General features: G+C 42.7%; 3 protein-coding genes across 3 annotated transcripts in view; all 3 read left to right on the top strand.

Annotated features, from left to right (window-relative positions):
* The first annotated feature begins 15,155 nt into the window (after positions 1–15,155).
* Positions 15,156–29,294, top strand: LOC125457688 (extracellular calcium-sensing receptor-like). Its single transcript, XM_048542250.2, has 6 exons — positions 15,156–15,315; positions 17,812–18,103; positions 18,946–19,779; positions 20,560–20,787; positions 28,094–28,217; positions 28,306–29,294. The coding sequence occupies exons 1-6, from the start codon at positions 15,167–15,169 to the stop codon at positions 29,211–29,213; spliced, it is 2,535 nt and encodes an 844-aa protein (XP_048398207.2). The 5' UTR covers positions 15,156–15,166; the 3' UTR covers positions 29,214–29,294.
* An 8,083-nt stretch (positions 29,295–37,377) lies between these two features.
* LOC125457776 (extracellular calcium-sensing receptor-like) lies at positions 37,378–45,045 on the top strand. Its single transcript, XM_048542370.2, has 5 exons — positions 37,378–37,659; positions 38,548–39,381; positions 40,192–40,419; positions 43,929–44,052; positions 44,138–45,045. Exons 1-5 carry the CDS (start codon positions 37,393–37,395, stop codon positions 45,043–45,045), a joined length of 2,361 nt encoding a protein of 786 aa, XP_048398327.2. The 5' UTR covers positions 37,378–37,392.
* A 22,588-nt stretch (positions 45,046–67,633) lies between these two features.
* The window catches only part of LOC125457687 (extracellular calcium-sensing receptor-like), a 6,596-nt gene continuing 2,140 nt past the window's right edge, over positions 67,634–72,089 (top strand). Inside the window, exons 1-3 of the mRNA XM_048542249.2 lie at positions 67,634–67,915; positions 68,617–69,450; positions 70,199–70,426. Coding sequence (XP_048398206.2) covers positions 67,649–67,915; positions 68,617–69,450; positions 70,199–70,426 — 1,329 coding nt within the window. The 5' untranslated portion in view covers positions 67,634–67,648. The remainder of the gene's footprint in view (positions 67,916–68,616; positions 69,451–70,198; positions 70,427–72,089) is intronic.

Raw genomic sequence — 72,089 nt, 5'->3', positions numbered from 1 at the left:
TTGCGAAAGGTATGTCAAACATTCATAGAATCCCTACAATGTGGAGAGGCCATTCGGCTTCTCCGAGGAGCATTTAACCCAGACCGAGAACCGTACTTAGTCTTGGTAACCTCGCATTTAGCATGTGTAATCTACCTAAACTGCACATTCCTAGACAGTACGGGCAATTTTACATGGCTAATCCACCTAGCCTGCACATCTTAGGGCAGAGGAGTAAGCAATTAAAAGATCATAATCCTCAAATTCTGATTTAACGTAACCTTGCTTCTCCAATTATTTACTGAATTCAGTGGGTAATCATCAATTGCAGTATTTAAACAGTCTTGTCTTTCTCCCTAACATGATAATGTTCTGATATTTTGATTGGAAGTAGTACTTCACAGAATAATGGCCATTTTTAGTTGTTTACATTGGTCGACAAATTCGAATTTCACTTTGATATTGCCCATGATGTAAGGGCAAGATGAAATCGCATCAAGAGTTATAACAGACTCGAAACATGGACTCTTTTTTCTCTCTTCACAAGTACTGCTGAGATTATCCAGTAGTCTTTGCGTTTGTTTGATTAAAGAAACAATATTTACTTACAACGAAGTGGAATTGTTGGTGACTATTTTTTATTGTCCCTGCTCTGTAATAATAGTGTCGGCGACAGAAACTTCTAAAGGAATCCAACACAGAAGGTGCAATGTACGAAAGTAAATTAATTATAAACGACGTGGGTATTAATTAGAAATCCTCTGTGTGCCAATGGTGATTTGATTGGAATCCGTCACTCAATGTTTTGTACAAAATCCAAGCAAGCCAGAGACATAGATATTGCCAGGGAGCGGGATGGTGCATTGAAGAGGCAGACCCATCGTTTCAGCCTGCTCCTGCACCTCATGACTCAGTCTTCTCCCCGCTGGTCCAAACCGTACCCGCATACATCCATGAGCCACCTGACGTCTTAAGCCGGTTTCAAGATTGGCTTGAACGATGGGTCTACTACTTCTATGCACCAACCTGCTCCCTGGTCAATATCTCTGTCTCTGGCTTGCTACAATGTTCCAATGAAGCCCAATGCAAGCTGGGAGAACAACACCTCATTTTCCGCTTGGGGACCCTACATCCCTCCTTACCCAATATTGAGTTCGATAATCTTAGGGCCTAAACTCTCCAATGTCTCAGCCCCCACGCCATACAACAGGCTTTGTTACCACATAGCGTGCCATTACACACCCTCTGATGTTAGTCGCTAACAGTCCCTATTAATAACTATTCGCCCTCCCAGCCTGATCGTTAGCAACTCTTTAGTCTGCCCAACTGTCTTTCTCGCTGTTCGGGCTCTATCCTATCGTTTACTCCCTACCCCACTCACCTCCCTATTTTTTGCATTTAAAATTACGTTTTCCCAGCCACCATCAGTTCTGAGGAAGGGTCACCGGACCTGAAACGTTAACTCTGTTTTCTCCTTCACAGACGCTGCCAGACCCGTTGAGCTTTTCCGGCAACATTGTTTTTGTTCCTGATGTACAGCATCCACAGTTCTTCTAGTTTTTATTATGCAATGTTTTGTGTTTAATTGGAAATAAAATCTGAAAATTATTCGGCAAGGGTGTAATGTTTTGGGGAAAACACAAAACACAGTTTCCAAAGATACGGTTGATAGCAACCTGGGGTTTCGAGATTTTGCATGTTGAGCAGACTCCAGCAAATTGCTGGAGGGATTAACAAACAGGCTAGTAAATGCAACGAAGCTGTACACAGAAATGTATGGAGCTTCATTTGATCTTCTCCGGATGATAGTTTGTGATATCATTCATTGCTGACTTATCGTGTTCATTTGCTGAAGTGAATTTAAATGAATTTTAATGGCATCAAACTGGCAGCCAAAAATTTATGTCTTTCATTGTTCATCTGTAGCTGCTGCATTAGCTTCGCCTGGTAAATTTCACTGCACAGACTGGGCACATCACATATTTTGAGGAAAATGGCGTTTCAATCCCAACATATGGCAAGTGCGTTTGAAGGTTCATTTGAAATTGTTAGCATTAGATATTACGAAGGTTCAGCGTGGGAAGGCCAAGAATTTGTCCTGAATATCGGATTTATCATGTGGTCCTCCACTGGACAGCAAGTATGTTCCTTACGATTGGCGCTGGGAAATCATGGTAAAAAATTGCGATGTATATACGAATAAAAAATAAAAGAAGCTCTATGTTTTTATGTATGATTAAGCCGTGGGCATCAATGATACGGGTTATTGTCCTTTGTTACAGTTTTGCACACAGCTGAGTAGTTTTCTGGGGAACTTATTTCTATTTCAATCATTCTCTTAATCCGTCAAAACATGCATGAAATTTCTCCTTCTCCATTTGAGTTTTCTCTGCTGTTCTAAAGTTGAGAATGCAGTTTTCATTCTCTATTTCTATTGCTCTTTATGTTGCAAAACATCTGACTTGGTTTCCAGCCATTAGTTTTTGAATTCTCTGTGCTTTTATTTCTTCAGTTAATTGGGATTTTTCCGCGCATGTTATGTACATCTATTCAGACAGTTAACAACCAAGAAGACAGTTGCCTGGACTCTTACTATTTACTCTGTTTTGTCATCACAGATACTGACGGGCTTATTCAGGTTCTCCAGCAAGTTCTGCATCTGTTTGTCTTAGCCAATAGTCAAGTATGTTTTCTTTCAGAACGGTAAACTCATAAGAGGATTTTAAATTTATGAAATGCCTTGATGGGCTTAAAGCAGAGAAAGTGCATGCCCTTGGAGTAATAAATGCTTCCCTGCCTCTTATATTCTTGCCAAAATCATTTATATAAATGACAAACAACTGTGGTCCCAGTGCCGAACTTTGTTGTACATTGCTGATCACAGGCCTCAAATCCGAAAAACAACCCTCCAGCACCAGCCGCAGTTCCCTACCATCAGACCAATTTTATATCCAGTTGGCTAGATTTCCCTGGATCCATGTAATCTAACCTTACTAAACAGACTACCATGTAGAACCTTGTTGAAGACCTTGGTAAACCCTATGTAGTCAATGTCTACTGCTCTGTCTTCTTCTATCTTCTGGGTCATCTCTTCGACACAAACTCAATCACGTTTGTAAGGCGTGATTCTCCATGCACAGCACCAAACTCCTCCTAATCAGTCCTTGCTTTTCTAAGTGCATTTGAGTCCCCTCTCTCAGAATCCCCTCCAACACGTTACTTACCACTGTCGTTATGGTCGCCAGAATACAGTTCCTAGGCTTTTCCTTCGCCTTTCTTTAATATTGGCACAAATTTGACACCCCTCTGGCCTTCCGTCACCTTATTCTCGATGTCAGTGATACAAATATCTCTGCTAGGGGCCCTGCAATTTCTTCCTTCTTTTCCCACAGTGTCTTGGATACACTTTATCAGCTTCCGAGGGTTTATCTGCCTTTGTTTGTTTTAAGACGTCCAATATATCTTCTTCTGGAATGTGTGTTCTTTGCACCACATCACTATTTATTTCTCCAATTTCCCTAGCTTCCGTACCTTTCTTCACAGTAAATACTGGCATGAAATATTTATCTAATATCTCTCTCATCTCCCGCAGTCCTTCACAAAGACGGCCCTTGGTGATCATTAAGGGGCCATATTCACTACCTAGTTACTCTTTTGCCCTTAATGTACTTGTAGAATGTCTTTGGATTCTTCTTTACCTTACCTGCCAAGATTACCTCAGGTCCCGTTTTGTCCTCTTGATTTCCCTCTTAAGTGTACTCCTACATCCCTATATTCCTGAAAGGATTTACATGATCTCAGTTGACTATAACTGACATTTGTCTCCTTCCTTTTCTTGACCAGATTCTCAATATTTCTAGTCATCCAGTGTTCCTTACTCCTGCCAGCACCGTTCCTTACACGAACAGGAACATGTCGTTTCTGAACTCTCAAAACTTTACCTTTGAAAGCCTCCCACTTGCGAGGCATTTTTCTGCTTGCAAACAGCATCACCAGTCAACTTTTCAAAGTTCCTGCCTAATGCCATTAAAATTGTTCTTACTCCAAATTAGGACTTTAACTTGTGGGCCCACCCTATCCTTTCCCATAACTATTTTAAAGCTAATTGAATTATAGTCACAGTTTCGAAAGTGGTTTCCCACCATCACCTGAGACATTTGCCCTGCCTTATTTCGCAAAAGGAGGCAGGCTCTAGTGGAACCATCTAAGTATTAATTGAAATTTGTTTTTCTTGAACAAACTTAGCAGGTTCTTTCCCTCCAGGTCCTTGATATTATAGCTGTCCTGGTCTGCTTGGGAAGTTAAAATTTCACTCATGTTAGAACCCTGTTATACTTGCAGTTATCTGCAATATTCTCACATATCTGCTCCTAACTTTCCTCCTGAAACCTGGGAGGCGTATATTACCAGAGATAATGGGAACTGCAGATGCTGGAGAATTCCAAGATAATCAAATGTGAGGCTGGATGAACACAGCAGGCCAAGCAGCATCTCAGGAGCACAAAAGCTGACGTTTCGGGCCTAGACCCTTCAAGTGATCACCCACTTCATATTTCTCAGTCAACCCAAATAGCTTTACTGGACAAACTCCAGAAATAGCCTCTCTAAGTACTTCAAGTGACATTTTTCCCAAATCAAAAACATCATTCCTCTTCCTCTCGTGCCTCTTTTTCTATCATTGCAATGGCATCTGTACCCTGAAACATTGAGCTGTCACTCTCATCCCTCCCTCAGCCATGTTTCTAAATAGCCATGACTCACCAGTCCCGTCTTTCCAACCACGTCATGAATTTATCTGCCTTACCTGTTAGGCCTCTTGCATTAAAATAAATACATTTTAATTCATCAATCTTCCCTCGTTCTCTGCTATGGTCTTTTCCGCCTTGTCTATTTAACTCGCTGCCCTTTACTGCTGTGCAAGCCTCACTTAGCTCTCTTGTCTCACTACTGCGTAAGGTCCTATCTCTGTACCAAACTAGTTTGCACATGTCGCCTCTGCTCCAGAAGAGATTCAAATGATTCATAAATGTGAATCCCTTCCCCATGCAAAAGCTCCTCAGCCGCACATTTATCTGCTCTATCCTCCTGCTCCTACTCTCACTAGTACGTGGCACATAGAATAAGCCAAACATTACTCCCCTTGAGGTCCTGTTTCATAACCTCCTGCCTAACTCCCTATATTCACTGTGCAGGACCTCACCTTTTTCCCTAACTCTGCGACTGTTGCCAATGTTTACAATAACTTCCACCTGCTCATGTTATCGTTTGAGCATTTTGTGCAACTGTTCTGAGACGTTCTTGACCCTGGCACCAGGTAGGCAACACACCATCGTAGAATATCACTGGTAGCCCTGGCACCAAGGAGGCAACACAACATCGTAGAATATCACTGGTGGCCATGGGAATACCTGACTGTGTCCCTGACTAGGTTGACTATTACAATTACTTGCTTGGAATTTGTCATCCTCTGCTTTACAGCAAATCCAGTAATGGTGTCAAAGACTTGGCTGCAGCTGCAACGGTTTTCACCTGATGTTACTCCGAACCGTCCGTTGCTACCCCAACAGTACCGAAAACTGCATACTTGGTTGAGAGGAGGATAGCCATAGGAAACTCTTGCACTACCAGCCTTGTGGTCACCCGTCTTCCTGGTTGTATCGTCGGTGCGACCAGTTCTCTGAACCTACTATCTATCACACCTTCTGCCTCCTGCACGCTCCTCAGTGCTTCGACTTACTGCTATAACCAATCCATACGGTCTGAGACGAAGTGCAGCCAGGCATACTTTCTGCAGACAGTCACCAGACACAGTCGACCCCTCAGTAATTTCCCATATCTGACAGGTGGGGCATACACCACACTGTCGTCTCTAACCCTTTAACAACGAGCAGATTTCAGGGAGAAAAAGATGTCTGACATAAGCTTTACTTGGTAGCTGCTCACCCTCCTCAACAAAGCCTGATTTTTACCTAGGCCCTTTCTTGGCCCTAAGCAGTAGCATGTCCACCACAAAGCAGTCCCTTGCAAAAATGGCCAGAACAACGCAATGCCCCAGTTTGCGACTTGACTAAACTACCGCATGTTGCTCAGTTCCCAATGCTTGCACTCTCGTGCTGCTCGCACTTGGCGTTGTGAGAGCTTTCGGTCTATCTTTTATAGCATATCTTGCCTGGCTATAAGAACCAAGATCTATCGAGTTCACTGAATTAGCTTAATTAGATTAAGTAGATACAACACTGGGGGAGCTTGTTTAAACTTTCCTCAAGCCTCAAAGAAAACAAAATACAATCCTTAAATGTCGACCTTTCCCTTAATTACCGCGTTAGGTTGTAAGATTGCAAAAGATGAAGATTTATACTCTCAAACTCCCACACTTAGCTCAATTCTAAGCGTTTGCACTCTCCTACCAGTTGCACTCTGTGTGGAGAGAGGATAACTGCTTTAAGTGGAATTATGTCAGCTGTAGTCAAAGTTTGTTCAGAGGATCGTGCAAAGAATTCGGAGCTAACAGAGGATAAATACCATTATTAGTTTGACAAGAAGACAAACCTCTATTGGATGTACAGGCAAGTTTCAACAAAAAGTCGCAACTTTACATTATTGAGACTTCTGCTACCATACTACGAAATATGGTCTACAAATGAGCGGTACATTTTACTGAATGCAATCTGTGTTCGCAGCAAAAATCTCAAAAAAAGCTTAAGTTAATTTTTGTTTAATTATTGACCACAGCATCGAGGTTTATATTTACACTGCAAGGGAATCACTGATGATAATGTAATCTGTCTCGTAATCACTACTCTCGTACTTTTCTCTTCGATTTTCTACAATCTCATAAAGAACATTCAGAATGCTAAATAAGCAACATATTAAAACAGTGTGTCGAATTTTATGTTACACACATTCATTTCCCCACTTTTGGGCATTTAAAAACAATGATAACATGATGCATATTTAATTGCACGTAACTTCATTTTTAAACAAAATATCTGTCAATTAAAACTGCGATGGTTACTTCTGGATTTCCCAAAATTTCGGCGTGTTGGTTTGTGTGGGTTGTTGCCCAGAAAAGAATTTATGCTGAATCACTGCCCAGAAAACGTTGTTGAACCTCTTTTCTACAAACACCACAACCGACTGGTGCTGGTCTACCTTCAGTGTTGTTGGCAAGAAGTTGAATGACTTTGATTGATCGCGAATGAAACAACAGCTATACATTGTCAAACCAAAGCTGTGAGTGACTTGGAGAGCAACTTCCACTGGCACAAGATTGACCAATCCTATGACGAAAGCCCCAAATGCAGAAAATTGACGGCCAGAGAACTTTCGTGATCTTAAGTGCGCTGCTTGAGGGGATGGTAGCAACGCATCCAACAGTCAGTATTCACAGCACTATTGGTTCCAGATGTGAAGCAGAAAACTTACAGATAGCAGTGGAAGAGGAAGCTACCCAGCCTTGTAATATACTTCTCCTAATGACACATCCGAACATTCCCATGTGTGTTACACTGTGAATCCATCAAATGGATAACGTGGCATTGTTACCTATAAATTAGATAACAATTGCTATCTTCTCAGAACTTTGTTCTCCTGGAGAAAGAAACGTCAGCAAGCATGTTTTTATGACTGAGCAGAGTGCACAGTGGTGAGATTAGCAACACCACGGGTATGCACAAGCATGGGGCCGAATACCATGTTATCTTGCGACCAATATCATTTTCGAAATTAAAAACAACGATTCTTTCCTCGATTAATTTTCGTAATTAAAAAAAAACTTTCATCCTTTCAGATTCTACCGATTGCGGGAAGTGTCCTTTGTATTATTGGTATAATCAGCAAAAAGAACAATGCGTTTCCAAAAAGATATTTTTTTCCCTTTCAAGCGGCGCTGAGCGACGTCTGAGTGGCCCGTGTCCTCATGGGAGCGGGTCTTGCATTGGTTACAGCTGTTGTATTCTTCCGGTTTCGGGAATCTCCTATTGTTTGAGGGAACAATTCGAAGCTGAGCTTTCTGAACTCTTTGCGTTGACGCTTTGCCTCATGCACTCACTCACCTTCATTCGGAAACCGACCGGTTGGTCCTGCATATTGTGGAAGACTGCGCCTCGAGTTGGATTTGTTCTCTGTATTTCCTGTGTTTTGAGAAGAAAAAAACGTTCTTGCTGTGATCGCTTTTAAAGTAATTCTTCCGAACAACTACATGATGAACTGGTTTGGACTCATAAGGCACTTTCGAACTTACATTTCCTCAAGGTTTAATTTGCACGATCTGGCTCATTGTATCACCTCACTAAACACCGAAAAACACGGTCTATTATGGAGACGTCATTGTTTTGGACTGTTTAAAAGTTTTTTATTTTGTGTCCAGCTATATTAGTCTTCCGCCCACTGTATGTTTCCTGCTCGCTTTCCTTGCCCGGAAGCTCCCAGATAGTTTCAACGATGCGACATATATCACCTTCAGTATGCTGATCTTCTGTGCTGTTGATATCACCTTTAGTTTGTTCGCCTAGCTGGCAGGCTGGTTGCAGACGTTTCGTCCATATACTAGGCAACATCATCAGTGCGCCTCTGATGAAACGTTGTTGGTCTGTCCCGTTTGTTATTTATGTGGCCTGGTCTGATGTGGTGGTTGGCCACATCTGAGGGATCTTCAAAAGAGCCATAACACACTGCAGCATCTCGGAACTGCGCAAAGCCGAAGAAGAACACCTGCAAAAAGCGTAGTCCACCGATACTTACTCAACAGACAACAGGAAGACGCAGCGCGCCTTAATACACTACCCTCCCTGCCATAGAAGAACGCATGAAGAACGCATCAGAGGTGCCCACCAAACTACTCCGACGGCTAGGAATCGTGGAACTTCCGGCAGCTCCTCTTTCTCAATTACTGACAAGAACAAAGGATTCCATACTCACAACGAACTGGACCAGCTTATTATATAATATCCCATGTAAGGATGGGAACAACCACATCACCGGACAGACCAAGTGAAAACTAGCCATTAGGGTAGATGAACCATCAAGAGACAAGGCCAACTTTCTCTCGTTTCCATGCACACGAATAAAGAAGGCTGCCAATTCAACTGGGACAACGTAATCATCCTAGGACAATCCAACCAAAGACACGCATGGGAATTCCTAGAAGTTTGGCACTCAAGACGGAACTCCATCGACAAACACGTAGAAGTAGATCCCGTATACCAACCGCTACGAAGAAAAACATGAAAAGTGGCCAACCATCATACCAGACTGGACCACATAAATTAAAAGCGGAACAGACCAACAACGTTTCGTCGGAGGCACACTGATGATGTTACCTCCGATGGTAACGAAATGTCTGCAAACCAACCTACCAGCTCGGTGAACAAATCGACAACCCAATCCACAACCCGAGCTGGAAGTTTTCTGAAAAAAACTTTAGATAACCTTCATTCCGGCTTATGTCAGTTCTCCTGTAAAATACACCGTGGCTGTCGATGTGTTTTCTATTTGGGCGAGAAGCTTTGGTTTGCTTGTCTGCATTTTTTGCTCTGAAATGTTATGTTATCTAAAACGGGAGAATAACACAAAGTAAAAAAAAAAATAGGCAAAGGGTCTTCAATGTAGTTCTAAGCTTTCTCTATTTCTGCCTGCACATTGTTCAGCCTGGAGATCGTTGTTCTAATATTAATATTTCTTGCTGAATTATCAATTTGCATTAATTTTCGATACACTTGAGCTTTTGTTGTAACGAAAATAAAAACACAGTTCAAGTTGACTTTATTTCAAGATGATGATGGCTATTTTGTAGTCCGGCGCATTGGCGACGTTTCATGTGGATCTGGACATAAATTCCACGCACAAGCTGCAATTTCTTTGCGTTGGCATTTCTATTCGTTCGCAATGGTTTCACTTAATGCATTGGCTGGGGAAAGTTTCTTGTCGTCTGTTCATCTTTGATTTGCATTTGGGATGCAGTGGTATCAATGTGGACTTCACCAGCTTCAAAATCTCCCCTTCCCTCACTGCATCCCAAAACCAGCCCAGTCCGTCCCCTCCCCCCACTGCATCCCAAAACCAGTCCAGCCTGTCTCTGCCTCCCTAACCTGTTCTTCCTTTCACCCATCCCTTCCTCCCACCTCAAGCCGCACCTCCATTTCCTACCTACTAACCTCATTCCACCTCCTTGACCTGTCCATCCTCCCTGGACTGACCTATCCCCTCCCTACCTCCTCACTTATACTCTCCACTCCACCTATCCTCTTTTCTCTCCATCTTCGGTCCGCCTCCCCCTCTCCTCCTATCTATTCCAGAACCCTCTCCCCATCCCCCTCTCTGAAGAAGGGTCCAGACCCGCAACGTCAGCTTTTGTGCTCCTGAGATGCTGCTTGGCCTGCTGTGTTCATCCAGCTTCACACTTTATTATCTTGGATTCTCTAGCATCTGCAGTTCCCATTATCTCTGTTACAATTTTGTAGATTACATTCGTTTTGCTTCTTGTTTGTATAGGGTCTTTTAAGTTCATTAGCTGCTGTTTTAGCGTGTTGGTGGGTTTGTGGGCTACCATGATGCCAAGAGGTCTAAGTAGTCTGGCAGTCATTTCCGAAATGTCTTTGATGTAGGGGAAAGTGGTTATGGTTTCTGGGCACGTTTTGTCTGTTTGTTTGGGTTTGTTGCTGAGAGATCGGCGGACTGTGTTCATTGGGTACCCGCCAAATGTCAAAGGTCACATGACCCCTCTTTAAAGTCCAGCAGGTTTATTTGAAGTCACAAGGTTTCTGAGAGTAGCCCTTTTGTCAGGCGATGTGAGAGAGAAGTGCACAGAACACAGAATTTATGGACAGGCGAAGGAATCAAAAGACTATACAAATGGTGTGAGTGAAGTGCCAAATATAAAAACACTGTAAGTGATTTGAAGCATTCGATGGTGTGAGCAAAATGTCAACAGCTGAATAACAAGAAAAGGGATGAACTATAGTCTCATTAAATAAGTAGAGAGATAACTGCAAAAAGTGAAAGAATAAGGTGGCCTTGCAGACACTTCACATAATTAGAATAGCAGAATAGGTATGAGCCGCATGCTGATGGTCTGCCCAAAGTCATAAGTAAATCAAAACTTTGGAAATTAATTAAGATAGAGAGATCATAACTATTTGACTCGGTGATGGTGACAAAACAGGACAGTAAGGAAGATTTTACAAATACAGAACTGTGTGGTGGGGATGGGTGGTACACGTGTAGCGTGACATGAATCCAAGATCATGGCTGATGCTGTCTTCATGGATATATAACTATCAGTGTCCACCCGGCGATTATGCATTGTTGTGCATTTGAAAGGCTGCCTTGGAGGACGCTTACCACAGATCAGAGGTTGAAGTCCTTGACCGCTGAAGTTTTCTCTGACTTGGAGGGAACATTCCTGTCTGGCAATTGTGTGTGGTGTTCATTCATTCAATGTCCTAGTGTCAGCATGATCTTGCCAATAAAACATGCCTCGTGGCATCCGTGCATGCAGCATATGATATAGAAAACATTGGCTGAGTCACATGAGTAACTGTCCTGTGCATGGTGGGTGGTGTTCCCAGGTGTGGTGGCAGTATCAATGTCGATCACCTGACATGTCTTGCAGGGGTTGCCTTGGCAGGATTGTGTGGTGTTGTGATCAATGTTCTCCTGTAGGCTGGGTAGTTTGCTGTCAATGATGTTCTGCCTGAGGCTTGGTGGTTGTTGAAGGCGAGTGGAGGCTTTGGGATGCTCTTGGCGAGATATTCGTTGCCATCAATGACTTGCTGAATACTATGAAGAACATGGTATAGTCTCTCTGCTCTGTGGATGTACTGGACAGCAAAGGGCACTTCCTTGGTCATTTCCTGTATTTGTTTTCTGAGGAGTTCATTGCAGATTTTCGCTGTTGCACATTGGAACTGGTAATTGATGAGTTGAGCATCGTATCCAGTTCGTATGGGGGCGTCCTTCAAAATTTTTAGTTGTCTGTTGCATTCTTCCTCATCTGAGTAGATCCTGTGTCATTACGGGACTATGCTGAGAGATTCTGCTATTGCACCTCTCACACACATCTGAATCATCTTGTACACCAACTCTACAGCAGCTGCTGCAACTTTGAAATTGAGATTGCTTTCGTATTCCCAACGTGTGCTCAGGGTACAACGGACCAACTACTAGACACTGTCAAGCAGATGAAGCAATATAATTACACCACCTACATTCACGCTAAGAACGAGAAAATGGAGAAACTTGGCATCACCACCTGCAATAACCAAGCCTCCCTGCTACCACAGATGAAACCAGTACCAGGACAGGGAAATCCATCATCAACTTGTCTGACCACACTCTTCATCCAGACAAAATCGAAGCTCTCAGCCGTGGTCTCAATTTCTGCCCCACTACCAAAATGGACCCCATTTTGGCCTGGTGACAAAGACAGAGAAATTTATCAGGCAAATGAGGCTCTGGGAATTCTTGCACAAATTCCAAGATGTCAGCAGCGGGCCCAATGAGACAACCAATGAACTAGAACAGTCGACAGAGAGATCCGTGGTGCAAGCACCAAAGAAGAAAGAAGCGAATTGGACCCCTTCAGAAGGCCTCTGCCCTAGGCTTGACATTTATGACCAAGCCATCAGGAAATGCATTCATGCAAAATTCATCACCCACTCTCACCAGATAGTGCAGAACACCAGGTAAGCGCGACACACTGTCAGTCATACTCTGAAGATCAATTGCAACATAGCCATCAGACCAGCAAACAAAGGAGGAACGGTGGTCATACAGAATAGAACGAACTACTGCAAAGAAGCATACCAATTAACGAACAACTTGGAACATTACAGACAACTGCCTGCCGATCTGACCAAAGAATATGATCAGACTGATCAAGACCTTTGATTAAGACCTTCAGAGTATCCTATGCAATCTCCACCTGCATAGGAGGCTTTTAGTGCCTTCTGAAGATACACAAAGCCAGCATACTTTGGTTACACCCTTGCTGACAACTCTTACACCTATCCTGTTATTCCAGTCATTTGGTTTGTCTCCAAGACCACCTTTTTTTTACAATTATCTCTCTGCGTTATTTCATCGGATTATAGGACATCCCATTGCTTGTGACTCAGCTGTTGACACGTTACTCACACCATCGAATACTTCCGATCACCTGTAGGGACTTATGATTCGGCACTTTGGTCAAACCATTTGTATGCCTTTTACTGTCTCCACCCTTGTCCTCTCTCTGCCCATAAATTTTGTGCTCTGAATGGTTGTCTTTCGCTTCAATTGAAGAAGGAACTACGCTCTTAATGTTTGTGATTTCAAATAACCCTGTTGGACTTTAACCTGATGTTGTGTGACTTCTGATTTCTTCCACTGCAGGCCAACAGTAGCATCTCCACATCATAGTTAGAAAAGCCTGGAATTGATCCCAAAGCCAAAGTGAGAGAGAGATGAGACGATACGTGGAGATGGATATGAAACAGATGCAAATATGAAAGGATCGGTTAAGAAAACATATTCGATAGCAGACTAGGAAAGAAGAAAAGCTGAATAAGAGATATGAAGAGTTGAGAGCGCGAAAATGGGGTAGGTCTGTTAAACAAACCCCAGTAATATGATAACGGCCCTAAACTTTGGTGACACTTCGTGACCGTGCTAAAGACAATGCATGTCACAACAGGAAGTGGTGTGGAGGCTTAGGAATGATCTTGGTGAGATATTCATTGTCATCGATGACATGTTGAAGGCTGTGAAGAACATGGTGTAGCCTCTCTGGTCTGTGGAAATACTAAGCGACAAAAGGTACAAAACCTGGAAGTATAGATTCAGACTCCAAATTTATTGAATTCGATGTTGAATCTGAGTGGTTGCAAGGGGCATAAGCGGAAAATAACATTGAGCAGTTTTTGTGCATACGTTATGAACAAAACTTACAACTTTAGCAGGTAGTAGGAATACTAGTGAATAGTGATCCTTTACCTCAAAGAGAATGGAATGTTGTGAGCCTGCACTCATAGAACGTAGAAGAATGAGGGGGAGCCTTATTGAAATATGTAAAGTTCTTAGGGAACTTGAAAGGGTAATACAGAAAGGTTGGTTACCATTGTGCAAAATGTCAGAGCAGAGGGCTTAATCTGAGGAAAAAGTGGTGACCAATTTAAGGCAGAGAGTATGCTTACAAGAGCTGAAGAGAAATTAGACAGGCTTGTGCTGATTTCCTTAGAATACAGGAGATTAAACAGAACCTGATTATCTTATGTAAACTAACGAGGGTCATAGTATTAGTATTAAGGTGAAACTTTTGAAAGAATCTATGATCAATGTCGTAGATGTGTGATAAGTGTAGAAGCTTTAGAAGAGATGAGAAGGAAAGTGCCTTCGTGCAGCAGGTAGTGCATGTTTGGAACTCACTGCCTGTTAGGGTGGTAGAGGCAGAAACCTTCAGAACATTAAAAAGTATTCAGATACGCAATTGAAATGCTGAAGTTCTGAGCCAAGTGTTGAATAATGGGAGTAAAATAGTTGTACATTTATGTTTGACAAACGCTGATGTTACGAGCTGAAGGGCCATTTTATGTGCAGTAGATCTCTCTGGCTTTGTAAACGTCTTCACTCGGAGGATAGTGAATCTGTGGAATTCTTTACCGCAGAGGTTTGTAGAGGTCGTGAAGTATATTTGAGTATATGAGAGAAACCCATTTTGAATTAATAAGGGAATTAAAGAATTTGGGTAAGAGGAAGAAAACTGGAGTCGAGGATCATGAGATCAGCCATGATCAGATCGATGGAGTGAATGGCCTCCCTTTTGCTCAGTTCTTAATGGCGATCATGAACAGGATTAAGGCTTCTTAAAATCATGTTTCTGAATCGAAAATAGTGACCCGCGTGTTTAAAATTCGACTTGTTTTTATTTCACGTTAATTCTATCTGCAGAAATAACAATCCATTAATTATGATCGGCCACATGAAAGTGTCTCCTAAACATTTAATTGCGCAGATGCAATCCATTTGATCAGGTCGAAGGTAATTAGCTGAGAGGCGCTGTGGGATGTCCTCAGGTCATGTTAGGCGGTATATAACTTCACGTTCTTTCTCACTTCATTTAATCCAGTGAAAGCTTCCTTGCAAGAGAGCGATGACTTTGTTTCTGATATTCATTTTGCTAACTATTGTGCCTACACGGGAATCACCTGGAATGGTTTGCACGCCTCGAGCAAAAGGTGATTTGCCAACTTTGTCTGAAGATGGTGATATTGTCGTGGGCGGGATTTTCGCAGCACATTTAGATGTGATTCATGATTTTCCTTCATTTGCCGTTAGTCCACCAGACACATATTGTGAAAGGTAGGTCAAAGAACCATAGAATCGCAGAATTTCTTCAATGCGGAATGAGGTATTCGATCTCTCTGAAGGGCCGCCCACCCAGCTCAAGAGCCCCACTTCTTCTCGGTAGCCTCGTATTTAGCAAGACCAATCCACTCAACCCGCACATCTGAGGACAGAGCAGTAGACAATGAAGAAATCCTGATTTCTCATAACCACACATTCCAAATAACTTTCTGAATTCAGCGGGCATTCACCAATTGTAGTAGTTAAACAGTTTTGTCTTTGTCCTTAACATGATAAGGGTCTAATATTTTGATTAGGCTGAGTACTTCTGCAGAATAATATCCATTCTTCGGTGTCTACGTTATTCCATCACGTCGAATTTCATTTTGATATTGCACACGAGGTACCGACAAAATGAGTTCTCAAACAGGACCATAACAGACTTGAAATGTTGACTCTGCTCCTCTCTCCACAGATACTGCTGAGTTTCTCCAGTAATTTTCTTCATGTTTGTTTCAGGAAACTACGTTCAGTTGTAACAGCATGAACTTATTGGTGATTTTTAAAAAATCGTTGTTGCTCTGTAAAAATGGCAACGTAGCCGAAAGAACCCTACGAAGGAGTCTGAAACTCTATGTGCAATACCTCGGAACTATACGGAATATAAACGACCTGGGTGTTAATTAGAAATACGCTGCGTCCCATTGGTGATGTTACTGGAATCCTTTAGGCAATGTTTTGTGTTTATCTGGAAATAAAATCTGAGCAATATTCAGCAAACGTGTAACGATTTGGACAGAATCCAAAACACAATTTCTAAAGACGCGTATGATCCTGGGGATCTAGTGCTTGTATACTGTGCCGATTGCAAGGGACATTTTAAAAATTGTAAAGCGGGCAAGTGAATGCAATTACTTTGAGCAAAGAATTATGAGATAACACATTTAGCTACGAAGAGAGATCACTGATGACATTGCAGTTTCTTGTCTAGGCAAAGGAAAGGAAAAAGATTCTGAATTACAATTCGACGAGTGACTAAATGCTATGTCACTTGTTTGGAATGTGATTACTAAAGCGAACCAAAACAATAAGTTTCATTTCAATAGAGTTAAAATAGATTCTTGAGAAGATTCTGATAAATCTGCATTGAACACTGGTTAGACGCACTAAGTGTGCCTCGTGCAGTTCTTTTCAACTTATTAGACATCTGATAGAATGGGGATGCTGCTGAGATGATTACAAGGATAATGGCGAAAACGTTTGGATAAATATATCAGAAAGAGATTGACGCGCGCGCTTATTTCCCTTGGAAAAGAAAGCAGAGAGTGACCTAACAGAGCACTTACTGCGATGAAAGGCTTTGAAAGAGTAGATAGAGAGAGGATGCCCCATTCTACATTGGAATATATCACAACAGGCCATCAATTTATGAACATTACCGATACAGATACGCACTTTTTGGTCAGGAGCAAAGCGATGATGTAGACTGTTGAACATATTCTAAACTACACTCCCAGCTTGTGATTTTGGTTCGGCACTGGAACTTCTTGTCTGCGCTCAGTAATAATCGAAGCAATGGCAGGGGTCGGTAGCAGGTTACGTACGTCACGGAGCTGCATTCCATTTCAGATCGTTGGAGGAAGCCATGAGTGTAAGGATTGCGCAGTTTTCAGTCTTCGCCGAGTAGTGTTTAATTCTGTGATGCTGTGGGCATGTTAAATTGTTTTAAGCATTTCTAAGTTTCCTAAGGTACAAATAGTTGTTTGCAAACATTTGTCGGAGTTTGTAATCGTTTCCAGTTGTCTCGTTTGCCTCTCCGTATTTGTAGGCATTTGCACGGATGCATTCACTCATTCAGCGATTCAATAGTAGCTCTTCAATCCTGTCAATCGGAGAAAAGGGCAAGGGGAGTGTGGGGTAGAGAAGATCAACTCTGGCTTTGGGTAGCGTGGGGCAAGCTGGCTGATGAACAGATTGGACGTTGATGCATAGTGGGATGATGGATATTAGTAATGCTGGTGTCGCGGATGTTAGCGGAGCCTAGGTCTCAAACGGGTACCTTTATCGGCCGGATATTGCACCTTATACATGCAGAATACCAGGGTAACGAAAGTTGTGGGTCTTCAGCCGCTTTGCCTGTCAGTTGCTATGGGTGCCGGCATGAGGTTGGGAGTGTCGGTGCTGATTTGACAGTCCCCCTGGCGTAGAGCCTTTTAAACACTTGCAAACCTGATAAGAAGCAGCGTATTAAGCTCAGCATGTAGCCAAAAATCGGCCCAACTTTGCTCACTGATTTGATCCAGCTGGATCGTGATCATTGATTCCCAAGAAGGTCTTTCAGACAAACCGTAAGGTCCAGTGTAAGTCGGTTTATTGGAATTTGCGTTTACCATGCTGTTCTCAATTGAGGTGAGAGTCTCAGCGGGTTTCGTAGATCTGGGTGAATCGAAACCGCGTAATTGGATGGTGAATATGATATGCATATTATTTCCTCTCACATCTCACCCGCAGTTTTGATATCGCAAGCTTTCGCCTGATGCAGACCATGATTTTTGCTATCGAAGAAATAAACAGGAGTAAAACGGTACTTCCGAATATCACGCTGGGGTATGAGATCTACGACGACTGCTCGATCTCCGCAATAGCGTCCAAAGCAGCGCTGGCTTTGGTGAATGGAGAGCAAGAATTAATTGAGTACCCTGAATGTAAAGGTTCTTCCAATGTCGCAGCCATTATTGGCTGTGATTCATCCACGTCCTCCATAGCAGCCGCAAGGACAGTTGGAACGTTCGGGATTCCGATGGTAAAGTGTCCAGCATAGACTGCATATTTCCAATACCGTTCGAATCACACTCTACCATTCAAATAGCGACTATTTGAACCATGGAGTAGGCACCGACCCCCCGAAGAGCATTCCATCCCTATCTCATCATATATCACGTTACCACCTTGCCTGTGCATTGTTGTACACAATGGGGCAATTTGGCGTGGACAATCCAACTAACCACATAGACACGAGGAGAATTTAAACCCTCTGCACAGTTAGTCATCCAAAGGTGAAATCGAAACCACTTCCCTGACACCGTGAGGCAGCAGTGCTAAGTACTGAGCCACGGTGCCCAAAATATCGTCATGGCAACTTTTTGTTTATTGCATACTTCATTGAATTCAAATTTCCACATCTGCCAGGCGGGATGTAAACCCAAATCCCCACAAACCTGTGTTATAGTTTACTTATCTAATAATATTGCCAGTATACAAACACTGCCACATAACTTCAGTTTGCTCATGAGGGCATATTCACAACGTGTAGAGACGCTCCCATCGTCAAAAGAAAGGCGCTTTTTTTTCAGACTGAGACAATCTTTATAATTCCGGTAGAACATTCGACTGGTTCCTTCAGGAAGGTAGGTCTCATGGAGCCACTGGAAAATTTCAGCTTGCCATATCTTTTATTTTTAACTCGGCAAATGATTGACTTTGTTTGATTATTTTCAATCATAAGCCGACATACTTAACATTGCATTTAATAAAATTCGCAAACAAAAAAATACATTCATACTGAAGGTATAGGTGTGTACATTTTTAAAGTTATTTTAAAAAACAATGAAAGAATATTTACATATATTTACCCATTTTCTGCAGATTAGTTATTTCGCTACATGCGCCTGTCTGAGCGATAAGCAAGAATACCCGACTTTTTTTAGAACGATACCCAGCGACAAATATCAGTCCAAGCTTCTTGCTAAACTCGTGAAAACCTTTGGTTGGAATTGGATTGGGACAGTTAGAAGCAACACCGATTACGGGAATTTTGGGATGAGAACATTTATCGAAGAGGCCCAAAAAATTGGGGTTTGCATCGCGTACTCTGAATCTTTTTACAGAACCGATCCGGCCGACAAAATCAGCAAAATAGTGCAGGTGATGAGAGAGGCGACCACAAGGGTTGTGGTTGGATTCTTGCAAAAAAGAGATATGCGAGTGCTAATTCAGGAGATTTTGCGCCAAAATGTAACGGGGATACAGTGGATCGGAACTGAAGGATGGCTTACAGGAGATACATTGATATCTGTAGAAGGTGCGAAGGCTCGCGTTGGAGCCATTGGTCCAACGACCCGTAGGATAGAATTAGCTGGCCTCAGAGATCACCTCCTGAAAATTCATCCTTCTAGGTTTCCTGACAGTATTTTTGTGAAGGAGTTTTGGGAAAGTCTATTCTCGTGCTCTTTAACATCGGACGACACGACGGAGATTCGAAGTTCTGCATTTCAAGAGCGGCCATGTTCAGGGAATGAACATTTAGATGGACTAGAAAATACCTACCTTCCAGCTATAATGGACGGAAGTTCCTACCATGTGTACAAAGCAGTCTATGCTGTCGCTCATGCACTTGATGATATGCTGTCCTGCGAAGAAGGGAATGGCCCCTTCATAAACAACACCTGCGCCAAAATTTCAAGTTTTCAACCCTGGCAGGTAGGAAAATATTTCATTTTCTTTCAGATCGATCACATTGATGCCACCAAGCTTTGAAGTGTGTGCTGTTTTATTTACACTTGGGTTTTTATCGCAGCTCCATTGTAACAATCGGGCTCCCTTCAGAAATTGAGAGATAAGTATGCCAATAAGACAATTATGTATCAAAATTAGAATTTAACACAAAAAAATTCCAACTCAATCACGCAGAAAGGTAGAGAACAAAGATATATACATTATTGCAAAGACCGCCCAAGCTTGAAGCTCTTCAGCAGCATTCTATTGACAGTTAAGTGCTGGCGAGGTTTAGTCACTGTTCTGGAGTTGAAATCGGAAATAAGCTAAGTTGTAGCCAAGGAGGTACTAATAGTAACAAAGTGACAAATGCTCCGAGTATTGGTGTTAGTTTTTGTTGTTGGACGGCTTTTGGCGAGTTTTGTCTTTTTACTATATTGTAGGGCCTTATCTCTCATTGGAATGTTTCATTTAAAATATGTCACTCCGACACACTGCACTGTCACTCAAATCTCAGTCGTGGAACTAGATTCCATATAATTCTTGGACTCGTTCGCGCCAATGTTGAGAGTTGAATGTCGGAATGATCAACGAAACTCGCAAAAATGGAAAATGTTGATCTCCAAACTTGATTTGTTCCTCTCTGGATGTTAAATTGTGAAATCATTCATTTCTAAACTATCGTTGTCAATATTTTAAATGAATTTTAATGTCTATATCAAATGGCAGGGAACGATTTAAATGCCTTTTATTACTCTTCTTCAGCTGCTGCACTATCTGCATTCGGTAAATTTCACTGCACGCACTGGGGAAATCGTGTATTTTGACGAAAATGGCGATCCAGTACCAATGTATGACTTAATAAATTTACAAATGAATGCAGAAGGATCACTTGAAGTTGTAAAAGTTGGATATTATGACGGTTCAGCAGCAGAGGGGCAAGAATTTGTCCTGAATATCGGAGATATCGTGTGGAGCTCGAGTAGTAAACAGGTATTTCCCTTACGATTATCACGGAAAAACCATGGTTAAAAAACGTTCCGTTTAGATGCGAAAAATTGAAAAGGAGCGCATTTGTTTCTGTGAGCCATTAGGCCACTGGTTTAATCGGTCATGCCTTTATGCATTGTCCTTTCTTGCAGCCTTGGTTTTACACACAGCTGAGTTGTTTTGCGGAGCACCTGTTCCTATTTTCACTTCTTCCGTTTAACCCCTCAAACTCAGATTTTGATCCTCCTCTCACTGCTATTATTTTAAGCGTTTCAAAAGTCGGAATGCAGTTTCCATTCTCCATTTCGAAACGCTTTCCTTTTTTTGCAAAGCAGCCGAAGTGAATAAAGAACAAAGAACAAAGAAAATTACTGCACAAAGAAAATTATCACTTCGGCCCTTCAAGCCTGCGCTGATCCGGATTCTCTATCTAAACCCTAAACCTATTTTCCAAGGATCTGTATCCCTCTGTTCTCTGCCCATTCATGTCCCTGGCTAGATACATCTTATATGATGCTATCGTGCCGGCCTCTATCACCTCCGCTGGGAACACGTTCCAGGCACCCACCACCCTTTGCTGAAAGAACTTTCCACGCATATCTCCCTTAAACTTGTCCCCTCTCACCTTGAAATCGTGACCCCCAGTAATTGAGTCCTCCACACCAAGAAAATGCTTCTTGTTATGAAACCTGTCTATACCCCTTATGATTTTGTAGACCTCAACCAGGTACCCCCCGCCAACCTCCGTCTTTCTAGTGTAAATAATCCTAATCTACCCAATCTCTCTTCATAGCTAGCACGCTCCATACCAGGCAACATCCTGGTGAACCTCCTCTGCACCGTCACCAAAGCATTCACATCCTTTCAGTAATGTGGAAACCGGAACTGCATGCAATATTCCAAATGTGGTCAAAACAAAGTTCAAGCAACTGTAACATGATCTGATAACTCTTGTACTCAATACCCCGTCTGATGAATGAAAGTATGATGTATGTCTTCTTGACCACTCTATCCACCTGCATTGCCACCTTCAGGGTGCAATGGATCTGAACACCTAGATCTCTCTGCTCATCAGTTTTCCCCAGGGCTTTTCCATTTACTGTATACTTCACTCTTGAATTGGATCTTCCAAAATGCATCACCTCGCATTTGCCTGGATTGAAACCCATCTGCCATTTCTCCGCCCAACTCTCCAATCTATCTATATTCTGCTACATTCTCTGACAGTCCCCTCAATATCTGCCACTCCACCAATCTTAGTGTCATCTGTAAACTTGCTAATCAGACCATCTATACCATCCTCCAGATCACGTATGCCTGTCATAAAACAACAGTGGTCCCAACACGGATGGAATATCACGGGTCACAGTTCTCCATTTTGAGAAACTCCCTTCACTGTCTCTTCTGTCTCTTGTTGCTCAGCCCGTTTTCTATCCATCTAACCAATACACTCTGGGCTCCATGTGACTTCATTTTCTCCGTCAGTGTACTATGGTGGACCCTATCAAATGTTTTACCAAAGTCCATGTATATGACATCTATCAACTTGTCACTTCCTCAAATAAAATTCTATCAAGTTGGTAAGACATGACCTTCCCTGCACAAAACCATGCTGCCTAACACTAATAAGCTCATTTTCTTACAAATGTAAATAGATCCTATCCCTCAGTATCTCCTCCAGCAGCTTCCCCACCACTGCCGTCAGACTCACTAGTTTATATTTACCTGGGTTATCCTTGCTACCCCTTTTAAACAAGGGCGCAACATTAACAATTCTTCAGTCCTCCGGGACCTCACGTGTGCTCAAGGATGCTGCAAAGATATCTGTTAAGGCCCCAGCAATTTACTCTCTCACTTTCCTCAGAAACCTGGGATAGATCCCATCCTGACCTGGGGAATTGTCCACTCTAATACCTTTTAGAATATCCAACGTTTTCCCCATCCTTATGCTGACTTGGTCTAGAATAATCAAACATCTATCCTGAAACCCAACATCCACCATGCCCTTCTCCTCGGTGAATAGTGAAGCAAAGTACACATTAAGAATCTCACTCACTATCTCTGAATTCTTGCATAAATTCCCTCCTTTGCCCTTGAGTTGGCCAACCCTTTCTCTAGTTATCCTCTTGCTCCTTGTGTATGAATCAAAGGTTTTGGGATTTTCCTTAACTTAAAGTGAAATCTATTCATTAGTTTTTTTAATTTCTCCTGCATTTAATCCTTCATGGAATTGGTATATTTTTGCATGCATTATTTATTTCTATCTGGAAAGCCTGGAGCCAAAAAAATTGGTCTCTGGTTTGGAAATGTTGGCTCTATTTGCTCTTTGGGCATGCTGCTGGCGCTGTTACGTTTCTGCTGAAAACTCTGTTCAACTCTGTTGAAGTTTTTTCTCGCTCATCATCAAGCTTATTTTTGTTCAGTGTTGTGAGCTGATAGAAGATTTTGCTAAAATACAAGTCCTTCACAGAATAGACTTGAAGAAAATACATGCAATTCAATCATAAATGTAGTCAACGTACTCAGAGAATATTGACTTGTAACCCCAAAATTGCCCTTGAAGGAATGACATAGATGGATTTAATGAGACAATACTGAAACTGCCAGGAGAGAAATTCAATGATGTTTATGATGCTGATGCTGAATATAGAGTGTTAGCTTAAGCTTTCATGGAGTGCAGATTCTGCATAATTTATGTAAGGAACGTCATGCGAATTCAACTTTGCATTCAGTCTTAATGAAAACTGCAGATGCTGGAGAATCCAAGATAATAAAGTGTGAAGCTGGATGAACACAGCAGGCCAAGCAGCATCTCAGGAGCACAAAAGCTGACGTTTCGGGCCTACACCGTTCATCTGATGACAGACAAAGGCGGTGGCATGGGCACCCGCATGGGCCCCAGCTATGCCTGCCTCTTTGTAGGTTACGTGGAACAGTCCCTCTTCCGCACCTACACAGGCCCCAAACCCCACCTCTTCCTCCGTTATATTGATGACTGTATCGGCGCCGCCTCTTGCTCCCCAGAGGAACTCGAACAGTTCATCCACTTCACCAACACCTTCCGCCCCAACCTTTAGTTCACCTGGGCCATCTCCAGCACATCCCTCACCTTCTTGGATCTCTCAGTCTCCATCTCAGGCAACCAGCTTGTAACTGATGTCTATTTCAAACCCACCGACTCCCACAGCTACCTAGAATACACCTCCTCCCACCCACCCTCCTGCAAAAATTCCATCCCCTATTCCCAATTCCTCTGCCTCTGCCACATCTGCTCCCACGATGAGGCATTCTGCTCCTGCACATCCCAGATGTCCAAGTTCTTCAAGGACCGCAACTTTCCCCCCACAGTGGTCGCAAACGCCCTTGACCGCGTCTCCCGTATTTCCCGCAACACATCCCTCACACCCCGCCCCCGCCACAACCACCCAAAGAGGATCCCCCTCGTTCTCACACACCACACCACCAACCTTGGGATATAACGCATCATCCTCTGACACTTCTGCCATCTACAATCCGACCCCACCACCCAAGACATTTTTCCATCCCCACCCCTGTCTGCTTTCCGGAGAGACCACTCTCTCTGTGACTCCCTTGTTCACTCCACACTGCCCTCCAACCCTACCACAGCCAGCACCTTCCCCTGCAACCGCAGGAAATGCTACACTTGCTCCCTCACCCCTACCCCAGGACCCAAGATGACTTTCCATATATTAAGCAGAGGTTCACCTGCACATCTGCCAATGTGGTATACTGTATCCATTGTACCCGGCGTGGCTTCCTCTACATTGGGGAAACCAAGTGGAGGCTTGGGGGCTGCTTTGCAGAACACCTCCGCTCGGTTCGCAATAAGCAACTGCACCTCCCAGTCGCGAACCATTTCCACTCCCCCTCCCATTCTTTAGATGACATGTCCATCATGGGCCTCCTGCAGTTCCACAATGATGCCCCCTGAAGGTTGCAGGAACAGCAACTCATATTCCGCTTGGGAACCCTGCAGCCCAATGGTATCAATGTGGACTTCACCAGCTTCAAAATCTCCCCTTCCCCCACCGCATCCCAAAACCAGCCCAGCTCTTCCCCTCCACCCACTGCATCCCAAAACCAGTCCAGCCTGTCTTTGCCTCCCTAACCTGTTCTTCCTCTCACCCATCCCTTTCTCCCACCTCAAGCCGCACCTCCATCTCCTACCTACTAACCTCATCCCACCTCCTTGACCTGTCCGTCTTCCCTTGACTGACCTATCCCCTCCCTACCTCCCCACCTATACTCTCCTCTCCACCAATCTTCTTTTCTCTCCATCTTCGGTCCGCCTCCCCCTCTCTCCCTATTTATTCCAGAACCCTCACCCCATCCCCCTCTCTGATGAAGGGTCGAGGCCCGAAACGTCAGCTTTTGCGCTCCTGAGATGCTGCTTGGCCTGCTGTGTTCATCCAGCCTCAGATTTTATTACATTGGTTTCTCCAGCATCTGCAGTTCCCATTATCACTCACACCTCATTTTCCCCTTGGGGGACAGCCTCCTGGAATTTCGGGCTTGAGCTCTCTCATGTCTGTACCCCAAGCCCCGCGTATCAGGCCTTGTTAACTCATAGTCTGCTGTCCCCACTAATAGCTATTCACCCTTCTAGACAGATCTTATCTAAAACTTTGTCTGTCCTACCGTTCTTCTCTCTCTTTGGGATCTATCTCCACCTATCATTTACTCCATTCCTCCTCCTCCCACCTTATCTTCTGCATGTAAAGTGATATTTTCCTTAGCTGCCATCAGTTCTGAAGATGGGTCAATCGACAGGAAACGTTAACACTAAATTGTCCCCACAGATGCTGCCAGACCTGCTGAGCTTTTCCAGCAATTTTATTTTTGTTTATTTTTGTTTTCATTAACCACTACTTCAAGGTTGATGTGTACACTAGAAAGGAATCGCCCGTGTTAATGCAATTATTTTGCAATCTCTGCTGTCTGATACTGTTCTTCGGTTTTCTACAAACGTATTAAGAACATTCTGGATGTCAAATGTGTATTTTATTAAAACAGTGCTGTTCAAAATTGTGTTTCATATTTTGTTTTAAAAGTACGAAACCTGACTATGCATTCATTAAGATTTTAACAGGACAACCATGTTGTTGATATTTTGCCCAATGTTATTCATTTAAAAGCCGTCATAGAAGGATGCATATTTAATTGCACATTTTTTCAGCGAAGCGTTAGTAAATTAGTACAGCATTTAATTACTTAAATATCTCTGTAACTTTATTTTAGTTTGAGAGTTCCGTGTGAGTAGTAGGCAAGCAAAGGATTGATTCCTAATTACTGCTGAGAAAACGTTTGTGAACGTTCTTCTACAAGCACCACAATCACCTCGTAATGGTCCATCTCCAGTGTTGTGGAAAGCAGAATGTTGAAGAAATAAGGGCAATTAGGCGACAATCCAAAGACGTGCGTGTCTTGGACGGCAGTTGTGAATTTCTGCTATTTCGTTAGGCAAATGGTCAGGGCCTGGCACTTGCATGGCATGTATATTATTCAATAGTAATATTAATAAGGCTGGATGCTATCCAGGTATTCGTGCATGTGAGTGGGACTTCTTCATTATCTGAGCGACAGTAAATTAAATTAAACACTATTCTGTTTCAGTTTAGATCTCCAAGACAGTGGACGACTAGCAGCGCAGCGTGCAGGCTCCTGAACAGAGTCGATCGAGCGCTTTTATTATTGTTTCTTGTTTTAATCGAATTACCTATTGTGGAGAGATCGCGTCAGTGCGGGGGATTGTGAGATAGCGCTTGGACGGAGTAGGGGTTGATGGCTGGGGGTTTGGAGACAGCGCGAGCCCACCGGGGAGGTAAGGGCGCCAGCGTGGGGGAGGGCGAGAGAACGAGATCAACGCGTCGAATAACCGGTCCAGAGCAGAAGCGACAGATCCCCCCTCCCTACCTCCTACCCGGTATATATGCCGTCGAGAGCAAGCAGACCGAGTTCTACTGACATCGGCAGTAGCAACAAGCCCGGGAGATCCAGCTGAAAGCGGAAGAAATCGATCCCAGCGCCGAGGACATCGAACTCGTTGTGGGGAGTGCGAGCGCAGAACTACTCATCACTGAAGAAGAACTATTGAAACGGTGTTGTACATTTATCTATATTCCTTTGTTTTTCTGCTTTGTACTTAAAGTCTTGCACCTAGGTGATTTTGCACCTAAAGTGGCCCCGGGAATGGAGACGCAGTACTCTTATCACTGTACTCCTGTAACCTTGTACATGAATTCGCATGGCAATAAAATCTAAATCGAATTATAAAATTCCAAACTACGCGGTAGTTTTGAGCGAGCTGGAGCTGAGAGCTCTAGTTTTGAGCGAGCTGGAGCTGACAGCGCTGTTGGTTTAAAGATTTTGCTGACTATCGAGTGTCAACGAGAGATAATATTTAGCTGGATTGGAACTGAAATTCACATGTTCGACAGGCAAGGCATACTTAGCAAATCTTCAAGAAATGTACTATCTGCACCCGACAGTTTGAAGTTTCTATTGCACTCAGCCATTTCGCGACTTCATGTGAGATGGATAACTGAGTTCCTGAAGTCTGACATTTGTGATGGCCGGGATCTGAAATCAGTGAAGTGAGTGATTGTGTTCGTTTGCTGCTTCGCCTTGCTGGGCTGGAGATGTTTGAAGACCACTTGAGCTCATACACGACGTATTCCACTGACATCGAGGTCATGGATCCTCTAAATCTTTTGGCCTGATACTTGACCACCGCCTGACGCGACTGGATGCGGCAAAGAGGAAATTAGGACACCGTTTCTCGTGACAGAGGGTTGGCCGCTATGGCACTAAGGCCACACGTGCAAACTATAATAGCTAGAGAACTGGCATGATCTTCAACGCACTGCCTGTGAGGTTGGTAGCAACGCATTGAACAGTCGACATTCAAAAGACGTTTGGCTAAAAATTGGACGAGAGAAAGTGACGGATTCCCGGCCTTTCAGTATACCTCTCCCAGTGACAAAATACTATCATGTCCAGGGACACTAGGAACTACAGATGCTGGAGAATCTGAGATGACAAAGTGTAGAGCTGGAAGAACACAGCAGGGCAGGCAGCATCAGAGGAGCAGGAAAGCTGACGTTTCCTGCCTCGACCCTTCTCCAGAAAAGAAGGGTCCAGGCCCGAAACGTCAGCTTTCCTGCTCCTCTGATGCTGCTTGGCCTGCTCTGTTCATCCAGATCCACACCTTGTTATACTAACATAGCCGTGCGTGTTATGCTGTGGCGCCATTATATGGATGACACAGTTATTATTTCCTTTGTTATAGATTCCACGTGCTGTTTGCTCAGAGCATTGTTCTCGCGGAACAAGAAAGGTCAGCAGGAAAGGTCAGCCAATATGTTGTTTTGACTGTGCGGAATGCGCTGATGGTGAGATTAGCAACACAACAGGTATGTGAAAATATGGGGCCCAATGCTATGTTATTTTGTTGACAATATCATTGTTCATATTCAAAAACCGATTCTTTCATCCTTTCAGATTCCCCTGATTGTATCAAGTGTCCTTTGGATTACTGGTCGAACCAGCAAAAGGATCGGTGCATTCCCAAAAAGATTGAATTTCTATCCTTCCAAGAGGTTCTGGGCTTCGTCTTAGTAGCACTGGCTGCAGTGGGAGCGTGTCTTGCACTGGGTACAGTCGCTGCGTTCTTCCGGTATCGGGAAACCCCTATCGTTCGAGCGAACAATTCGGAGCTGAGCTTTCTCCTTCTCTTTGCGCTAACGCTTTGCTTCCTGTGCTCACTCACCTTCATTGGGAAACCGACCAGATGGTCCTGCATGTTTCGGCGGACTGCGTTTGGAATTGTATTTGTTCTGTGTATTTCCTGTATTTTGGGGAAAACCATTCTTGTTGTGATCGCTTTTAAAGCAACTCTTCCCAACAACAATTTGATGAATTGGTTCGGACCGATGCAGCAACGGTTAGGAGTGTTTGGCCTCACATTTCTTCAAGGGTCAATTTGCACGATCTGGCTCATTGTATCACCTCCCTATCCAGTGAAAAACACGACCTATTATAGAGATATCATAATTTTGGAATGTGACGTGGGCTCTTTAAAAGCCTTTTATTTTGTGTCCAGCTATATTGGTCTTCTGTCCACTATATGCTTCCTCCTGGCTTTTCTTGCCCGGAAACTTCCTGATAATTTCAACGACGCGAAGTATATAACTTTCAGTATGCTGATCTTCTGTGCTGTTTGGATCACTTTTATTCCGGCTTATGTCAGCTCCCCTGGAAAGTACACGGTGGCTGTAGAGGCGTTTGCTATTTGGGCGTCAAGCTTTGGTTTGCTTGTCTGCATTTTTGCTCCGAAGTGTTATATTATCTTACTGAAACCGGAGAATAACACGAAGAAAAACATGATGGGCAAATGGACTTCACTGTAGTTCTCAACTTCCTCTATTTCTGCCCGCAAAGTTTTCAATGTGGAGGCCGTTGTTCCAACATTAATACCTCTTGCTGAGTAAACAATTTGCATTCACTTTCGCTACATAAGTGTATTTGTCGTATAAATAAAAATCAGTTTGCTTCGATTTTGCATTGTTTCTTATTATTCTTGAAGGGTATTTTGTTGTGTGTATTGGAACTCAGTGGCGCTGACGTATTACGCTGGTCTGGATATGAATTCCATGCACCACTTACACTGGTATTAATTAAACACAAGCCGAAGATTTGCAGAAACCCAACCAGAAATTGTTTTAACAACTCAACAGGTCTGGCAGCATCGGCCGGCAGAAGTCAGAGTTACCGATTTAGGTCTAGTGACCCTTGTTCAGCGCTCTTCCGATCCGAAACGTTATCGCTGACATTCCTCCACAGATGGTGCAGTACCTTCTCAGGTTTTCCAGAAATTTCTGTTGTTTTGTTGCATTTTCACGCAGTTAACTTTCGATCCGTTCCCTTTGGGTTATTGCTATCCTTTCGGCCTTTGGCGGGGGCAATATTTTTCTCATTCTGCTCATTTGTGATTTGCACATTCTCCGCGTAAAACGGAGCCTGTTATTCTTCAATAAAACAAAGAACAGCGGTAGCTGGAGATCTGAAACAGAAACAGAAAATCCTGCAGAAACTTAGCAGGACTGGCAGTCTCTGTGGGAAGAAAGCAGATTAAAAGTATCGAGTATGGGACTGGGGTGACGGGGGCCGTGGAGGGGGAGGTGTAGGTGGTGCGGAGACGTGGTGACCCTACAGATGGAGACTGATCCAAGGCAGAGACATATGACAGGGGTCGGTGAAAAAAGATAAGGTAATGGGTAACAGGCCAGGACAGAAGAAAAGTTGAATAAAAGATTTAAAAGAACGTAGAGTGAGAAAATGGACGGGCTTTACTGAATGCACACATTTTATGTGATCGTGGCTTACAAGTAAGTGAGAATGGGTGACTGATAAAATCAAGCCATTTCATAACAGGACCCGCTGGGGGTTGGACGCCAATCACGGAAAGATGGAATCAGGTTCTAAAATTCTTGAACTCAATGTCGAGTCCTGGAGTCTCCAGGGTCTTCAAGCAGATATTGCAAGCGTGCGCTGAGGATCACTTGAGGACTGCAGCAGGCGTGTGACAGAGATGTTTGGTTGGGAACACATTATTGTGTTGAAGTGGCAATCTCATTCTCACAGCTTCTCAATCTCATACATTCCGATTATGCTACTTTCTACAAAGCAGCCTCAGAAATGTCCACTTGCATCCTTAATTGAACATTCTCATCACCAAGAGCAAAAGGACCTTGAGACATGCTCTGTCCACCTCCACATTTTGGCCTTCACCCTCTGCTCACTATCCAAGGCTCGAGACAAATCTTCCAGATGAAGCAGTGATTCATATGTACTTCATTCAATCTAGTCTACAGTATTTGCTGTTCACAGTGTGGCCTTCTCCACTTTGTGGAATCAAACCAAAGACTGGGCGATCAATCTACAGAGCACCTCTGCTCTGTCTATACTAATAACTCTGCCACGTCAATGCAACATGTTACCACACCAACACACAGTGGCAGGCCTGCTGCTGTGTACCAGAGTGCTTGAGTTCAAGTTTGAAGAAAAACATCTCATATTTTAGGTTGTGGGATTCCCTACAGCCTCTGGGCCTCACATTGGGTTCAATAACTTTCGAGCCTGTTCAGATCTTTCCATGTTCAGTATAAAATGCACATCGGGCCCAGTTTTGACATGTGTTGCTTTTTATCACAGTCATTCATTCTCACTACCTTCTGGCTTATTATCACACTATGTATGCTGAAACGAGTACCTACTTTCCCACTCTTAGTTCTTAGTATCACTTATTCAGTTTTTCTTCTGTCCTGGTCTGCTATCCCTTATCTTAGCAAAACATTCCTTCCATATCTCTTTTTCTCTGGGCTCTGTTTTCACCTAGCTGCCCAGCAATCCCCTCTCCACCCTTTGCCCCCTTCTCACGTATTGGCTCCAGCATAGAAAGCTGTTTTTCGTATTTACTAATAGTTTGATGAATAATCAACAGACTCAAAACTTTAAGCCTACTTTTCTCACACAGATGTTGTCAGGCTGATGAATTTCTCCACCAATTTCTGCTTTTGTTCCAATATTGCACAGTTATATTCCCCAGAAAGGGAATTCGTGAGGGCAGAGTGGTGGACGTGATCTATATGGACTTCAGTAAGGTGTTTGACAAGATTCCTCATGGCAGATTGATTAGCAAGGTTGGATTTCAGGGAACAGAGGGAGAACAAGGTATTTGAGTAAAATACTGGTTCGAAGGTAGAAGACAGAAGGTGGTGGTGGAGGGTCGATTTTCATGCTGGAGACCTGTGACCAGTGCCACAACATTCGATGCTGGTTCAATTGCTTTTCAATATTTATATGAATAATTTGGACATGATTATAGGAGGCATGGTTAGTAAGTTTGCAGATGACATCAAAATTTGAAGTGTGGTGGACAGCGAAGAAGGTTACCTCAGATTACTATGGGATATTTATCAGACAGGCCAATGGGCCAAGTAGTGGCAGATAGAGTTCAATTTAGATGAACTCGGGGTGATGCATTTTTGAAAGGCAAATCAGGGCAGGACATATACAATTAATGGTAAGGTCCAGGAGAGTGTTGCTGAACAAAGAGGTCTTGGAATGCAGGTTCATAGTTCCTGGAAAGTGAAGTTGCCGGTAGATAGGATAGTGAAGAAAGCATTTGGTATATTTGCCTTTATTGGTTAGCGCATTGCATATGCAAATTGCGATGTCCTGTTCGCTGCTGCGAAAGATATTGGTTAGGCCACTTTTTAAACATTGTGTCCAATTCAGATTTCCCTGCTACAGGAATGATGTTGTGAAACTCGAAATGGTTCAGAAAAGATTTACAATATGTTGCCAGGGTTAGAGGGTTTGACCAATAGGGAGGGGCTGAATACACTGGAGCTATTTTCCCTAGGACATTGGAGGCTGAGGTGTGACCTTATCGAGGTTTGTAAAACCATGAGGGGCATGGATAAAGTAAATAGACAAGGTCTTTTCCCCCAGGTGAGGGAGTCCAAAACTAGAGTGTACTGATTTCAGGCGACAGGGGATAGATTTAAAAGGGACCAAAGTGGCAACATTCCCAAGCAGATGGTGGTGTGTGCGTGGAATGAGCTGCCAGAAGAAGTGGTGGAGATTGGTACAATTGCAATATTTAAAAGGCGCCCAGACGGGTTAATGAACAGGTAAGGTTTTGAGGGATTTGGGCCAAATGCTGGCAAATGGGACTAGGCTTACTTTGGATATTTGGTCTGCATAGAAGTGTTGGATCGAAGGGTCCATTTCTGCCCTGAATATCTCCATGGCTCTATAACTTTAGTGGATGCCATTAAAAACCTACGAGCATTGCATTTTTGTTTTGCTTTCAAAAACAAAGCACGATAAGTTAATCAAGGTAACAATTTTGAGAAATTATTAGTCTGGTTACGTTGATCATTAAGATGTTGAGGAGTTTATTACTCGAGATTTTTGTTCCAGTTTTGTCCACACTTGTTGACTGCCACGAGTTCACACCATATGCTTTCTGAACAACCCTGTCCACTTGGGTGGCCGTTTGAAGGGATCTATGTATCTGCACACCAAGATCCCTCTGTTCCTCTACACTGCCAAGAATCCTATCCTTAATCCTGTACTCAGCTTTCAAATTTGACCTTCCAAAATGCATCACCTGGCATTTATCCAGGTTGAACTCCATCTGCCACCTCTCAGCCCATCTCTGCATCCTGTCAATGTCCCGCTGCAGCCTACAACAGGCCTCTATACTGTCAACGACACCTCCAACCTTTGTGTCGTCTGCAAATTTGCTGACCCATCCTTCAATCCCCTCATCGAAGTCATTAATAAAAATTACAAACAGTAGAGTCCCAAGGACAGAGCCCTGTGGAACACCACTCACCACTGACTTCCAGGCAGAATATTTTCCTTCTACTACCACTCACTGTCTTCTGTTGGCCAGCCAATTCTGCATCCAGGCAGCTAAGTTCCCCTGTATCCCATTCCTCCTGACCTTCTGAATGAGCCTACCATGGGGAACCTTATCAAATGCCTTACTGAAGTCCATATACACCACATCCACAGTTCGACCCTCATCAACTTTTCTAGTCACATCCCCAAAAAACTCGATAAGGTTTGTGAGGCATGACCAACCCCTCACAAAGCCGTGTTGACTGTATTTGATCAAGCCATGCTCTTCCAGATGGTCATAAATCCTATCCCTCAGAATGCTTTCTAACACCTTGCAGACGACAGACGTGAGACTTACTGGTCTGTAATTGCCGGGGATTTCCCTATTTCCTTTCTTGAAGAGAGGAATTACATTCGCCTCTCTCCAGTCCTCAGGTACAACTCCAGTGGAGAGCGAGGATGCAAAGATCCTCGCAAGTGGCGAAGCAATTGCATTTCGCGCTTCCCAAAGCAGCCGAGGACAAATCTGGTCCGGGCCTGGCGACTTGTCAATCTTAATGTTTGACAAAATTTTCAGCACATCAGCTTCCTCTATCTCTATCCATTCCAGCATGCACACCTGCTCTTCAAAGGTTTCACTCACTACAAAGTTCGTTTCTTTCGTAAAGACAGAAGCAAAAAACTCATTTAGGGCTTCCCCTACCACCTCAGACTCCACACACAAGTTTCCTATGCTATCCCTGATCGACCCTAAACTTTCTTTGACCATTCTCTTATTCCTCACATAAGTGTAAAATGCCTTTGTGTTTTCCCTAAATATGTTCGAGTATACGAGATAGATGTTTAATTATTCAGTGAATGAAGGGTTTAGTGAAAAAGCGAAGGAGATTAGAATTGAGGATTATCAGATCAGAGATGATCAGATTCGCTGGGATGACTGTCTTACATTTTTTTCGTGATGATCATTTGCAGGATTAAGCATTCTTACATTCTTGTTGCCTGAAAAGAAAATGTGGTTTTAAACATCACTGATATTTATTTCACATTTATTTCATGATCATTTCTCTCTGCAGAAATAGCGATCCATTAATTATGATTACCTGAATCAATGAAGGTGTCCCGCAAACAATTTAATTGCGCAGTGTCTCAGAGACTTAATCCACTTCATCTGATTTCACGTGATTCATTGCTGTGAGGCACTGTGGGATGTCCTTAGGTCGCGACAGATGCTATATAATCCCACGTTCTTTCTTATTCCATTTAACCGAGTGGTAAATTCCTTGCAAGAAAGCGATGACTTTATATCTGATATTCCTATTGCTAGCTGCTGTGCCTACGCGGCAATCGTTTGGAATGGTCTGCAAGCCTCGAGCAAAAGATGACTTGCCAAACTTGTCTGAAGATGGTGATATTATCTTAGGCGGGATATTTTCAGCACATTTAGACGTGATTCATGATGTTCCTTCGTTTGCCGTTATTCCATCAGACATGTACTGCGAAAGGTAGGTTAAACAAACATAGAATCCCTACAGCGCGGAAAGAGTTTTTTTCGACCTCTCTGAAGAGCATCCCACCCAGATCCAGACCCTCACCTCCACTCAGTAACACCGCATTTACCATGACTAACGCACCCAAAGTGCAAATCCCTAGTCAGTATGGGCAATGTAACATGGCCGAACAATCAAACCTGCACATTTTTGGGCAGAGAAGTAAACAATAAAGAAATACTGATTTCACGCAACCACGGGTCCCGCGTCGGTTTCTGAATAAATTGCAGTATTTGAATAGTTTTGTCTTTGTTCTGAACATAGTTATGTTCTCATACTTGAATGGGATAACAACATCTGCAAGAAAATGACCATTGTTAGCTATCTACATGACTCTGCCCTGTCGAATTTCACTTTAATTTTACACACGAGGAAACGACATAAACTATTGTCAAGACAAGCCATATATGACTCGAAAAGTTGATTCAATTTCTCTGTATACAGATGCTGCCAGAGCTGCTGAGTTACTCTGGCATTCTGTGTATCTGTTCAAGGAAACAATAGTTAATTGTAACGGCATAAAACTTTTGATTAACTTTCCTTTTGTCACTGCACTGTGTAATAATAATATGTCAGAATCTTCTAAAGGAATCGGAACACCACATGCAATGTATCGCAAGTTCACTGAAAGGAACGATGTAGGTATTAATTTCAAATACTGTGTTTGTCAGTGGCAGTCTTATTGTCACCCGTTAAAAAATATTCCGCGTTTCCCACCAAGTGAAATCTGAGCAATACTCAGCAAACGTGTTATGATTTGGACAGAATCCAAAGCACAATTGCTAAAGCTGGGGATGAGAGAAACCTTGTGCGGCGGGGCTGGGGGAGGTGGAGCGGGGGTTGGAGATTTTGAATATCGAAAAGATTGCAACAAATTGCGGGAGGATTAACAAATTTGCAAAACGGGCAAATAACTGCAATAAAATTGAAGAGAAATTGTATGAAATTGTACATTTATCTACGAAGAACAGAGACCACTGATTACTTTACACGTGCGTGCCTGTGTAGAGGTCAGAAAGCCGATCTTGAATTACAATCAGGCCAGCCAAAAACTGCAATGACAAGTTAGGTTTTCTCTTCATAAATGCTGCCAGACCGGCAGAGCTTTTCCAGGAACTTTGTTTTTGCTCCTAATTTACAGCATCCGCAGTTCTTCCGGTTTTTATGCTGCATTGTCACTTGTTTGGATTGTGATTACGAAAGCAACAGAAAGAATAAGTTTCATATGAAGAGGTTTAAAAATGAATCGCAGGAAGATGATAAACCTGCATTGAACATTGGTTAGATTGCACTCAGTATGATACCTGCAGTGCTGCTCATGAGGCTGGAAATCGTAAGAGTCTTACAGCACGGGAATAGACCTTTCCGGTCCACCTAATTCATGCGGAACGAAGTGATGGTTTATATGTCAGAAAAGGGATTGACCGGGTGGTTTATTTTTTTCGTGGAAAAGTAAGTTGAGGGTGACCTCAAAGAGGTCTTTAATGCCATGAAACACTTTGAAAGAACGGATAGAGACAGAATGTTTCATTTTATGTGGAAAAACATCACTAAAGGCCAACAAGCCATCAACATTACCTATATAGATATGCGCTTTCTGTTCAGGAGCAAAGCAGTGGCATACTCCGTTGGAAGTATTTAAAACTACACCTTCACCTTATCATCTTAGTTCGGCCTTGGAACTTCCTCTTAGAGCGCTCAGTAATATTCGAAGGAACTTTCAAGGGCAAGTATTGGGACGCAGAGTTCATGGAGCTGTGTTTTCTTTGAGGTCATTGGAAAAAAACCAAGTTGGTAAAGATCACAGCGTGTTCTCGTCCTCTTTTGGTAGTATTTATATCTGTTATATTTTGTGTATTTTTTTAAAAAGTGTGTTAAACATTTTTATGTTTCCTAAGATACTGATAGTTGTTTGCGAACTGTTTCCATGAGTTCTTACGGTTTTCCAGATATATTGTATGCCTCTAGGTATCTGCGAGAATTCATTCACTCAACAATTTAATTGCTGCTTCTCAGACTTGTCAATCAGTGGAAAGGGATGTGGCAAGGAGGGAAAGTCGGTTGGCGAGTGGATTGGGGATTGACAGATAAAGGGATGCTGGAAGTTGTTCACGCTGGGGACGTGGGTGTTAGTGAAGCCCGGGATTTAAACAGATTCCAGTGCGTCGGATGTAAACCGCGCTTAATGCGTACAGAATGCCGAGGTAACGAGAGGTGTTCGTCTGCAGCGGCTTTGCCAATCGCCAGCCCTGGGAACCGGTAGGAGTTTGGGGTGCCGGAATGATTTGACACTTCCGCTAGCGTACATTCGTTTCAATAGTTGGGAACAGGTCATGAAACAAGATTTATAGATGGGCATGTAGGAGATAATCCGCCCAACTTTGTCAACTGATATGATCTCTCGGGATTGTGATGATGGTTTCCCCAGAAGGACTTTCTGGAAAACCGCAAGTTCCAACCTCAATCAGTTGCACGGAATTTACGTTTCTATTGAAATTTTCATTTGAGGTGAGCGTCCCAGCGGGGTTGAGTGATCTCGGTGATCTAAATCCGTGTAATTGGATCGTTAATTAAATATGCATGTTCACATCTACTTCGCAGCTTTGATATCTCAAGCTTTCGCTTGATGCAGACCATGATTTTTGCTATTGAAGAAATAAACCTGAGTAAAACTCTACTTCCGAATATCACTCTGGGATATGAGATCTACGATGACTGTTCGATCTCTGCAATAGCGTCGAAAGTAGCGCTGGCTTTGGTGAATGGAGAGCAAGAACTAATTGAGTATCCTGAATGTAAAGGTTCCTCCAATGTCGCAGCCATTATTGGCTGCGATATATCCACGTCCTCCATAGCAGCCGCAAGGACAGTTGGAACGTTCGGAATTCCAATGGTAACGTGTGAAATATTTGACTGCATAGTTACATCAGCGTTAGCATCTTAGCGTCCCGACAATGCAGATAGATGCCATTTGAGCCATGGTGTGGGCACCGACACTCCGAACAGCATTCCATCCTGTCGCAGCATTTACAATTCCTACCACCAAGCCTGAACATATCTGGACAAGATGGGCCAATGTAGCATGACCAGCCCACCTAAGCTGTACATCTTTGCACTGTAGGAGGACAGCAGAACAACCGAAGTAAACCCACGCAGACACGGGGAGGACGTGTGAACTTCACACAGTCACCAACGGTGTCATCAGCACCGATGCCCTACCGCCATGAGTGCTAACTCTGAGCACCGTGCCGCACCCTATTTTTCAGCATGGTTGCTGCCTATGTTTCTTGCAGATTTTATTGAAACCCAGTTTTGTTGTCTGTCATGGTAGCATTTTAAAAGAAATCTCCACAACCTTGTCTTTTGGATTACTTATCCGATGATAGATCCACTGTGCCACTATCTCCCACATACAGTCCGTATGTTCTAAATACAAAGATACGACGTACGGTGACATTGCCATTATTAACAAAAGGGTTATCTCAGACTCAGACAATCTTTGACGTTCCAGTAGAACATTCAAGTGGGTCTTTCAGGGGGATAGATCTCATGCAACCACATATGTTGACCGTATTCAAACTTCAGCTTGCCGTTTGTGCTATTTTAAACTTTATAAATGTTTTATTTTGTTCCATTATTTCTAATTATCATCGTTTATATTTAATTACTGATATTCATAAATACAATTCGGTCATACTGGTGGCCTTGAAGCGAGACATCCTGAAAATGATTCCAAAAACAATGAATGCATATTTTGATATATTTACACTTTTCTCTGCAGGTCAGTTACTTCTCAACTTGCTCTTGTCTGAGCGATAAGAAAGAATATCCGACTTTCTTTAGAACAATACCAAGCGACAAATATCAGTCGAAACGCCTTGCTGAACTCGTGAAAACATTTGGCTGGAATTGGATTGGGACAGTTAGAAGCAACACAGATTATGGGAATTTTGGGATGAGAACATTTATCGAAGAGGCCCAAAAATTTGGGGTTTGCATTGCGTATTCTGAATCGTTTCACAGAACTGATCCCGCCAAGAAAATAAGCAAAGTAGTGCAGGTGATGAGAGAAGCGACGACAAAGGTTGTGATTGGATTCCTGCAAAGCGGAGATATGCGAGTTTTAATTAAGGAGATATTGCGCCAAAATGTAACGGGTATACAATGGATTGGAAGCGAAGGGTGGCTTACAGAAGATATATTGTCACCTGAAGAAAGAGCAAGGGTTCTAATTGGGGCCATCGGTCTAACAACCCGTAGGACAGAAATAGACGGCCTCAGAAATTATCTTCTTAAAATTCATCCTTCTAGTTTTCCTGACAGCATTTTTGTGAAGAAGTTTTGGGAAACTGTATTCTCGTGCTCTTTAACTACGGACGACTCGACAAAGACTGGAAGTTCTGCAGTCCAAATGCGGCCATGTACAGGAAATGAACGTTTAAATGGGTTAGAAAATGCGTACCTTCCAGCAATAATGGACGGAAGTTCCTACCATGTGTACAAAGGGGTCTATGCTGTCGCTCATGCACTTCATGATATGCTGTCCTGTGAAGAAGGCAATGGCCCCTTTGTGAATAATACTTGTGCTCATATTTTCAGCTTTGAGCCCTGGCAGGTAGGAAAATATTTCGTTTTGTTTCAGTTTCTTTCAGTTAGATCCCATTGACGCCAACAAGCTTCGAAGTCGTTTTGCCACATTTTTCAAGTGACTTTATTCATAAGCAATCCTATTTATTAGAATTCAATATTTCCCGAGAAAATGAGAGAAAAGTTGTCCAAACGGACAAGTGTGTATCAAAATAAAAAAAATGAATATAAGAAGTATTCGAAATTTACTCACAGGGAAAAGTGGATACTACACCTAAATGTATTATTGCGAGCACCTCCAAGGCCTCAAGACATTCAGCAGCTTCGTACACTAGGAGAGTGTTTACGAAGTTTAGTCATTGTTGTGATGTAGAAGACAGAAAATCTATATTCTGGCCAAGGGCGTGCTGATAATAACAATGTGCTAAATATTCAAAGTATCAATGTTAATTATTGTTGTCGGATAGGCATTGGCGAGCTTTATCTTCTCACAATATTACCGGGCTATAGTTCCAATGGAACATATTTAAAACGTCACTCCGAAAATTCAGCCCTCCGTTCGAGCTATTCTACCTGTCAGTCAGATCTCTGTCGTGGGGCTGGACTCCACATATTTTCAATCAGACTCATTCGGGCTAAAATTGAGAGTTGAATGTCGGGCAGATGATCAGAGACTTAGAAAAATGGAAAATGATGATCTCGAAACGTTATTTGTTCCTCTCCGGATGTTAAATTATAGTATCATTCGCTTCCAAATTATCGATGTTCATTTGCTTAAGTGAGTTTTGATGTAACTGTTAAAATCACGGTTTACATGCCTTGCATTGTTCTAATTTAGCTGCTGCACTACCTACACTCTGTAAATTTCAGTGCTCACACTGGGGAAATCGTGTATTTCGACGAAAATGGTGATCCAGTCCCAACGTATGACTTGGTAAATTTACAAATGAATTTGGATGGTTCACTTGAATTTGTAAACATTGGATATTACGAAGGTTCAGCACCGGAGGGACAAGAACTTGTCCTGAACATCGGAAATATCGCGTGGAGCTCTACTGGAAAGCAGGTATTTTCCTTTTGATGGACACGAGTAACCATGGTTAAAAAAGTGACATTTAGCTTTTGTGAACACTTCAACCCTTGGCATCACTGGCAAGGTCGTAATTTATTTTCATTCCTTAGGGTCCTGTTTGTACACATCTCCAACTAGTTTTTGAGGGTATGTCCCATTTTCATTGTCCCCTGTAACCCTTAAAGCTGAAGACTTTGTACGTGCTTTTTATTGCAAGTATTTCTGTACTGTTCAACAGGTGGGGATGCCGTTTTCATTTGTCATTTCAAAATGCTATATTTATTGCGAAGTAGCCGAAACAAGAGTTTACGTTAGTTTTTGAATTCTTGCTGTTTTTAATTCTTGAAATTACTACAGTCTTATATGCATTATTTACGCGTACCTGGAAAGTTCTAGAGCCCAGAAGGTGGATCTCTAGATTCAACTTCTTGGCTCTGTTTTCTTCTTGGAGATGATGCCAGACGGGCTGAGTTTCTCCAGTAAATTCAAATTTTGTTTGTTGAAGACGATAGTCAAGTTTGTTTTCTTTCAGTGCGGTCAACCGGTAGAGGAAGTTGAGATTGTGAAAGGTCTTGATAGAATAGACGTAAGGAACGAACTTACTCTTCACTCATAAATGTTACGAATTTACCCAGAGTGTACTTACACACAACCTCAAAAATACCCTTGACTGGAATGATATGGATGGATTCAACGGAAGGATACGGAACCTCCCAGAACACAAAAAATGACGTTTTGCTCCTTCTGATGAATATGGAGTGCTGGATTAAGTACTGTTGGAGTATTATATGAGGGAAGGAGCAGTGCGGTGGCTGGGCTGGTGTTCCGTGTCATTTATAGAACATAGATAATTGAACTGTGCAGCATAGCAATGAACCCTTCGGCCTACAATGTTGTGCTGAACGTAACTACAAATGGCATTAATCCCTACTGCCAGCCCTTGGCCAGTACTATTCCCTATATTCATATGGGTATTTAAAAGTTCTTTAAATGCTTTTATTTGCCTCAACCATCATCCCAGTGGTGCGGTCCAGGCTCCTACCACTCTCTGTCTTGCTCCTCATGTCTCCTTTGTACTCTTCCCCTTAAATATATGCTCCCTAGTATCAGGTATTTCAATTCTGTTGAAAAGCTTCTGACCATCAACCCTACCGATGCATCTCATAATCTGATTGACTTCTAGCAAGCTTCCCTCTGCCTTTGCCAGTCCGGAGAGAACAACCCGAGCTTTTTTTTAGCCTCTCCTTACAGCTCTTGCCCTCTAATCCAGGCCACATGCTGGTAATCCTCCTCTGCATCCTCTTTAAAGCTTCCACATCCTTCCTGCAATGTGGTGATCAGAATTGAATGCAATACTCTAGGAGTGAACTAACCAAAGTCTTATAAAGCTGCAACATGACACCCTGACTCTTGCACTCAAATCCCTGACCAAAAAAAAAGGCAAGCATGCCATAAATCTTCTCTATCACCCTATCTGTTTGTTTGGTCACTTTCGGGGAGCTACAGATTTGAATCCCAAGAATCTTCTGCATATCAATGCTGTTCAGTGCCCTGTCATTAACTATACCCTTTCTGTGACAATCCACCTCCCAAAGTGCAATACCTCACACTTACCCATTAACTCCATCTGCCATTTCCCCACCCCTATCTGCAACTGATCCTGCTGTAACCTTTGACAGCGTTCTCACTATCGAAAACTCCATCAATCTTTGTCTCATCTGCAAACTTACTAACCTACCCATCGACGTTTTTATTTAAGTAATGTATATATGTCACAAAGAGCAGAGGTCCTAGAACAGACCCTTATGGAACATCACGAGTCAGGGACCTCCAGCTTGAAGGATACCCTACCACTACTACACTCCATCTTCTGCCGGCAAGCCAATTATGAATCCATATGGCCAAGCCATCATGGAACCTATGCAGCTTAATCTTCTGGATGAGCCTATCATGAAGGGCCTGTTGAATGCTTCATTTAGACTGTATTTTATTACTTGAATCTACTTACCTTCTGCGGAGAGATTGTGCCAGCGCGGAAGACAGTGAGAGAGCGCGGGAGAAGAAGAGACAGCGAGCCCAACCCGGAGAGATCGAGCCTAGCGCGGGTGAGATCGAACCGAGCGCGGCGGTTATAGAGATCTCAGTACATCTGCGCTGGTGAGAGAAGGCAGGTCGATGTCTGTAGGCATCCGCAGAAGAGGCGAGAGCCGGCAACCCGATATCTACCGGCATCTGCGGTGGAGCTGAGCGCGGGGAGATTAAGTCCGACCCGGACGAGATCGAGTCCAGCACTGAAGAGATCGAACTGGAGAGCGAGCAGAGCATGGATTAGCACGGAAGAAGGAGCGGAATTTTGAACTTTTAACTTTTCTCTTTATTTTTTGACTTTTAAACGAAAAGAATTTTAATGTTGAACTTCTACCTATACTTCCTTGTTTTTCTACTTTGTACCTCAGATTTTGTACCGAGGTACTTTTGAACCCAAGATGATGCCTGGAATGCCGACATTGTACACTTCTCGCTATACTCCTGTACTTAAGTATAAATGACAATATAGTCTAGTTTTAGTTCTAAAACTCGAAATTAAGTGGTGTGAATGAGCGAGTTTGACCACACTGTTGAAAATACGAAATAAAAACCGAAAGGACTGCGGATGCTTTAACTCAGAGACAGAAGAATGGAAATTGTTGGAAAACCTTAGCCGGTGTGGCAGCAGCAGTGGAGAAAAATCAGCGACCCTTCCTCGGAAATCTAACCACGTTAAGCCTGCGACTTTTCTGACTATCAAGCGTGAGTGAGATGACACTTCGCAGCATGGGAACTGAAATGGTCAAATCTGACGGACAGGACATACTTAACTAATATTTCAAAAAAATGTCGAGCCTGTGCCGGACAGTTTGGACCCTCTCATATCCACTGAGTTCAGCCATTCTCGATTTCGTGTGACACGGATAGCTAAGTTGACGAAGTCTGAAATCTGTGATAGTCGACGACGAGAGTCTCAGGAGTCGGTGGTGGTGTTAGTTTACTAGTTAGGTCTATTGATTTAAAGAGGTTTGAAAACACGAGTGCGATACTTGATGCGTTTTACTGTCAGCGAAATCAGTTGGGTTCATGGATCTTTCTCCTCTTTTCACCTGATGCTTGATCACCACCAGACACGACTGGATGTGGGAAAAGAAATTAGGAATACACAATTTTCAGTGGCAGAAGGTTAGTCTTTAATACGATAAGGCTCACTTGCAAAATACATTACCCATAGAATTATCACTATCCATTATCCACTGCTTGAGAGGATGGAAGCAAGGCATTGAACAGTCAACATTCAAAAGACTGCTGGTTTATTGTTTGAAGGGAAAAAAAAACTTATAGATTACGGAGGAAGATTCGGCTACTGGGACTAATAATACGTCTCTCTCAATGCCAAAATAATAACATCTCCATGTGAGTTCCGCTATGGATCCAATGTATAAATAACACAATAATCCTTAATTTCGCTTTAGATTCCACGTGCTCTTTGCTCGGAGCCTTGTCCACCCGGAACAAGAAAGGTCAGCAGGAAAGGTCAGCCAATATGCTGTTTCGACTGCGCAGAGTGCGCAGATGGTGAGATAAGCAACACGACGGGTACGTACAAACATCCGGCCATAGACTCTGTTATCTCGTTGACAACAACATTTTGTATATCAAAAAGATTATTTATTTCTTTCAGATTCCACCAATTGCGCGAGGTGTCCTTTGGAATACTGGTCGAATGAGCAAAAAGATCGTTGTCTTCCCAAAAAGATTGAATTTCTTTCCTTCCAGGAGGTTCTTGGCTATGTATTGGTGGCACTTGCTATAATGGGAATGTGCCTTGCACTGGGTACAGTTGTTGTATTTTTCCGGTTTCGGGAAACTCCTATTGTTCGAGCGAACAATTCGGAGTTGAGCTTTCTCCTTCTCTTTGCGCTAACGCTTTGCTTCCTGTGCTCACTTACCTTCATTGGGGAACCGACCGTATGGTCCTGCATATTGCGGCGGACTGCGTTTGGAATTGTATTTGTTCTGTGTATTTCCTGTATTTTGGGGAAAACCGTCCTTGTTGTGATCGCTTTTAAAGCAACTCTTCCCAACAACAATTTGATGAATTGGTTTAGCCCGATGCAGCAACGATTAGGAGTGCTCGGCCTCACATTTCTTCAAGTTTTAATTTGCACGATCTGGCTCATTGTATCACCCCCATATCCAGTGAAAAACATGACCTATTATAAAGATATTATAATTTTGGAATGTGACGTGGGCTCGTTGAAAGCCTTTTATTTTGTGTCCAGCTATATTGGTCTTTTATCCACAGTGTGCTTCCTGCTAGCTTTTCTTGCCCGGAAACTTCCTGCTAATTTCAACGACGCGAAGTATATAACTTTCAGTATGCTGATCTTCTGTGCTGTTTGGATCACTTTTATTCCGGCTTATGTCAGCTCCCCTGGAAAGTACACGGTGGCTGTAGAGGTGTTTGCTATTTGGGCATCAAGCTTTGGTTTGCTTGTCTGCATTTTTGCTCCGAAGTGTTATATTATCTTACTGAAACCGGAGAATAATACGAAGAAAAACATGATGGGCAAAGGGTCTTCACTGTAATCGTAAGCTTCCTCTATTTCTGCCCGTAAAATATTCAGCCTGGAAATTATTGTTCTAATAATTATTTTGCCGATTAAACAACCTGCATTTCCTTTCGATGTGTTTGTGTTTTTGCTCTAATAAACAATAAAGCAATTCAGTACGATTTTTGTGTAAAGCTTATTACTCGTGAAGACAATTTGGTCACGTAAATTTAAAATTATTGGTGACTCCGCTTCGTGTGGTGTGTATACGAATTCTGTGCTTATTGATTTGTCATTGTATCCGTTAGTGTTGATTTTCGTTTTGATGTTTGGCTCGGATAATTTTCTTTTGAAAAGGTCTGGTGGCTTCATCCCAGTAGAAGTGACGGAAATGGCGGGAAATGGCCTCTGAATTTTCTTCTTAGTCTGCTCATTTACAATTTGTAGTTGGTTAAATTCCGTATACGACGGAAACCATTATTTCTACACTAAAGCAAAATAATTTCATATTGTAGAGATCTGAGGCACAAGTGGAACTGAACAGGTCTGGCAGCTTTCGTGGGAAGAAAGCCAAGTTAACGTTTCGAGTCTAGTGACTCTTCACCAGAACTGTTTGTAGCTCGGAAAACACGTTCAAGCCGAATCCGACGTGGGTGAGAGGTGAGCAAATAGTTGGAGACTTTCCCAGGCAGACAGAGATATGAAAGTTTCAGAAAACGTGGCGATAACAGATCTTAGGCTGGGACTGAGGAAAAGCTAAATTCGAGAGCGAAGCGTGAGGCAAAGCTTTGTGGAATGTAACACATAATCGGTGAAATAGGCCTCGAGGTCAGTGAGAAGGGTTCGCTGTGCTGAAAGCACATATTCCCCACGTTTCCTTTGTCAGGATTATGGAGGTACTGTTCCCTCTGGACTTTGGTAATCTTCACCTCCATTCTCAAGATCTCCTCAAATTCCCATGGCACCTTCACCTGGAATTGCAGGGAGAGTAATACTTGCCCATTTGACTCCTCCCTCCTCACTATGCGAGGCCTGGAACACCCCAGCCAGATGAAGCAATGATTCATTCCCTGCAGCCTATTTTATTTGATGTTCATAATAAGATCCCCAACAACCTGGTGGAGGAAAAAGACTTAGCGATCAATCTCAGAACACTTTTGTGCCATCTATAAAAATGACCCTGAGATTTCAGTTGCCTGTCACTTCACACACCACTTGTTCCCATGCCAATATTTCACTTGCGGGTCTGCTGCAATGGTCCAGTGAACCTCGGTGCAAGCTTGACAGATGGCAAGAGAAAATGTCCTTTTATCACAGCCACCCATTGTCAAGTACTGGTGGATCCATTATCACAAGGCATGGGTCGTACTGCTAACATGCATTTTTACTTTTAGCACTTTGTTATCTCTTATTCAGCTTTTCTACAGTCCTGACCTGCGAACAATTACCAAACTCACTTCCTTGGCGAGCATGTCGATGACATCATCCACAACTCCAATGGCAAATCTTCCCAATGTAGTATGGGAAAGGTCGCTCTCTGGACCTCTTGGTCTCATCTAAATAAATTCCAACCGGTTTATACATTTTGTCTTACAATAATTACATTAAACTTTGATATCATGGTTAACCACATCCCCCCAATCTATATTTCCAGTCCTGTAAGCACACAATCAATTTTAGACAACTGTATGGACAGCCCGATGAATCCTTATGATCTCATGATGTTCACCGGGTACATGTATCGTTTATTTCGCAATACAGGCTATTAAAGCACATTTCAAAATTGGCAGTTATATACTCCTTCACCATATTTGCCAGCTGCGCCTCATTAATTCCCGATAACATGGATACTTGCTTATTACTGAAGATCCTTCCAAATTCTGGCTCGCAGTTTTCATACCCTACTAACCTTAGTTCAGAAGATTCAAACGCATGTTAACAGAAACACCACAGAAACCAAACCTTGTTTTCTTCTTTATTCATTCACAGGATAGGGGAGTCACTATCTAGGCAGCATGTATTGCCCACCACCAATTGCCCAGAAGGCAATTAAGAGGCAACCACATTACTGTGGTTCTGTAGTCACGGGTAGACCAGACCAGGTAAGGATGGTAGTTTTCCTCCCGAGAGGGCATTAGTGAACCAGATGGGTTTTTCCAACAGTCGACAATGAAATAACGGTCATCAAGAGAGTCTCAATTCCAGATATTTATGGAATTCAAATTTTACCATCTTTCATGGCGTGATTTAAATCCAGGTCCTCAGAACATTATCTGCGTCTCTGGATTAACAGTCCATTGATAATATCAATAGGCCATCACCTCCCAGTGATGTCCGTGTTTTTAACGTCCTCATATAGCAACTGCCATGTCCAGTTCCGTAAGAAACTACAGAGGTTTGTGTGCACAGCCCAAAACAGCACGGAAGCCATGAACACCGTTTACATGGCTCATTGCTGTGGAAAAGCTGCCAACATCATAAAAGATCCATCCCACTCCATTAATGCACTCTGACATCAATTTCCGGCAAGCCGAAGATACAGAAGCTTGAACACACACACACACACACACACACACACACACACACACACACACACACACACATGCACACACGCACGCACGCACGCACACACGCACACACACACCAGCAGATTCAAGAACAGCTTCTTCTTTGCCCTTATTAGACTGATAAATCACTCTCTACCTTAAAATAATGTTGCTAATGGTGGCTTTAAGCTATGCATGCCCTTTGCAGAGTAAACTGTACGCCCCTGTCTGAGTTTCTTTTTCTATTCTTTTTCATCGATGATCTGTGTGTTCTTGTTTACTATGACCTGCCTGCACTGCTCATAAACAAAGTATTTTTCATTGTATTTAGGTAATGTGAGAATAAATCAAATCAAATCAATCAAAGCAAAGGGGAACATCCCCTGTCTCAAACAGTCCTGCGAGTTTAGATAAATGGTCTCTCTGTCTAGCAGCTGAGCTAACAACCCCGTCACCCATATGCTGCAAGTGGGGTTAAAACCAAAATTTAATTCTTGGGTAAACCTTTACTTTCTTTACTCTAAATGCTTCCAGTCACTAAATTCAATTTATAGCTTTATGAAGTCATTAAAAGAAACCTATCTATATTCTTCAAATGATATTGAGATATAACCTCATTTTTACCCTGTGTATTATAACCTGTTTCTGTCACTCTTGCTTTGATATTTGAACGTAAGGAATTGCTCAACCAGTCCACGCCTATACTTTAACCTGAATTGTTTATGTCTCAGCAGTCCTGATGACTGTGCTTTTATAACCTCTTCCTCACCTCTATTATGCAATGCTGCTCTTTTAAAAGCTCTGTTTGCACCATTTATTACTTTATCTTCCTTGCTAATAAAGTAGGTGTCTTTTTTCTGACTACAAACATTTATTCAAGGAATCTGGCTTTCATAAAAGTTCGTTGTTTCCATTTTTAATTTACGATTGCCTAAAATATTTAGAATACTGTAAGATCACGTTTCTCCTTCTACATTTCTCCAAATACCAAATTTGTTACAGCAAGTTGCTAAGGCTTTCAAAGATGGCACTTAATAAAATTATTATGTGTTTAGAGCTGCCTGTCACTGAAATCTGTTTAAATTCGTCTATGTTCCTTCCGACAAAAAAACCATTCTGACTCTCACCATACGTTTCATTATCTTTTCTGATCTTCTGGATGCAGACCGTCTGACTGTGAAAATCGATAATATGCACCTGGAAATTACTTCAATGCCACCTTATCTCAGCAAAAAGCCCTGGACAGCCATTTTAGTTTAACTTTAGTCAGGGGTCACTGCAACATCTGCTTTATATCTCTTTCACCCTGGGCTCCATCTGCACTGTTCAGCAATCCTCTCCCCTCCCAGTCACCCTCTATGCTACATTGCTTTCAGCACAAACACCACATTTTCCTTGTTATTAACAGTTCAGAAGAGCCATGAGGCTTAAAACTTTAGCTGTACTTTGTTCTGAAAGATGCTGTCAGGCCGACTGAATTTCATCAGAAATTTATGCTTTTCCCCCCATTATATCACTGTTACATTTCCTGTTGGTTGCCATGAAGAACCTTTGGGTATCCCGTATGTTGCTCCATTAAAAACAATAACGATCAGGCAATATAACTAAAGTATTTAGTGATTAATCTTTGATATTACTGATGAATAATTACTGCTTACTTTGATTTTTAAGATTTTGATGAGCTTATTTTTGAAGATAGTTGACCCAATGTTTATTTTTCTCATTGATTAAACAATTTATATTTACTTATGATACATTTGTATTTTTGCTGTAATAATTTTTTAAAAGTGCTTTTGTTCCATGTTTCTTGTTATCCGTAGCCTATTGGAAGACTATTTTGCAGCCTAAGACAAAATGCATTTGTACAGACATCTTATGTTGGTGTGGAACTGAATTTCATGCACAGGCTGCACATATGTTAAGTTGGCCTTCCATTCCGTTCCTCTTGGTTTGACTTTTGCTACTTGGCTGGAGTAATTTTCTTCTCAGTCTGCTCATTTATCATTTAGAGAAGCACTTTCTCCGCACAGAACAAAATCCATTATTCTGTAATAAAGCAAAGAACTGCAGATACTGGGGATCCGAAACAAACACAGAAAGTGAAACAAAAAAAAAACTCAATAGGTCTGGCAGCATCAATGGGAAGAAACCAGAGTTAATGTTTTGAGTCCGATGACTCTTCATCATAAGTTTTACTAGGTACGAAAACCTGTAATTTATGTCGAAACAGATGCCAATGTCAAAGCTGGGGAGAGGCGAGTTAACTGGTAGAGACAGAGCCGAGGCATAAAAACATATGAACAGAGCTGGTGAACAAGGGCATAATGGATAAAAGGTCAGAGGTAAAAAAAAACTCAGTAAGAGAAATTAAGATCTAAGCATGAGAAATCAGTGATCTGTCCTAAGTACAACCCATATAATTTGTGTGCAAGTAGGTGAGAATGGGCGAATGTGCCAAAAGCATCTCATGCCATTTCAGACTTGAAGATATGAGACGGAGAGTAATGATAAAGGATCGGGCTTTGGATTCTAGGCCTGTGACCAGCTGGATAGAACAAGGATCCGTGCTGGATCCGCTGCTTTGCATCACTGATACAAATTATCTGCTGTGAATACAGGAGACAGGGGTAATATGATTGCAGATGACACCAGAATATGTGGGCAGCAGACATTAAAGGATATTATGTCAAAGTACATCTGGATCTTGATCAGATGGTCCAATGGGCCGAGTAGTGTCTGATCGTATTCAATTCAGATAAATGTAATCTGTTGCATTTTATTAAGGGAAGCAACAGCATGACTTATACAGCTTATGTTAGAGCCCTGAGAAGTGCTGCTGGAGAGAAGCACAAGGGTGCCAGTGCATAATGCCTTAAACGTCGTGTTGCAGATAGACTGTGTGTTGAAGAAGGTATTTGGCACACTTGCCTGCAATGGTGAATACATGGATCATAGGAGTTGGGACGTCATGTTACACCTGGACATGACATTGATGAGGCCACATATAGAATATTGAATGAAATTCTTGTCTCCCTTCAATAGAAAGGAAATTGTTAAACTTGAGGTCGTGGAATAAAGATTTTCATAAGGACGTTGCTGGGCCTGGAGGGTTTGCCGAAAGGGAGAGGCTGAATGGACTGCAGCTCTCTCCCTCGGACAGGCGGAGGCTGAAGCGTAACCTGAGAGACGGTGATAAAAAGATGAAAAGCATTCATAGGGTGAATAGCCAAGGTCTTTTTTCCGACGGGTTTTTGAAGAGGAAAACTTGACGGCATAGGTTTAAGGTGAGAGGGGAAAGATTGGAAAAGATCCTGAGGGGTAGAATTGTATCAGAGATAATGGGAACTGCAGATGCTGGAGAATTCAAGATAACAAAGTGTGGAGCTGGATGAACACAGCAGGCCAAGCAGCATCTTAGGAGCACAAAAGCTGATGTTTCGGGCCCAGACCCTTCAACAGAGATGCTGCTTGGCCTGCTGTATTCATCCAGCTTCACACTTTGTTATCTAAGATCCTGAGGGGTAATTGTTTTTACACCGAAGGTGGTATGTGTATCGAATAAACTGCTAGACTAAATCGGTTAGTACGACAATAATGATACCTGCGATTCATCGTGTGGGAATGCAGTTTCTATGTTCCATTTCTAATTGCTTAATTGGTTGCAAAACAGCCGGATGAATTTATACAGAGACGGTAAGAACTGCCAATGACGAAGAAGCATCCCAACACGAAAAGTCAACATTCCTACTCCTCTGATGCTGCCTGGCCTGCTGTGCTGCTCCAGCTCCACACTGTATTACATCGGCTGAATTTATACCTTAGGTTTTGAATTCTTCCTGCTTTTAATTCTCCATCAAATTTACATTTTCTTTTCGCGTTATTTATATGCATTGGGCAAGTTCTGAACGAAGACAATGGGTCTCAGGGGTCAAAATGTTTTTCTTTTGTCTTATCAGCTGTAACCAATCGTCAAGTTTTTTTTTCTTGCACAGCGGTGAACCGACGGAGGATCTTGAGATTATGAAAACTTTTGCTGAAATAAATGTAGAGGAAGTAAATGTTTTTCGGTCTTAAATCTTGTTAAGCTAACCAAAGAAAGCTTACATGTAAATTAAAAACAAATGCCCGTGAATGGAATAACATAGACGGATTTAGGATGGCCGGAAAGGTACGTAAACTCCCGAGACAGAATTAATGTTTATGGTGCTGATTGCGAATATAGCATGTTGAATTAAGTTTTCGTGGAGACCAGGTGCAGTTTGTGCCTGTGCTGTAAATTCTGTGGTATTCATGTAAACCATTTTGCATGCATGCAAGTTTGCGTTGCTTCCTCTTGTTGGCAAGACTCTCATTCGTGCAGTGGGTGACTACTTTTGGTGGGACTCTACGAGATATAGTCAGAGCTCATTGGGGGGATGCGCACAAAGCCTTCAAAGCTAACGAATTGTTTACTTTTATGGGATGTAACAGATAATTACCATTATTAGTTTGAGAGAAGAAAAGCCACACATTCATTGAACGCAAGAAAGTTTTACCTATAGATCTCAGCTTTACATTATCGAGACACCTCCTATCTCACATCTTGCGAAACCTGATCTAGAAATTTGTGATGCATTTTACTGAAAGCAGCCTGTTTTCAGAGCGACCATTTCCTGGCCTACGTCTTCTGAAGCAATCTTCAAACTGCATATTGTTTTTTTTATTGACCAAAACCTTTAAGGTTGATGTGTACACTGGAAGGGAATCACCAGTTATAATGTATTTATCTGGCTGTCCCTTTTCTCTCATCTCATCTTTCTCATCGCTTTCCTACAGATGTAATAAGAAGATTCAGAAAGGCAAATGTGCTATTCATTAAAACAACATTATTCAAAATTATTTGTTCCATAGATTCACTTGCAAGTACAAACCTGCCTTTGCACTCATAATGATGTTAACAGGCAGTGTCGTGTCATTGACATCTTTCAATAATGTAAGGAATAATATTTCGTCACACATAACTTCAACAATGTATCTGGTAATTAAAATAGCACTTGCATTTGCATCATTACTTAACTGGCGGATGGTCCGAGTGGGTCGTTGGCAAGCAAGGGATTTATTGCTAATTGCGGCTCAGAAAACTTTGATGACCCTTCTTCTGCAAACTCTACAATCACCTTGAGTCGGCCCGGTTCCAGTGTTTTTGGCAGGAAGTTGAAGTCGGCAATCAATGTGAATAAAACAACAGCAATAAATTGTCAAAGCAAAGCTGTGCATTACTTGTAAATCAATTGTTTCTTTTGACAAGTGGTCAGTGCCTGGCTCTTGCGTGATTTATACATTACTCAGCAGTAATCTTTTCTAGTCTGGATGCCATCCACTTCTTCGTGTTCTGGGCGAGACTTCTTCATTAAATGAGCAATAGAAAACTGAACTAATCTCTATTTAGTTTCAGTAAATTACGAGATATTATGTGCGTTTTATTTTTCTTCTTGCTTTAATTGAATTACTATCTCTGGAGCAATCGAGACGTCGCGGATGTCTTTGAGGTAGCGCGGAGGAATGAGAGAACGTGCACAACACGGAGGGGAGTGAGACAAACGAGGGAAAGAAGCAGAAGGAGAACCCAACACAGTCAACGAGCCCATGGCGGCCGCTGTAAAGGTCCCTAGGCATCTGCAGCGGTAGCAAGAGTCGGCAGTTAGAGGTGTGTCAGAATTTGCAGCTGTGGCGAAAGCCTTCAGCCCGAAGTTTCTCAGCCTCTGTGATGCCGTTAGGGGAATCAAGCCTAGCGGAGAGGAGATTGAACACATGTCGGAAGACTGTGCCCACATGGCTAAATATATAAGGCGGACTGCAGCCTTCAATCTTTCTTTAATTATTTTTCAACTTCGTGCTCAGAAAGACATTGATGTTGAACTTTGACTACATTTCCTGATTTTTTTTCTACTTCGTACCTAAGATTTTGCACCTGGGTACATTTGAATCCAAGACGGCGCATGGAATGGCGAAATTGTACACTTTTTACGGTACTCCTCTATCCCTGTAATTGAGTACACGTGACAAAAAAATCCCAATCTAATTGTCATTCCAAAAGTCTAAGATGTGTAGTACTGTTGAGCGTGTAGTGTTTGTAAGAACTAGCGACATTACGATTTTGCTGATTATGGATTGTGAACCAGAAATGGTATGTGGCCTGACAGAGAATTAAATTGCTACAGAAGCCGAAAGAACCCTGGAAGCTGTAAATTAGAAACACAACAAGAAATTTCTGGGAAAGCGCCGTGCGTCTGTTAGCATCTGTGGAGAGAAGTGGAGTGGAATGAAATTGTCAGTGGTCAGGAAAGCTGACATTTCGGGTATGTAAGATAAAAAAAAGTGTGGAGCTGGATGAACACAGCAGGCCAAGCAGCACCTCAGGAGCAGAAAAGCTGACGTTTCGGGCCTAGACCCTTTATCAGAGAGGGGGATGGGGAGAGGGAACTGGAATAAATAGGGAGAGAGGGGGAGGCAGACCGAAGATGGAGAGAAAAGAAGATAGGTAGAGAGGAGAGTATAGGTGAGGAGGTAGGGATGGGACAGGCCAGTCCAGGGAAGACGGACAGGTCAAGGAGGTGGGATGAGGTGGTAGGTAGGAAATGGAGGTGCGGCCTGAGGTGGGAGGAAGGGATGGGTGAGAGGAAGAACAGGTTAGGGAAGTAGAGACAGGCTGGGCTGGCAGCCCAGCTCGTCCCTTCCCCCCACTGCATCCCAAAACCAGCCCAGCCTGTCTCTGCCTCCCTAACCTGTTCTTCCTCTCACCCATCCCTTCCTCCCACCTCAAGCCGCACCTCCATTTCCTACCTACCACCTCATCCCACCTCCTTGACCTGTCGATCTTCCGTGGACTGACCTATCCCATCCCTACCTCCTCACCTATACTCTCCTCTCTACCTATCTTCTTTTCTCTCTATCTTCGGTCCACCTCCCCTCTCTCCCTATTTAGGGAAGGCGGACAGGCCAAAGATGCTGGGACGAGATCGAGGATGGTCTTGGGATGAGATTGGGGATGAGGAGATTTTTAAACTGGTGACGTCCACATTGAGACCATTAAGCTGTAGGGTTCCCAAGCAGAACAAGAGGTGCTGATCCTCCAGTCTTCGGGTGGCATCGTTTTTCCACTGGAGGAGACCCAGGATGAACACGTCGTCCAAGGAATGGGAGTGTGGAGCGGACGAGGTAGTCACGGAGAGAGCGGTCCCTCCAGAAGGCAGATAAGGGTGCAGAGGGAAATATATGCTTGGTTCTGGGCGCATACGTGATGTGTTCCATAATCAATGAAGCCCAATTGCGTCATAGATCCTCTGTGTCCTCTGACCTGATACTTGACCACCAACACACACGACGAGATGTGGCAAATGGAATATTAGGGACATACAGTTTCAGTGGCAGAGGAGTGGTCATTCAGAGGACTAATGGCCCAGATGCAAAATGTAATACCCAGAGAATTGTTGTGATTGGAAATGCACTGCCTGAGGGTGTGGAAGGAAGGCATCGAACAGTCAGCATTGAAAATATTATTGGCTTAATATTTGAAGGGGAAAACTCACAAGTGACTGTGGCAGAGTCAGGTTACAGGCCTTACAACATACTTCTGCCGATGACAAAATACGAACGTCTCCATATGTGTTGCGCTATGAATCCAATATATGCACAAAACAGGTATCCTTCACTTTGTTTTAGATTCCACATGCCCTTTGCTCAGAATCCTGTCCTCCAGAACAATAAAGGTCCGCAGGAATCGTCAGCTAATATGGTGTTTTGACAGCGCAGAGTGTGCTGATAGTGAGATTAGCAACATCACAAATATGTACAAACATGGTGCCCACATATTTGTGAACAATATCGTTTGCGTATTACAGAAAGATTAATTCATTCTTTCAGTTTCCATCGAATTCGTGAAATATCCTTTGCAATATTGGTCCAAACAGCGAAAAGATCATCGTCTTCTCAAAAGGTTGAATTTCTTTCCTTCCGAGCGTTTCTGGGCTACATCTTAGTGGTGCTTCCTTTAATGAGAGTGCGCCTTTCAGTGGGTACAGCAACTGCAATCTTCCAATATCGAGAAACTCCTTTCGTTCGAGCGAACAATTTGGAGCTAAGCTTTCTCTTGCTCTTTGCGCTGAAACGTTTCTTTTTCATCTGTGTTTCACCTGCTTCTCCCAACTATCATTCATTAAGATACCGACGAGATATTCCCGCATTTTGCTTTCTCTTTGCGCTGAAACTTTTTCAGTTGTGCTCGCTTTTAGAGCAACTCTTCCTAACAACAACTTGATGACGTAGTTTCGACAGATGCAGCGATGGATAAATATATTTGGCGTTATTCTTCTTCAATGTTTAAGTTGCATGATCTGGCTCATTTTATCACCTCCCTATACAATAAAAAAAATCACTCATTGCAGAGATAACTATTTTGAAATGTGAGGCACTCTATTAAAAAGCCGTTTATTTTGACTCCACCCCCATTGGTATACTGTCCACCGTGAGCTTCCTGCTAGTTTTTCTTGCCCGGAAACTCCTTGATAAATTCAACAAAGCGAAGTACATAACTTTTAGTATTTTGATCTTATGTGCTGTTTGGATCACTTTTATTGCAGCTTCTGTCAACTCTCCTAGGAAGTACACGATGGCTGTCGAAGTGTTTGCTATTTGGACGCCCCGCGTCGTTTGCTCATATGCAGTTTTGCTCGAAATGTTATATTATCTGACTGAAACCGGAGAATAACACAAAGAAAAACATGACAGGTAAAGCGTCTTAGCTGCAACTGTAAGCTTTATCTATGCCTACCCGCAGAATGTTCAGTTTTGAGATTGTTTGTTTGACATTGATATTTCTGTGACGAAACAATCTGCATTTGCAGACAAGGGAGGCGCAGTTGTAATATGGCGCACTGACGCCGACATCGCCGAGGCCAAACGCCAACTCTCCGATACGCGAATCTACCGCCCCCTGCATCACGACCCCACCCCTGAGCACGAAACAATCATCTCCCAAACCATTCACAACCTCATCACCTCAGGTGACCTCCCACCCACAGCCTCCAACTTTATTGTTCCCCAACCCCGCACCGCCCGCTTCTATCTCCTTCCTAAAATCCACAAACCTGCCTGCCCTGGTCGACCCACTGTCTCCGTCTGCTCCTGCCCCACTGAACTCATCTCCACCGATCTGGACTCCATGTTCTTCCCCTTCGTCCAGGAACTCACAACCTATGTCCGTGACACTACCCACGCCCTCCACTTCCTCCGGAACTTCCAATTCCCCGGTCCTCAACGCCTCATTTCACCATAGACGCCCAGTCCCTATACACCTGTATTCCTCATGCAGATGGCCTCAAGGCCCTCCACTTCTTCCTGTCCCGCAGGCCCTACCAGTCCCCCTCCACCTACACCCTCATCTGCCAAGCCGAACTCGCCCTCGCCCTCAACAACTTCTCTTTCGATTCCTCCCACTTCCTACAGACAAAGGGGGTGGCCGTGGGTACCCACATGGGCCCAATCTATGCCTGCCTTTTGTAGGTTACGTGGAACAGTCCCTCTTCCGCACCTACACTGGCCCCAAACTCCACCTCTTACTCCGTTACGTTGATGACTTTATCGGTACCGCCTCTTGCTTCCAAGAAGAGCTCGAACATTTCATCCACTTCACCAACACCTTCCACACCAACCTCAAGTTCACCTGGGCCATCTCCAACACATACCTCAACTTCCTGGACCTCTCTGTCTCCATCTGAGGCAACCAGCTAGAAACTGATGTCCATTTCAAGCCTACCGCCTCCCACAGCTACCCAGAAAACACCTCCTCCAACCCACCCTCCTGCAAAAATTCCATCCCCTATGGCCAATTCCTTCGCCTCCGCCGCATCTGCTCGCAGGATGCGGCATTCCACTCCCGCACATCCCAGATGTCTGCATTCATCAAGGACCGCAACTCCTACCCCGACCCCCCCCCCCCCCCAGCCCCCACCCCCGGCAAGTGGTCGAGAATGCCCTCGACTGTGTCTTCCGCATTTCCTAAATCTCTTCCCTCACACCCCGCCACCGCAATAACCACCCAAAGAGAATGCTCCTAGTCCTCACATACCACCCCACCAACCTCCGGATACAACGCATCATTCTCGGACACTTGCGCGATCTACAATCTGACCCCACCACTAAAGACATTTTTCCATCGCACCCTTATCTGACTTCCGGAGAGACCACTGTCTCCGGGACTCCCTTGTCCACTCCACACTCCCCTCCAACCCCACCACACCTGGCACCCTCCCCTGCAACAGCAGGAAGTGCTACACTTGCCCCCACACCTCTTCCCTCACCCCCATCCCAGGGCCCAAGATCACTTTCCATTTCAAGCAGATGTTCACCTGCACATCAGCCAATGTGGTATACCGCATCCAGTGTACCCGTTGTGGCTTCCTCTACATTGGGGAAACCAAGCGGAGGCTTGGGGACCGCTTTGCAGAACATCTCCGCTCGGTTCGCAATAAATAACTGCACCTCCCAGTCGCGAACCATTTTAACTCCCCCTCCTATTCCTTCGACGACATGTCTATCCAGGGCCTCCTGTAGTGCCATAATGATGCCGCCCCAAGGTTGCAGGAGCAGCGACTCATATTCCACGTGGGAACCCTGCAGCCCAAATGTATCAATGTGGACTTCATAAGCTTCAAGATCCCCCCTTCCCCCACTGCATCCCAAAACCAGCCCAGCTCGTCGTCTCCTTCCACTGCATCACAAAACAAGCCCAGCACATCGCCGCCTCCATAACCTGTTCTTCCTCTCACCTATTCCCTCCTCCTACATCAAGCCGCACCTCCATTTCCTACCTACTAAACTCATTCCGCCTCCTGGACCTGTCCGTCCTCCCCGGACTGACCTATCCCCTCCCCACCTCCCCACCTATACTCTCCTCTCCACCTATCTTCTCCTCCATCCATCTTCGGTCCGCCTTCCCCCTCTCCCTATTTATTTCAGAACCCTCTCCCCATCCACCTCTCTGATGAAGGTTCTAGGCCCGAAACGTCAGCTTTTGTGCTGCTGAGATGCTGCTTGGCCTGCTGTGTTTATCCAGCTGCTCACTTTGTTATGTCGGATTCTACAGCATCTGCAGTTCTCATTATCTCTGGTCACAATCTGCATTTACATGTGTGTTTACGTTCTAATAAAAAAAACAGTTCATTCCGATGTTGTTTCATGTTTCTTGCTCATTTTGAAGGTTTTTTTTGTAATGTAACGTAGCATGCGTTGGCGCTGATGTCTTACGTTGGCCTGCATACGAATTCTATGCGCAAGCTGGAATTTTACTGTACTGGCCTTCGTGTCCGTTCACAGTCATTTTCATTTAGCTCATTGGCTGTGTACATTTTCTTCTCAGTCTGGTCATTTACGGATTGTTACGGATTGTCCGCATTGACTGGTCTCCATTATTCTGCAATCAGTTAAAACGGTCTACGGGTGTTGGAGACCTGAAACAGAAATGGAAAGTGCTGGAGAATCTCAGCAAGTCAGGCAGTCTCTTTGGAGAGAATACAGAGTTAACACTTCGAATCCAGTTAGCCTCCAGTAGAAAGATCGTAGCTACGAAAGCCTGGAAGTTTTGTCAAAGCGAAATTAGGGAGAGTTGAGTTTTTTGATGGACTGATACACAGAGAGATTTGACATGTATCGGTAAGCAATGAGATAATGGATAGTAGGCCAGGAGAGATGAAAAAGGAATAAGAAGAGTAAAGTGAGCAAACGAGTGAGCTGTGCTGAATGCAGCTGATAATAGGATGGGCAGATAAACCGGAAGCTGAAAGAACACCGCGATCCAGGTCAGCACCTGGCGGAAAGGACAGGTCAACGATTCTTGGAGTACCCCACTTAGGATTAAATAATGTGATAACGGATCCATAAGTAGGCAAGAATGTGTAATTGCGCTAATAGTAACCCATGTCATACAAGACACTGTGTGGGGTCGACAATAAACATGGAAGGATAGAATCAGATTAGAAAGTTAGTGAGCATGATGTTGAGTCCTGGAAACAGCAGGGTCACGAAGCAGATGATGAGATTTAGCCATTCTCGATCAATGGTTACAGAAACGAAGGCATGTTCAGCAGGTAATGGGAAGTTAAATAGAAAACTGGCCTTTATTTCAAAGGGAATGGTTTATGCTGGGCCTGCACATAGAACTGGGAAGAATGCGATCTCCCTGAAGCAGATACGACTTCCTAAGCTTAATAAGTTAAATGCAGACAGATTATTTTTCCATGTTCGAGAAAATCGGAAGAGTTCTTCTTATCAGGATACTTAATAGTCAACCTCTTCAACTGTCTGTTGCCAAGAATTCCACAGAATAATTACCCTCTCAGTGAAGATATTCTTACAGCCAAACAGGTCGACAGCGCATAAAATGGCCTTCAACCTGTTATGTCCATGCTGGTCAAATAAACTCACCTGATTATGATATCCAACGCTTGACGCATAGCAGTCTATATCTTGCCAATATTATTGCATATTCAAATACCTGTTATTGAGGCATTGAGTTCCAGATTCCTACGACCATCTGGGTACAGATGATCTTCCTTACCTGTCCTCTGTCTTTTCTGCTTCTAATCTGATATCTACAGCCACAGTCATTGATTCCTCTACCAAGTGGAGAAGGAATGTTTCTATCTACACTATGTGTACCGCTCAGAATTTCGTATATCTTAATTATGTCCTCCTTCAATATGCGTGTTCTAAGGGAAACAACTCGAGTCTGTTCGATCTCTCTTCATATTTTCTGCTCCTCATCTCTGTGCCTTAAATGGGTGATCCATTTAAGGCACAGAGATGAGAAGCAGAAGATCTGAAGAGAGATCGAACAGACTCGAGTTGTTTCCCTTAGAACACGCATATTGAGAGAGGACATAATTAAGATATACGAAATTCTAAGCGGTATACATAGTGTAGATAGAAACATTCCTTCCCCGCTTGATAGAGGAATCAATTTCTTTGGCTGTAGATATCAGATTAGAAGCAGAAAAGACAGAGGACAGGTAAGGAAGATCATCTGTACCCAGATGGTCGTAGGAATCTGGAACTCAATGCCTCAATAACAGGTATTTGAATATGCAATAATATTGGCAAGATATAGACGGCTATGCGTCAAGCGTTGGATATCATAATCAGGTGAGCTTATTTGACCAGCGTGGACATAACAGGTTGCAGGCCATTTTATGCGCTGTCGACCTGTTTGGCTGTAAGAATATCTTCACTGAGAGGGTAATTATTATGTGGAATACTTGGCAACAGACAGTTGAAGAGGCTGACTATTAAGTATATTCGAGGATATGGCATAGTAGGTGGTGAAGAAGGTTTTCTAAGATTAGAAACATTTGTTGATGAAATGGGTCAACGTGCTGAAAAATGATAGATGGAGCTCAATCTTGACAAATGCAATTAATAATATGGCATTATGTAGAGGTGCAGACCAGAGGGATCTTGTGGTGCAGATACATAATTCTTTGAAGTTTGTGTCACACATATTACAGCATGGTTAAAGAGAGGTTTATGGTTAAAGAGAGGTTTGGTATGTTTGCCGTCATTGCTTTGAGTATAAAAGTTGGGAACTCATGTCGAGGTTGTATGGAAATTTGGTGAGGCCTCTTCTGGAATATTGTGTCCAGTTCTGATCGCCAATTATAGGAAGAATATTATTAAGCTGGAGAGGGTTCAGAAGGGATTTACCAGAAACTTACAAAAACAGAAATTGCTGGAAAAGCTCAGCAGGTCTGGCAGCATCTGTGTATATATAAAACTGATGAGGAACCATACTGAGGAAGCTCCCGGACACCAAACGTTAACTGCGATTATTTCTTCACAGATAGTTTCTGTTTTTGCTCTTGATTTACAGCTTCGACAGTTCTTCCGAATTTTGCCAGGATGATGCGTAGTTTGGAAAGTTTGAGATTTACAGAAAGGTTGCATTGGCTGGGACTTTATTTCACTGGAGGGTAGTAAGTTGACAGGTGAACTTACAGAGCTTCATCGAATAATGAGAGGTATAGATGGAAGTAATGGAAGTTGCCTTTTCCCGAGGATGGCGGGGTGGGGACGGGGAGAGTGGGGGCTCAAGACCGTGGAAGATTGTTACGTGTGAAGAGAGGGATTTTAAAATGACATGGGGGCAAACATTTTACACAGATATAGTTCAGGTGTGGAATGAACTTCCCGAGGAAGTCGAGGATGTAGGGACAATTACAAAGTTTAAAAGACACTTGAATATGCATAAGAATAGAAAAGGTTTGGAGGGATCTGGGCCATGAGCAGGCAGTTGAGACTAGGTTAGTTTGGGTTTATGTTTGGCATGGACTGTCTAGACCTAAGGGTCTTTTACGTGCTGTATGACTCTATGACTCTGTATGAGTTAGGCAGGTGATTACGTATTACGAAATAAAGTTGTTTGAGGAAAGAGGCAGGAAATTGGCGTTGAGGTTTATCAAACCAGCGATGATCTCTTAGAATTGCAAAGCAAACTCAATGGGGTAAGTGGTTTACTTAAGTTGTCGTCTTAGTGATCATCATTAGCAGGATTAAACCTTCCTACAACTTTGGTTTCTTATTGGAAAGTATTCATTAACTCTGGGTATTTAAGTTCACATTTTTTATTTCACGTGAATTCTGTTTGTTGAAAGAACGACCCATTAACTATAATTAGCCGACTTCAATGAATTTGCCTGGCAGGCAAATTGATTGCGCAGCGTCTCAGAGAATTGATCCGTTTCATCTGGTGCAACGTGATTCATTCGCTATGAGGCGGCGTGGGATGTCCTCGGGTGTTTACAGATGGTATATAACTCCACGTTTTTCTTCATTACATTTAACCTCGTGTTAGGTTCCTTGCAAGAAAGCGATGGGTTTATTTCTGATATTCCTGCTGCTATCGGTTGTGCCTATGGAGGAATTATTTGGAATCGTCTGCAATCCTCGAGCAAAAGACGATTTGCCGAATTTGTCTGAAGGTGGTGATATTATTCTCGGTGGCATATTTTCAGCACATTTAGATGTGAATCATGATGTTCCATCATTTGCCATTAGTCCAACCCACACGTATTGCGAAAGGTAGGTCAGTGCAGTAAACGATAAAATAATCTTGATTTTACGTAACCATGCATCTGGATCAATATTCTGGATTCCGTGGGTAATCATCAGTTGCGGCACTTGAACAATTTTTCCTTTGTTCTTAACATCATTTTGAATAATGATCATTCTTACCTCTCTAAATAATGCAACTAATTCCCATTTTAGTTTGGTGTTGCATACGATGATAGGACAAAATTGTTTCTCAAGATTCTTATTCGAATGGATGCGTTTGGTTTGTATCTCCCTCCATGGATTCTGTCAGACTTGCTCAGTTCTTCTGGCAATTTATTGGCTCCAGTTAAACAGAGTTCTGTGTTTATCTGCGCATAATGTCTGCATAATAGTCGGCAAATATGCACTACATAGCCAAAAAAGTCTTGTACGCTTAGCTTCAATTTCCTGCATGCACTCTGTGACAGTCTGAATCCTTGTGTTCTTATTGATGCACGAATACTCTTTCTGTGTTCGACGATGAAATGGCGAAATCACTGAAATACATTTGGTCTAAACACGAATGCAGGGATGCCACGAATTTATAAACTATTTTGGCTCTATACTTGTGCCCCGTTTCTCCATATATTACGTTTTAAATCTCCTTCTCTTTTAGTTTTACTTGTCTGTTAAGTATGGACTTGATGAGTGTGAGGATACAAAAAAGAATGCTCCGATAGTTGAGGATTCGCTATTGGATCTAGTTGTGAGGAGACAAGCGGAGAAATAACAACAAGCAAAATCTAGGTAACGGTGATCGTACACGATAAGATAATGGAGACTGAGAATGAAGATTGACATATTTATGGAGGAAACCAGGAAAATAATTCGGGGGAATTCGAGTTTTGCGTTATAAATCATGATGTTTCATCATTTGCCGTTAGTCCAGACATGTATTCTGTAAGAAAGGTCAGTGCAGTAAAAGCAAAGAAATCCTGATTTCAAGTGACCATACATTGGAAATAATCTTCTGAGATTAGTGCTTGTGCAAGTAAACTGGGCAACAATTCGTACAATAGACGACTTAGAACAGTATGGGAAAGATATAATACGATGCTCAAAGAAGTGCTGGAAAAGACTGCATTAAAAGGAAGGAAAGAACTGAAAATTGGTTAAACTACAACTGTGTAATTACATCAGAGGACAAGTGAGTTCTAGGAAAGAGGCGCACGTTAACTGCATTGAAGAGAAATGCATGATCAGAGCGAATAAGAACAGATGAGTGAACACCCTTGAAGGATAAATAGGAAGCGAAAGAGAATCTAAGCGATTAAGTTAACCTAGCAGCATTGCAGAACCCCAAAATATTTCGCAGATATCTTAATAAATAAGAAAGCATCGTTGAGACAAGTATCTCCCATAAAGATAGACGGAAGTACTTACTTGATTAGTTATCTAGCAGGGAGCTGGTGCTAGCAGGCATACATTTACAAAATGAGACGAGCAATGTGATACGTGCAACTAAGTAATAAAGATCTACAAGATACCTGAAATCTATTCCCGTTCGATTACAACCACACGATTAAATGCACGTGCGGACGACATTGAAGAGAGCTTTACTGATATTTAATTTTAAACCAAAAAAATGATACATTGCTCGAAGACCAGCGAGCGGTACGTGTGAGTCATGTAAATTGGAAAGGAAATGACAAACCAGACAGCGGAACATCAGCGACAGGACGGAAGTGTGAGAAAAGTGGACATGAAACACATTGAAAATGAGAAATACAATAACAAAATACTTGATTTGATTTAAGGAAGGTAAAATTTGCTGCCCCAATTATTTTGATTTAGCATGAAAAAAATAGAAAAAGAAGTGAAAGCACCTTTTGTGGACTTTGAAAAGCTTTTCGATAAGGTGCTTCCAAGGAGATTGAAGAATGAGGTCAGACGGGATGGAGTCATAGGAGAGTGACAGAATGTTTTGCAAATTATCATCAAGTTAGAAAGCAGAACATTAGAAGAAAGAATAGTGATTCAAAATTGGAGGAGGAAAGTACTTTTCCGTTCATATCAATTCAGGTATCACAGTTATTTTCGTGAATAGAATCATATAGTCCCTACTGTGTGGAAGCAGACCATTCAGCCTTTACAGACGACAGGACTCCTCCAAAGAGCATAACACTTTATCCTAGCATTCAATCCTCCATCTGGCTGATACATACCTGGTCACAATGGGGCAACTTGTCATGGCCAATCTACCTAACGTGCACATCGATAAACTGTTGATGGAAAGTAGCGCACCCGGCGAAAGTGACGCAAGCACAGGAGAATGTGGAAACACCACACGGACTGTCAGTTGAGGCTGCAATCATGCGAGGTTACCAGGCACTGCGAGGCAGCAGTGCTAACTATAGAGCCACTGTGCCATGCTAATAATTTGGGCGCTAGTATCGAAAATACAATGTATAAAAGTGCAGAGGACTTAAACCTGACAGTTATAAATGTTGAGCAGACTGCAAAAGATCAGAGAACAGATTAGGAAATTTGCAAAATGGCCAAGTAAGTGTCAGTGAAGTTCAACATGGATGAACATGAAGTAGTACATTTTGCAAGGAAGAATAGAGTGGTCACTTCTCACTTTGAATGAGAATGCATAGTTGAAGTAGAGTAATATAAGATGACATTGAATTACAACTTGGTGAAGTATTAAATTCAATGTAATAACTTAGCAAGCCATTACCGAAACAAGAGGGTTAAAACAACAATTTGCAGAGATTCTGATAAGCCTACATCGAACTTTAGTTAGACTTCTCAAAGTTTGTTTCATGCAGTTCTGTTCATCTACTGAAACAACGGATACAGTGGAGATGATGCAGAGATGATTCACAAGGATAATGCTGGAAAGGCATGGGTTTATATATGGGAAAACAATTGAACAGCTAGTTTAAGTTTCTCGTCGCAAAGAAAGCTGAGGGTGACCTAACAGATGTCCTAAATATCATAACTAAAAGATTAGCCAAAGAATGTTCCATTTCATGCGGAAGAACATCACAAGAGGACATCAAGTCATCAACATCTCTGACATATGTACCTTCCATTCAAGGGCACAGCAGAGACAAGCAATGCTGAACATTTTAACTACTCTTCCCGTAACCTTATGATTTTTGGTGTGGTTTCGGACTTTCTTCTCTGTGTGCTCAGTAATACTGGAAGGAATGAGCAAGGGTCAGGATCGGAAAACGGATGTCGCGAATCTACTTTCCCTTTGAAGTCATTGGAGGTCATATGAGGCTAAGAGTATATTCCCGCCGTTTTCCGGTTTCCTGGCGGCTAATGTTTTAAGTGCTCCTATTATGTACTTCTGTGCGGTGTTGTAAGACTGTTAAAGTTTTCATTGTTGGTGATATGTATTTGCAAATGTTCCCTGGGGTTTCACGTGTTTCCAGGTATTTTGTACACCTCTTGATGTTTTCAGGCACTTCCAAGTGTTCGTTCGTTCAGTGACTTGTTTTAGCTCCGGAGCCCTATCGTTCAGAGAACAGGGCAAAGCTGTGTGGGAAGAGATGAGCAGCGCTTGTTTTTGGGTACGGTACTGGGAGGTAGGTCGGGTGTTGTGTAGATTGGGATTTGACAGATAAACGAATGGCGGGGTCATGATTGTTAGCGGATCCTGTGATATAAATTGCAACAGTACATCACTCGTGTATAGTACTGAGATGTTATTGGGATAACATCCCATTGATTTCTTCTATAAATTAATGTCCTTTATCTGCCTACACATGGGTATGCAGGCACTGCCCGAAAGCTTCCTGCCTAGTTAGGAATTCGGTGTCAGACTTTGTAACTCCTTATCTTCCTACACATCGGTATGCAGACACTGCCTTAAGCTTCCTGACTGAATAAAATTAGAGTTAAACTGTCTCAAATAAGATTGAGAGGAAAATTTGTAAAGATGTGAGACTTCTGAAGCATGTAACTTCTGTCGCTGATAAAGGGGCCAGGGCACTGACTTGTTCCAGCCAGACACATCGGCAACTTGAAATTACAATCTGTCTCGTTAACAACTTGAAATCGCCTCCTGCCATAAGCAGCCACTCCACGAACGATCGATACTATATCCTGGACTTTTGTGTTCTTGATGTAATAATTGTTTTGTATCCTGTCTTTGTCTGTTGTAATAATTGTTTCATGTATCATGTCATTGTGATATGTGAAATTGTTTTATATATTATGTACTCAGTAAAGTATAAAAAGCGAGGACTGTCCGCTGCTCGGGGAGAATTACTTACGAGACTCTGCATTCCGTGCCGGGTTAAATCCAGTGATTCTCTACAGCTTGTACTTGTTTGGTAATAAAGGAGTTGTGTTTTTCTAAACAGGCCAGTGTCTTGTTATTGCATCAAGTCCGTGAGGGTCTCCGAAAACGAACCTGGCAGTACTTAGTGCATGCAGAATGGCGGGATAATGATGGGTGTGGGTCTGTCGGTGCTATTTCCAACAGCTTGCTGTGGGAGCCATAATGGGGTCAGGGTGCCGGCAGGTTAGACATTCCCGCCGTTGCCCAGACTTTCAATCATTTGTAAAACCAGTCAGAACTCGCTTCACTTGTCGAAGGAGCAGCGCAAGAGAAAGCTTGCGGTTTCAAATAAAACTGTTCGAGTTATTACCTTGTCTCGACTGACTTGTGACTTTGTCCACCCCAGTCCAACAGCAGCACCTCTACATCACTTGTAAACTCGACATGAATTAGCGTACGTAGCAGGACAGGTGGCGGACAATCCACCCAGCTTTGCTCACTGGCGTGATCTGTCTAGATCATGATCTTGCGCTCCCAAGGAGGTCTTTTTGGCAAACCGTAAAATCCATAGTAACCGGTTGCTCGAAACTTGCCTTGTCGTGGCTGATCTGAATTGAGGTGAGCGTCTCAGTGGCTGAGTGATCTCGGTGAATGGGATGCGGGTGTTTGAATGGTGAAGTAATTATGCATATTTACGTCTGGTTCACAGCTTTGATATCTCAAGCTTTCGCCTGATGCAGACCATGATATTTACTATCGAAGAAATAAACCAGAGTAAAACTCTACTTCCGAATATTACTCTGGGATATGAGATCTACGACGACTGCTCGATGTCCGCTATAGCTCTGAAAGCAGCGTTGGCTTTGGTGAACGGAAAGCAAGAACGAATCGAGTATCCCGAATGTAAAGGTTCCTCTAATGTTGCAGCTATTATTGGCTGCGACATATCCACGTCATCCATAGCAGCCGCAACGACAATTGGAACGTTCAGAATCCCAATGGTAATGTATAAAGTAGTTGATTGCATTTTTGAACGCTGTTATAAGAGTAAGATCCATATAATGGTGATAGAGGTCATTTGGTTCCTCGAGGTGGTACCGACCCTTCGCAGTTCATCACGCCCTATTCTGCTAACCCCGCATTGCAGTGGCTCTCCACACAGCCCGAATATTCCTGTTCACAACGGTATAATTTAACTTAGCCATTCCAATTAATTTTGCATATCTCTGGCCAGTGGGCGAAAACCGCAGCCCCCGACAGAACCCCGCACAGTTACGGGGAGAACGTACAAACTCCATTCAGTCATCAAAGGCTGGAATGCATCTGTGATCCCTGCCGCTGTGACTGCTAACCATTGCGTCGCTCTGGCGCCTGAATTTCCATTAGATTAGCGTTTCTGTTTATTAAGATTTTGGCGAATTAAGAGTTTACTGTCTGCCTTTATGGGATTTGATCCAGTATTCTCTCGGATCTCATGTTGTGGATTACTTATCCAGTGAAATTACCACCGCCACCAGTTACAAAGACGTAACTTTGAATACTTCGGTCGATTACTTCCAATCATGTGTTAAGATTTATTGTTGTAACTATGTGCAAAAATTTTAAAAAGTCATTCGTCCTGATGATTCCGGAATAAAACATTTTCAAACAGTTCCAAAAACGCTGAAAACAGGTTTTCACATATTTACTCTTCTCTCTGCAGGTTAGTTATTTGTCTACTTGCTCTTGTCTGAGCGATAAGCAAGAATATCCGACTTTCTTTAGAACGATACCAAGCGACAAATATCAGTCCAAACTTCTTGCGGAACTTGTGAAAATGTTTGGCTGGAATTGGATTGGGACAGTTAGAAGCAACACAGATTATGGGAATTTTGGGATGAGAAACTTTATCGAAGAGGCCCAAAAAAAAGGGATTTGCATCGCGTACTCTGAATCGTTTTACAGAACCGATCCCACTGAGAAAATCAGGAAAATTGTTCAGGTGATCAAAAAGGCTACCACAAAGGTTGTGGTTGGGTTTCTGCATGGCGGAGATATGCGAGTGTTAATTAAAGAGATTTTGCACCAAAATATAACGGGAATACAGTGGATTGGAAGTGAGGGTTGGGTTACAGAAGATATATTCTCACCAGAAGAAAGAGGAAGTTTTCTCATTGGGGCCATTGGTCCAACAACCCAGAGGACAGAAATAGCCGGTCTCAGAGAATATCTACTGAAAATACACCCTTCTAGGTTTCCTGACGGCACTTTTGTGAAGACGTTCTGGGAATCTCTATTCTCGTGCAGTTTAACAAACGGCGACACGACAATGACTGGGAGTTCTGCAAGTAAATTGCGGCCATGTACCGGGAATGAACATTTAAATGGGCTAGAAAATGCCTACCTTCCAGCGATAATGGATGGAAATTCCTACCATGTGTATAAAGCAGTATATGCAGTCGCTCATGCACTTGATGATATGCAGTCCTGTGAAGAAGGAAATGGTCCCTTTATGAATAACAGCTGTGCTCACATTTCAAACTTTGAGCCCTGGCAGGTAGGGAAATATTTCATCATGTTCCAGATAAATCTTATTGATGCCATAAAACGTCGACGTATGTATTTCTTGTTCCACATGTAGCGTTTTCGGGGTCTGTCTTTCACCAAACAATGCAATTTGCAAGTAATTTCCTCAGAAAATGAGAGAAATGCATGCTAATGTGGTAAGAACACATCAAAATAAAAATTGAACTCACGATGTATTGGAAATTCACTCACAGTCGATAGGTTGATTTTAAACCCGAAAGAACACTTCTTAAAAGATCGCGAATTCCTGAGGTTCTTCAGCAGCATTCTATAGAAAGTGAAGTTATGTGCCAAATGTCAGAGTTTCGATGTTTGTTTTGCTTTGGGATCGATATTGGCGAGTTCTCTCTTTTCAGCATTCTACGGGTGCTGCATTATCTGTGGAATGTTTTGTTTGAAACAAGTCATTCCAACAATCCAGCACTCGTTGAGAGTTGCGTCGTGGTGTCAGATAGTCAAGTCTTTGTTCTGGGTAAAAACTCTCCACATTTTCTCAATCAAAGTCATTCTGGCTAATATTCTCAGCTTATGCTGAAGCCCAGGTGAGAATCCTGCAAAAATGGAAGCTGGATCTCCTGAAGATATTCATTTTTCAGTGGATCATAGGTTGAGATAATGTGCGTTTCTAACACATGGTTGGTTATTTATTTCAATTAGTTTTGATGCATGAATCCCAAAGATAATCAAATATTTACATGACTTGCATTGTTCTCCTGCAGCTGCTGCATTACTTACAGTCAGTCAACTTCACTGCTCAGAATGGGGAAATTGTGCATTTTGATGCAAATGGTGATCCAATCCCAACGTATGAAATAGTAAATTTACAAATGAATTTGGAAGGCTCAGTTGAAGTTGTAAACATTGGATATTACGAAGGTTCAGCACCGGAGGGACAAGAACTTGCCATGGACATCGGAGATGTCGTGTGGAGCTCCACTGGAAAGCAGGTGTGATCATGACGAGAAACCCATGGTTAAAAGTTGACATTTAGACACAAGAAAATGGAGACAAATGCATGTGCTTTTAGCAATCGTTAGGCGGGGGCCTCACTGTTAACGTTGTTATTTAATGTCCTTTCTTACAGCGCTGGATTTATACACGACTGATTATTTTTCTAGCCCATTCCTTCCATTTTATTTCGCTTAACCTGTCAAAGCAACACATTTTGTTCTTCCTTCTCACTGCCAGTATTCATTGCAGGTCAACAGCTAGAATATTATTTCCATTCACATTTTTAGTTGCATTTTTATTGCAAGGCTGCCATCGTGAAATCGATCAATCGTTATTGGAATTCGCCTGATATTAATTCATGAGGGAGTTGTAACATTTTTATTTGCATTGTTTGTATATAACCGCAAAACTAAGCATCAGGGCGAAGGGTCTCTGGACTCAAAATGTCCCATCTTTGCAGATGCTGCCTGACTCGCTGAGATTGACTAGCAATTACTGTATTTGTTTGTTATAGCCAATCGTCAATTTTGTTTTCCTTCAGAGCGGTGAGCTGATGGAGGATTTTAAGATTATGAAAGGCCTTCATTGAATAGATGGAGGGAAAGTACAAGCCCTTGAATTCGTAAATGTCGTTAACTCACCAGGCACTAATTACATATTACCAATAAATGCTCTTGAATCGAGTGATAACGGGTAGATTTAATGGGAAGATACGGACACATCCGAGAGAGAAAATGATTGACGTACAATTAATTCGTTGTGCATATGGTGTTTTGGAATAAGTTTTCATAGATGATCATTTCAGGCAAGGAGCAGTTTCTTTCAGCAATGTCGATTCTCAATCACATATGTAAATAACGTGACATGAATACAAGCTTGTGATGTTATCTTTTTGGCAACGCTCCTGTGTAGATAGAGGACAACTGCTTTTGGTAGGATTATTCCAGCTGCAGTCAGAATTCGTTCAGTGAACCATACAAAGCATTCTGAGCTAACAGACGATAATTACTATTAGATTGAAGAACAGAAATCAGTATCTCCATTGAACATATAAAAAATGTTTCACTGAAACGTCTGATTTTTACTTTATCGAGACTCCTCCTACCAACATGTAACGACACATGCTCTTCATTTTAGTGATATATTTTATTGGATACATGCTGTTCTTGTGCGATCAGTTCCTCACCCACGACCTCCGAAGTAATCTTTAAATTCGATATTCTTCTATCGTTGGCTATAGTGTCGAGGTTGATGTGTGCATTTCACGCGAATGACTGGTGAAAAACAATCACCTCGCAAATACTTCTCTCTCATTTCTTTCTTCAATTTCCTATAATTGCATTAAGAAAATCCAGATTGTTGAATGGCTAACGTATTAAGAGGTTTACTCAAAATTATGTCTGATACATTCGCTTATAAGTGTCACTGCTCTAATAATGATTTAAACAGGCAGATCAACATTATCAATATTTTGAGCAGTGTTATCCATTTCAAAGGAATAATAAAAATATACACATTTTATTGCACATAACTTATATTTAGCAACGTATCTATTAATTGAAACTGGCAGTTGTTGTTTTAGTATAGTTAATTCGGCAATAGACCCTGTGAGGCTTTGTTGAGAAAAGTATTGAGCCACAATTAATTTTGAGAAAACAT

Source organism: Stegostoma tigrinum, chromosome 14 (genome assembly GCF_030684315.1).
Source record: "Stegostoma tigrinum isolate sSteTig4 chromosome 14, sSteTig4.hap1, whole genome shotgun sequence".
NCBI classification, from domain to species: domain Eukaryota; kingdom Metazoa; phylum Chordata; class Chondrichthyes; order Orectolobiformes; family Stegostomatidae; genus Stegostoma; species Stegostoma tigrinum.
This window is presented reverse-complemented; position numbering and strand designations above follow the sequence as displayed.

Coding starts and splice junctions, on each gene's coding strand:
- LOC125457688 (XM_048542250.2), top strand. CDS start 15,167: ATGGTTTGCACGCCTCGAGCAAAAGGTGATTTGCCAACTTTGTCTGAA. Junction 18,104..18,945: donor GAACGTTCGGGATTCCGATG/GTAAAGTGTCCA, acceptor CATTTTCTGCAG/ATTAGTTATTTCGCTACATG. Junction 19,780..20,559: donor CAAGTTTTCAACCCTGGCAG/GTAGGAAAATAT, acceptor ACTCTTCTTCAG/CTGCTGCACTATCTGCATTC.
- LOC125457776 (XM_048542370.2), top strand. CDS start 37,393: ATGCAGACCATGATTTTTGCTATTGAAGAAATAAACCTGAGTAAAACT. Junction 37,660..38,547: donor GAACGTTCGGAATTCCAATG/GTAACGTGTGAA, acceptor TTTTCTCTGCAG/GTCAGTTACTTCTCAACTTG. Junction 44,053..44,137: donor TGAGATAAGCAACACGACGG/GTACGTACAAAC, acceptor TATTTCTTTCAG/ATTCCACCAATTGCGCGAGG.